Source organism: Pagrus pagrus (assembly GCF_965226575.1).
Source record: "Pagrus pagrus genome assembly, chromosome: 1".
NCBI lineage: Eukaryota > Metazoa > Chordata > Actinopteri > Spariformes > Sparidae > Pagrus > Pagrus pagrus.
In genome coordinates this window covers 35,667,176-35,739,264 of record NC_140185.1, presented here as the reverse complement: position 1 = coordinate 35,739,264, position 72,089 = coordinate 35,667,176, and the positions used below count along the sequence as shown (strand labels likewise).

The window sequence follows — 72,089 nt, the reverse complement described above, 5'->3', positions numbered from 1 at the left end:
ACGAAAAACTCAAAGTTCACCCAAAATTTCCCCGAAGATGGTTTCTGTCATTTTAGCTGTTCTTATCGGTTGCTAACAAGCGTCTAAATGAGACTACAGAGGTTGTCGGGGACATAAAACGTCCTCACAGCGAACACGGAGACTCATCTACTCACCAGTCCGTCTTTACAGGCCCACTTTAGTTACACACTGTTCTGACTCTGACTTTACAACTTGTTCATTGATCAGTTTATAGAAAACCTGTAAGACGCTTAGTGGTGGTGATGTTTAAGTCACGTGACCATCTCGTCTGTTTGTAGCCTAGCATTAGCTTTGTAATGCTAGAGATTTAATTTACGCTTCAAAAATCACAAAGTGGTGTTCTTCATTATTTCCCATATCATCCCACAGGCTTTTTGTGGAGGGAACCAGGACGATGCTAACTTCAGTTAGCCTACAAAAATACGTCATCGCTACACCTTCCTATATTGCGGCTCCATCACCTATTACGCTGATGATGTTACACTTTTCCCATGAAATCACTGTCAGAGAGCTCCATAACGACTGCTTTCTCCATAAAGTTTACATGTTTACTACTTGTGTGGGATACTTCAGAGGGTTACTGACGTGTGAGTGTGGATTGTGATTTACTGTGTGTGATATGTATTTCTACAACTATTTCTACTACTTTACTGCCATCTACTGGATTTAAAGATGTATGGCATTTATTCTGACAATGTCCTATCTTGCAGTGCTAACGAAAGTGAAAAATAATTTGTGTATCCGCCCTGTGATTTTGATTTGGAATGGCTTCTTCCTTGGCCCATGCTAAAATCGATTTTAGCATCAATTGGATCAATACAAATGGATCAGTTTCAGTTTCTTGTTTTCTACACACTATTTCATCAACAACCTAGTTTAACCACCACTAGTTTAATTGCACATGCTGGCTGAATGAGAGAGGAGCATCACTTGGAGCTATTTCCCAGCCGTAAATCAAAATATTGCAAACTGTGCTGTGTGTATAAGGCTGTTTACCACTGTGGCAAACATATTTAAACACTTTAAAACCCCAGGAGAACTTGGAGCTGCAGTGAAGACGGGAGAAGAAGGAGGGAAATACCTCATCAGCACACTCTCTTTTCTAAGAAATATACTATACTCAGACATCCAACCAATATTGGCCTTGTTTGACTTGGTATAGGATCAAAACCAAATTTTGTCGTATCGTCCACCCCTAGCATCTGTCGAAGATGGCGGATGGACACACACACACACACACACACACACACACACACACACACACACACACACACACACACACACACACACACACACACACACACACACACACACACACACACACACACACACACACACACACACACACACACACACACACACACACACACACACACACACACACACACACACACACACACACACACACACACACACACACACACACACACACACACACACACACACACACACACACACACACACACACACACACACACACACACACACACACACACACACACACACACACACACACACACACACACACCCGTTCACCAAGTTTAATTAAAATTGGACCAGTAGATTTTCTGTTAGCCTCCCTGACAAACAGACACACGAACAAAACCGACCGAAAACTTAATCTTGTTGGTCGAAGGTAACTAGCGATGGTGAGTGTTTTTGACCGACTGTGTTTCAGATATTCTACAGGAAGACAACATAATGTGTGTTTGTCCATGTGTCCTCAGAGCTCACAGCGGGTATGTGGGCGGATTACCTGCACATTAGATGTGATGAACCTGTCTGGGTCAAGTTCAGCTTCACAGCTACACGTTATGGCTCATTAGCATCGTCGGGGAATCGCTTTTTAATGAAAAAGACTCAATCTGATCCACGCTAGAGTGTGAGTCAATGATAATTATTCTGGTCATATTTCTATTGGGATTAATATGTGTGTGTGTGTGTGTGTGTGTGTGTGTGTGTGTGAAGTCCGAGATGAAAGGCGTTTGGGTGCCAATGCCGGCCCGGTCGAGCAGCTGGTGCTCGGCTTCAACCCCCAAAATGATTTTTCTTTCAGATGTGCTGAGAATGTCAACTTCCTGCTCGCCAGAGTTATTTAAGTCCATCCCATCGATCTGTGCTCTTCAGGTGAACTCAGAGATTATCTTGTGACCGAGTGGTATTTGTGTTTGAGGACGAGTGGTTTTCTCTGACTCTGTCTTGTTTACTTCACTTCAGTGTGCGGTGTCCCCTCACGTCCCCCCGAATGTCTCTGGAAGACATGGTGGGTGTATTTATTTAACAGCTCAGACATAAAGGGCATTAAGGAAAGATATAAAAGAAACAAATGGCAATAAAAAAAAAAACATAAAAAGGAGTTTAAACAGAACAATACATCAAAATACAACAAGACAAATCAGACAAAGTGACAGAGCAGAGCAGAGTTATAGAAGTTATGGATAAAAAAATTGAAAAGTTGATTAAAAGTAAAGATTTAAAACTGACGGTTGGAGAAAATCTGTGTGAAAGTTTTCTGGGAGTTTGTTGCAGAAACCATGAAAACTGACCTCTGCTTCTCCAGGTGTAGTTTGGACTGTGGGGACAGTGAACAGACCAGCTGGAGACCGTGTGAGAGGTCTGGACACGGTCAGACATGCACAGAATCAAGTCTTCTGCAAAGATCTGAGAACTGGACTGATGTGGTCTCTTCTGGTCTTCTGGAGGTATAGAAGCAGCTTTCTGAGTCAGCTGCAGCCGTCTGGAGGTGCGAATATATGGACGTTTTATAAATAAATAAAGTCCTTTTATTCTTAATATATTCTTCCATGAGTCTGTGGCGGCACGAGGAGGTGGCTTTGGTTAATGTGATGTTTTAGGATGGTATGAATTAATTAATTGTTGCCAGACAACGCCACCCTGGGAGTTTCACCCAGGGAAAATTAAATGAGCTAGCTCAACAGGAGAAAGCACTCAGGTCCGCAACAAAGTGAGGCAGAGACAGCAGTTCAAAGGTACCAAAATATTACTATTTTATTCTTCACAAATGTTTTAAAAGGGGCTCGATGAAATCACTCATAGGAAAATATTAAGAAAAGGAACCAATCAGGGCTGAGGCCTACTAGTGCAGATGGGTCAACAAAAAGGGGATACCTGGAACACCACACGTGCAGCAAAAATGAGTATAAAGTGAAAACTCAAACCAGTGTAGACACAACACAAAAAAAGGAAGGGCACCACCACCGGACACCAATCCACCACCGTAGGCTCAGCACCTGAAAGGGGGGGAGACCAGAGAGACAGTTTTAAGGACAAAGAAAACAAACCAATAACTAACAACAACAACAACAACAACAACAACAACAAGGAAAGAAATGAAATTTACAAAATCTATAATAATTAGGCAAAATAGCAAATCAAATGGCTTGCTCAAAACTATTCAAAATCACAAGTTACAACCCACAATACCCCAAAAGAAATGATCATAAATAAACTCAAAAATTACAACCTAATCAAAGCTATGGAAAGCAAAAGAAAAGAAAGAAAAATAATAATAAACATACAACAACCAACAAACACGCAACAAAAGGGACAATAAGGCAAATTCCCACACTGTTCTCTCTCTCACACACACACCCACACACACACGCGCACACACACACACACACACACGGCTGAATAAGAAAGCGACAGCGTTGCCAAGCCACAGGTACGCCCAGCCAGCTACGGGCAGCACCAGAGACACTTAGCCAGCCAAACAGTCAAAGCCAAGCAGGGCGAGCACGGACCGAGTCGGCCGTGGCAGCAGTGAAAGCTCAAGCAAGGCGGCAAGGCAGTAAGGCAAGCAGTCAAGCAGCAGCAAGCAGTGTCTGAACGCCAGGAGCTCCGGAAAGACACGGTAGCTCCAGCGATAGCAAAGCAGCAGTCAATCAGCAGCACGGTAGCCCCAGCAAGGCAAAGCAGCAGTGGTTTAGCAGTGGTTAGCAGTGGTTAGCAGTGGTTAGCAGTGGTTAGCCGGCGCTGAGCCGCTACATGGACATCTTTACCCTACAATAATAAACAAACAAACGTAAGAAGCTACAAGTGGCTGGAGGAGAGAGCTACTGTCACTGTACAACATACCGGTCAGGCAGTCCCGGCCAACGCGGCATAGAGAGGAGAGTCGGTGCTGTACACGAGCAACCTGTAAACAAACACACAGGTTGCCACATGTGCAACGCCAAAGAGGAAGACACGTGAGAAGAAAACTCACTTACCGGCAGCGAGCAGCGAGCGACGTACGGAGCGGTGAGCAGCATGAGCAGCGTACGGCCCGCAGCAACACCCAAACGAGCCTCTATATACACAAAATAACTCAAATTAGCACTGGATGGGACAACGTGGAAAGAAGTACAGCCGCGGCCGACAGCCTACCTGCTACCAGAGGGGCGGAAGTGACGGACGTCAGGAAATGACGTGACCTGGCCTTCGGCAAGCAAGAGGAAGACAGGTACTCTACACTCCCCCTTTATGCGTCATTCACCGACCGCAATTGACTGGGGCCGCCTCCCAAATGACGTCATGAGACTAATGGCTGTCCTGCTACAAGTCCATGACTGACCTGCACCAAGATTTCTGGTTTGGTTTGTAATCTTTAACTTCGTTTTTTCACTCCACGTTGTGATATTGATGGCTTCGCTCTCTGCGTTACTTCGAGCAACCCCTCTTGTGATTCACCTTGTTCTGTCTGAGACTAACGCGTACCTCTCTCTGCCATTACTAGAGCCTGCTTACTCCCAGCTCCAGCGCCTCCGCCACCCTGCCGCCCAGCTTCTCTCGACTCAGCCACCAGCTAAGCCATCTCATAGATCCTCCCCCTCGCCGCACGCTCACATGAGCCTCCACCCGAGCCTCCTCCTACCTGCACTGGGATCCCCAGCTCAGTCGTCAGCCCAGCCACACACCAGCCTCCGCTACTCCTAACAACCTGAGCAACTGCAAATAAAATCCTTTAAACCTTTCCCCCTGCCTTTGGTCCAACTACAACATTACAAGTTGTAACAGAATATAGAGGCATTCACATTCACAGTTGTATTAATTACCTGCCAGCTCACCTTATATGACAAGACGTGGAATCTTAATTCAAACATTGAATAAAGCATTTCACTTTTCTTACATGTTGGATGCAGACGTGCACACAGACTCTGAAAATGCCCCTAAACTGTTAACATACATGTAGGTTCCTTGAAAGCAAAGGAAAACTGAGGCCTTTACGCTTAATGTATATAGTATAAGAGCACTCTGGTGTTGGCTCTCTGAACTGTAGTTGCTCGAACTCTTCCACTCAGTAACAAGAGTTAAACATGCTCAGGTGGCCGAAATTGCTGCTGCTGGCAGAAATGATCTCTTCTCATTGTGCACAGTGTTGCACACTCCATTAACACACCAGCAAACTGGAAAATACCTGGAAGCTTTTGAGACTTCACATAACATCCGAGCTCTGATGAGCGTCAGTCCAAGCGAATCAAGCCTCGGACCTCCTTTTCTTGCAGTCAGGACACAGATGTCTTCTGGGTCGAGGCTGCACGCTCCCTCCTCGGGACACACACCACATCACACACTGCTCCATGGACCTGCTGGCCTCACTGTCTGTGCGCTGTTGGGTAAAATAAAACAGCTCCCACGAGTAATGAATACTGTACAAGTGCTGGTGCAGCACCATGCTGGAGGCAGCTGACACAGATCCACTGAAACACGCTGCTTTCATAGATACGACGTGTAAAACATCACATGAACAGTCAAACTGTCGGTACAGAAGCTCCTGAAGGACAAATCAGAGAAAACTGACTGTCTCTTGAAACAAACAAAGAAATAAACCCAGATGACGGGCCTGCAGATTATCCCACACCTGGATTACTGTCAAACAGCTACCGGCTGTATGACTCACTGCTCGCTACTGTAAAGCAGCCACAGTGCAGCAGTGAGAGTAAGAAACACTCTCATTTCAAATAGGATCCAAACTCTGTAATCAGCTCCACTCATCGCTGTATCCTTTACGACGGGCACCTTTAACAGAGACGTGACAGCTTGGTTTGTGTTTCCTTTTAAAGCCTCGAAGGGCAAAAACATCAGCTCTGTATTAAACTGCTCACAGTCACTGTTCAACACGCTGCAGTGATCGTATGAGTGTGATAGATTTCAAACTACTCAGTGTAACTGTTTTTAACTAACGTGCTGTCCTGTTGTCTGCCATTTATCTTTTATGCAGCTCTGTTTTATCTGTTTGTTTGCAGATTCTTATCATTTTAAAATTTTTTTCCTGTTTTATTTGTATTCTGTCACTCTGCTTCTTATCTGTTATCTTTTTTATGCACCCATTCTGTTTATTCACTCTGATTATGTTCATTGTTTCTGTTTGTTATCACATTTTTGCACATCATTGAAAATGACGGCCAGCCCTCAATGAGATTGAAATAAAGGTTGAATGAATGAATGAATTGTGGTCTTTTATTGTCCCTAATCAAGACAGATGAAGACAAGAGACGCTCAATTTGGCTGATATCAAACTAACAGCAGTAGATTTTACTAGCTAGCTAATACATCAGCATATCCTGTATTAGTGAGATAGTATTTTAAAGGACATCTGGGGAACCAACTGTTTTTCTAAGGTGCCAGGAGATAAAGTGGTGCGTCGACTAATGAGAAGGATTTTCCTTTTTATGACAACCTGGGAAGCATTCGAGGCACTCGCTCAACAAACTCACCCGCTGAGGTGCTTGAATCTTCCCCAGCTTCAACTTCAAGTGCATCTTCTGATGTGCCACAGGAAACACATCGGGAAGTGGAGGGTAGCCGAAAGTCTGAACTGTCCAAAGTAATGTATTCACAGTAGAAATAAACAGCACCACGGTTCAGTTTGATCCAGACCGAGACCACCTCTTCTGTCTGACCAAGGTTCAGCTGTTTGGTGCAGGGAGGTACCCTCAATCTCAGTATTTTCAAATATATATTGGACTTTTACATCACTTAGAAGATGAAGACTGACGGACGAGTCGTCTAACTTCTGTAAACGTCTCCTAATCCCATAAAGAGCAGCACAGAGGCAATGTATCCTTAACTAATGACGTTGTTTACTCCGATAGTTTACTTAGATAGTTTGCCGGTAATGCTAACACAATTCAATCCATTTCATCCGTTGTGCAGCATCATCCAGCCGAACTCCCTCATCGTTACAAAGGATAAGGTGAACAGGAGATTACTGCTCTAAAGGCTTTATATGACGGCATAAAGTCTTTACTTTGGTAACATCACCACGTTTAATCACAATAGACACATCTCACAGCAAATATCTAATATTTTTTAAAATCCACATTTCGGCTGTCACTCCCTGATTTGTCTTTCCGTGTGAAGTGTTGATCTGTGGGACGCTTTTCCAGTCAGCTTTAATGACTCTGCCGGCAGCTCGTTGAACATCGAGTAGGAGTCTGGAGGACACGATCAGCACACCTCATCTCCGAGCTGTTTGACACTGATGTGAATAATCAGCTCCAATATTTTTTCTACTTGCAGTGCAGCTTACCTGATGCAATCTCCCAGCTGTCAACCTCTGACATCTCCGACCAGAATGAGGATGAATAATTCATCTGTATTAACATGGGTAAAATCATCACTTTAGATTATTCTGGACATACAGCAGGGTGTGCAGAGACCTACCTGCTGGAGATGACTCAGAAATGAAGAGTTGTGTCCTTAGATTACCTTCAGGAGGAACTCGACTCAATTCAACTGACTGGCAGCGAGAAGAAAGACGACCAAGAGCAGGATGTTCATGAACGTCCCAAAGAGGGTTGAGTCAAGAGTCTAAAAGGCTTAATAAATATAATTGACTTGTAAAAAATGTTTTTTGATTATATTTAAGATCAGTTGGCTGTTTGCATTACGCTCAATATATAAAGGTCACTGGTCACCAAGAGCTGAAGCTGAAATTTCATGTATAATCACAGGAAAATCATCCGCATGTTGACACGTCTGGAAAACATCCAGCTGTTTCACGCTTCATGCCATTGTATACACTGGCCTCTTGCTCGGCTCTGCCTGCTTGTGATATGACGTGACTAACTTCCTGCGACCCGGTTTGGCTGCTCCGCTCCTCGCTTATCATTTTCCCAGTGGCCAGCGAAAAAATCCCCTTTGGCCCAAAAAGCGTTTTCCCCACAGAGCATCATTACAAACTGTCTTGTATTCACTCGCTTCCTCCTCTCCCAGTGTGACCGAACCATACCTGTGAACCAGCTCCTCAACCACTCGCCACCCAGCCTCCGGAGGCATGGACCCCTGCTTCACAGGCATGGACCCCTGCTTCACAGGTATGGACCCCTGCTTCACAGGCATGGACCCCTGCTTCACAGGTATGGACCCCTGCTTCACAGGCATGGACCCCTGCTTCACAGGTATGGACCCCTCACAACCTCTCCTGCCTGAGCCAGCCTCCTGCGTAAACCGTGAGTCTCCACCTGCACCACCCAGGGAGCCGCCGGCCTGCGCTCGAGCTCACCGTCTCATCCTACCAGCGAATCATTCTTGTGATCAGTAAATTCAGCTTTCAAGTCGCTGCCTGTTTGGGTCCAGCTGTTCCTTTCCACAACCGTTACACTATCAACATATTTTACGTGGATGAATTTTACAGAAACACTTTCTGTTGAGGCTCCTGAAGCGATCAGACTCTGATTTAAGATCGTACAGACATGAAACAGAGATGGAAAGAGAGAGAAATGGTGCACAATCGCAAAAAAGACTGGATTTCTTTTGAGATGACTGTCACACAAACAGCCGGTGCACAGTGGTGGTGACTGTTCGTACCGTCAGAATACACAAACAGTCCCGTCGTCTAATTTGTGTTTATGAGCCGAGGCAGCGATTCACCTCACGCTCGCTCTGAGCTCATTCCATCCTCGCTGCCTGTCAGCCTTGACAGGATCGTCTTCAGTGTTTTTTGGTCTATAATTATCTTGTTTATTTTTCTCGCAGCACATTTCTGTTGTTTGTCTTTATTAACTGAAGCTATCCTTGAATTATTTTTCATTTACACTGTCGGTCTCTTTTTCGTCTTTTGCATGTGCTTCCATTCGCCTGATGTTTGTGTTTTGGCTCTTGTTTGTGATTCGTCCTACGCAGCAAACACATTTAAATCACGTCCATTCACAACAGTGCAGAAGAAAGAAAAGTTAAGGAGGGAGAGGGAAGAAAAGAATCGATGCGTACGAGCACAGCAGCAGAAAGGCCACCGTCATAAGTGACAGCGGTCGGCAGAAGGCAGCGAACAAACAAGGACGAGCGTATGTGGATAAAAGGCAGAGATTTAAGGCGTATATCACAGTGAAATATTGCTCTTCAACATCAATACATCGTAACAAGGTCGGCTGCAGTCAGTGTTCGCTGCTCAGCTCTGAAACAGGCTGAAGACGGAGCTGATCTGTCGTCTCAGGGCTGTAAAATGACACACAAGGCCTGAAACTACACCACAACTAAAGCTTTGTCCTCTTCTCTCTCAATTATTTAAGATGGATAAAGTGTAATAATAAAGTGTTTTTGTCAGTAAACACTGTAATAACGTGATATGAAATGATATAAAATGTGTGTAACTTTATTTTATACCAGTTAACCAAGAAAACAGCATCTGTTGATGGCTTCACCTGGGACGAGGCAGAGACTTCCTGTAATCAGTTGGCTGCTCGTTGAAGTCTGTCACACTGACATCCATCACAACATCTCGTTGTTAAACCCGCCGCTTGCACCAAACTGCCTGGGACCGTCTGCAGACTGTAGAGAGGAGCTGACGCTGCTCTCAGTCATGTCGTTAACAGGAAAACTTCCCTGCTGCCTCTACTGATCGAAAGCTGGGTTTACGACTTTAATAACAGGTACTGCGTGCAGGTGTGTCCTCAGAGATGTTTGCTCTTCAACTGACAGCTGTCAAAAAACAACCGACTCACACAGAGGTGAACTGCAGAGCTACAAAATAAACGCTCTGCAGCCGACAGCATCAGTGAGCGGGGTTGTGTTGCGCTGCAGGTGAACCACACCTGTAACAGCACGGAGTAAATCATTGACATGGCAGGAGACGACTGTCCATATTTTATAACATGCACTTCAGGCTGAACTGTGTCTGCTACATATACACCCTGAAGATTAACACATGAATGCAAAGAAACGGAAACTAATCAATGTTTGTCTTTCACAAGCCAAACGAGTGATCGCTTTAAGACGGAAGGATTGTGACAGACCAGACTCTGAACAATGGATCAAACAAATGTCCTGAGAAACTAACATTCATAGTAAAAGACAAAGCTGAAGAAGTCTACGAGACGTGGACACCTTTTCTACCATTTATGAGCACCTTGACTGCAAATTCACGAGTTAAGACGCTGCCATTAACACATCCTCTTCAAACTAGCTTATGTTTTCTTCTTCTGCATCCGGTTATAACAGCCAGAGCAAGTTTCTTAAATTGGGACTAGAGAATAGCAACACTGAAGTGATCAATGATTTATTAGCACAATGATAAACATTATTGTCTATTTTTCTTCCTGATATTATTATTACTATTGTTATTATTGTTATTTATTTATTTTTTTGAACTTCTTCTTTTTTCTTTTTGCTGAGATTGTTGGGGGGATGTTTATATGTTGTGTCTCAATAAAAAGAGCTTTGAAAAAAAACCAAAACACTGCTGACAATCACAAACAGTCGAGGACTGCGACACCAGCAGCCTGACCTGTTGGCCAACACTGATCTGTGTTTATAATCTATACTATTTATTTTTTTTTAGTGTTATTTATTTACACGTGTTCCAAAAACTGGAATAAACAAGAGTCTTACCTGATTCAGTTGTTATTATTAGTGCATCACGTGAGGTGTAAGATCTGTTGTTGGTTGTTTTTGCTGGAAGTGTAAAGAAAAGGCTTTTATCATCTTCAAGACTTTATTCAAACAAGTGAAAGTCTAAAAGTATCTGATATTAAATGTATTTAAGTATCAGAAATATAAGTAAAATAAATGATGCATCTATTTACATGAATGTAAATAATTCAACATTTTTCTGATAATCTCCATCAAATACATTTAAAAATGCTCAACTTTGGCTCTGGTTGAACTTGTAATCTGCAAAGTAACTAGTAACTAAAGTTGGTAAAGGCTCCATGTTTGACTCCAGAAAGTAGTGGAGTGGAAGTATAACAGCAGAACATGGAAATACTGCAGTAAAATACAAGTACTGCGCCCAACAGCTGATGAACTCTCATGTTAGTTTGACACGTTCTCCGTCAGCTCTGTGTGAAACCCTGAATGAAGACGAGAAGAAAAGACTTTGTTCGTGTTTGTTTATTGATGATTTAAAGTTTGTTCACACGTCCGTCAGTAAAGTCTGTTAAACAGCTCTTGTTTCAATGATTTCATGAACAGATTCACTTCATCCACACAATCAAAGTCAAACATTTACAGAACAACAACAAGAGGTCAAAGTACGATGGAAACACAATAAGTCTATTTGAGTTGGCAAAACTCAGCAGTGTCTCCACAAACAAAGAGTCCAGCATAGAGAGGTTCAGTGAACGTGGTCTGGACTCTGTGGAGGAGAGTCATGGTTTCAGAGACGCTGTAGAAGGACAGGATACCTGCGCTGTGATCCAGGTACACTCCGACTCTGGAGGACACAGGGACTGAGATGGGAGTGTGGACTTTGTCGTAACAGAAGTCGTAACTGTCTGTGTAACCATATAACATCCAAGATTTGTCATTGTATCCAAATCCACATTTATTCGACCTCCCTGCTCTCTTGATGTTCTTGTATGCGACTGCTACACCGACTCCCTCCAGTAGTCCCCACTCCACCTCCCAGTAACAGCGTCCGGTCAGACTCTCTCTACTCAGGACCTGCTCCCAGTAGGTGAATGTCTCTGGGTGATCAGAGTCAGACTGCGGCTCTCTCATGTATGTTGCTTTTCTGTTCCCCTCAGATAATAACAGGAGTGGGTACGCTGTGATTGGATCCAGCGTGATTTCACGTGCATATTTTAAGAAGTCAGCTCTGGTCTTTGGCTCTGGTTGTGGGTTGGACAGTAAAACATCCGCTTCAGTCGTCAGTCCGCTGTCAGCAGAGCGATCGACGGCCTCCACCTCTCTGTCCTGGATCCTCTGCTGGATGTTTTGTCGACTCCCCTCCAGCTCTCTCTGCCTCTCAGTCCTCTCTGCTGCAGCTGACACTGTGTCAGCAGGAGCAGCTTCGGTCTTCTTCAGCTGCTCCACTAAATCTGCTAACGTGGTGTTTTTCAGCATCTCAGGCCTCGGTGTGAAGCTCTTCCCGCACTGAGGGCAGCTGTGGATCCCCTTCTCATCCTCTGTGTCCCAGTGGTCCGTAATACACTTCTTGCAGTAGCTGTGTCCACAGGGAGTAGCCACCGGATCCTTCAGTAGATCCAAACAGATCGGACAAGAGAAAGTCTCTCGGTCCAGCTGAACTGCTCTCTGCGCCATTTCACCTCTCAGTGACATCGACCGTCTGAGCTTCACTTCCTGATCACAGTCTGAGCTCTGATCTGAACAGTGCGTTTGTGCAGTGAATGAGGCCGTCAGCTCAGTTACACCCATCCACAAAACTGTAGATCTGAAGGGGAGGGAACAAGGAAACATCCTGACAGAGTGGAGCTGCTGTGTGAGAGGAGGAGGAGGAGGAAGAGGAGGAAGAGGGAGCGGTTATTGACCTTTGATTCACTCCAGGACGAGGAGCCGCTCTGTGGATCTGAACTGTGTTTCCTCTTTTACAACGAAGCCTCAGTTAAAACCTGCTCCACATTTGAAAACATCAAAGTTTTTAGTTGTAAAATGTTTCTTGGCTCCTCAGGCTTTGCTGATATTTCTCTAACTCTTCCTCTGATTCTGTTCACTTTTTCTTTTCCTGGTTAAAAACAGCTGACTGACAGCAGCGAGTTATCAAACTGACCTCTCATAAAGATTCAAGCTGCTGTATAATAGTTGTCTCACACAGTTAATGATCTACTTTGAAGCATCAATCAATCTGTACAGTTGACGCACTTTGGTTTGTTTGTAGTATTTGATTATTAGTTTTAGTTTTTTCAAACTGTGACGTCACCTGTTGGTTTGAGGACGACCGTGTTGAAGCCTTTTGGCATCTCGGCCGTCGCCGTCTTGGTTTTTAAAACTAGAAGTGACCGTATTTGGAAAAGAGGGCGGAGCTGGGGAGGATATAACTTAGCATACACTGCTTTATCGTCTATTTCACTGTGAATGGGACCATAATTTACTAAATGAACATCATGCTGTGATGAAGAAGACTTGAAACTAACGACTGAGACCATAAACTCATCAGGAAACTGTTTACTGAGCTCTTAAATCAAGACAGAAGTGGGGTCATTTTCTCATAAGCTTACATACAATCAGACTTCTGTTTGAAACCAGTGGAGTCGCCCTCTGCAGGTCAGATGTAAGACACTTCTACATCGGCTTCATTCTTCAGACCCTGAACCCTTTATCATCAGCTTAAAGTTATTAAAGCTTTACAGCAGAGGTGTCATGAACATTCAAGCGAGTGGAGCACGAGGAAAACGAAAGACGAAAAGACATCAAAAACAGAAGGAAAATAAATTAAACTAGAGATCAAACTAGAGGTCACACCAGCTGCAATGCCAGAAATGGTTTGGTGCAATGATACGTGACGAGAGAGAGGTCACTCTGGTGAGACAGGTGAACGTGCCGCGGTTAATTCAACCTGTATCATCACTGACAGATTAAAAGTTGATGCTGTGAGAACGGAGAGGAATACTGAATAAGTCTGGTAACGTTTCACCAAACTCACTCTCGTGTCACATGTTCAGTTGCATCACACACACTGATCTGGCTTTGCAGCTGGTGTAAAACAGATGATGAAACTGGGATACAGTGATTCACAACTTAGAGCTAATTTGGGTCAGTACCCTCCTCACAAAGGGAAAAAAACAGCAGCAATGCTGTCGCAGATGGTAAAAATGTTAGTTACATCAAAAACAAAGGCGCACAGAGGAGAGCGAGCTTTAATGAGCTGATGTCCAAAATCAAAGGTCGGCAACAAAAACAGGAATCCAAGAGCACAAAAAACACAGACAGCAAACACAGGAAAACAGGACCGGGGACAAATACGCAGGACTGAAATACATAAAGGAGGGAAGACTAATGAGACACAGGTGAAACTAACAGGACAATCAACAGTAAGACATGAGACACGAGGATAAATCTACCAAAATAAGACAGGAAATGGACACTGACACCCCAAACCATGACACAACTATCAGGTATAAAATGTGTTAACGTTGACGCTGCACAGAGGTTTCTATTTCTATTCACGTCGTTAATTAAAGATGTAATGTAAACATTATTCAAGGTAACGGCGCTTTCATGTGGTCGTCTGTCACTATGAGAGCGCGAGGAAGACGTCAGCGAATAAGATGTAAATAAAACATCAATACGTTACCTCGTCCTTGATTATTTGTGCCTGAATCACGTCCGCTGTCCCCTGGTGCCCCGACCATCTCAGTTTATATAACGTGATGCATATATTGTATAACATCATCAAGGTCGGGGGAGGGAGTTCACTGATGTATATCACAGATCTGAGTCTTAACACATTGTATATTCCAGCCTCGTTTTTTTGTCTAAAAAAGTGCGTTACAAGTGTTCGACTGCTGCAGCAGGAAAAACTGAATTTCCACAGGCTCATTAAAAACATCTGCACGGGGAAAAAAAGAGAAACTGCAGGTGTGAGAGGTGTTTAATCTGTCCTCCCATCAGACGGCAGCAGCAGGAAAAAGTTACCAACTGTGAGAAATGTGCCCACTTCACCTTCCTCAGCAACTCGTGTTCACTGTGAGAGAAGCAGCTCAGAAATAATAAGTCAGCACCGTCAGGACTCTCCCATTATATTAGTAATAATGATGGATGGGAAGGGGATTTCACTAAGCTTCACTGAATGGGGGTGAAGGCGTGTCTTAATTAAAAAACAACTCAAGGACAGAATACATTTGTGGATGTTCCTGAAAGTTTTAACACCATTTATATTAACAAGTGGGCAGCAGATAGAGACCACGTACTGTTGTAGACAGATAATCAGAGATAAGAGGACAGACAGAGAGAAAAATAAATAGAGATAGTTAAAGAAAAAACAAAGATAAGGAGTTAAAAAGGGAGGAGGGATGAAGATCGGTAGAGGCAGATAAAGACAGAGACAAAAGAAAATGCAAATGTCTGCATGTTTCCATCCATTATGTGAATATTAAGAGTTAGTTCATGGAGATAAACAGCTGCTGGAGATAAAACTCACATCAGGAGCCGTTAAACTGACGGCAGAGTTTCAAACCTGAAAGAAAACATGTAGGTTTGTCTCGTGTGAATGTGAGGGAGGTTACAGTCTCCGCTCTGCTCCACTCGTATCTATTTACTGTGCCTCATCATTTATTCACCACGGGCCCTCTCCACACCGCACTGAGCCCGTGGGCCAAATCATTATCAGAACCTTCTCAGCCCCAGGCCGAAGGAGCCGTTAGCCCCAAGCTAACGCTCTGGCTACACCGAACACTTATCATCTGCACACCATTCATGGAGCTCGTGTGCAGCGGGATGTTTTTTTGTTGCTGGCTACACCTGCAGTGCACGTTCACGCAGAGATGTTTGAGTCGGAGGCAAAAGAAGAAGCTCAGCTTTTATTTTTGGGATTGTTTCTTCAGATTTTGGACCCTTCAGCGACGTGAAACTAACTTTTCACCATGTTTGTGTGATATTGATAACATTCAGCCACAAGGTTGCTCCATCCTCCACTGCATTCGCATCACGACACCGCTGTGGCTGAACCCGAAACTGGTTGCCAGGTTGTTGACACATATTTCAGTGTCAGGTGCAGTGAGACTCATTCATGTAAAGTGATGAATCTTTCGTGGTTGAATAATTGATTCATGTAACGATTCATTTGCTGTATATTTATGTTACTTTTCACGGTGGTGTTTCAAGATTCAAATATTATTTGTTGCAATCTTAGGATTTGCCATCTAGGTGTAGCTCGTTAGCTCGTTAGCTTGTTAGCGCATAGTCTAATTATAACGTAGGGTAAGTGAACGCAACTTTTCCTAATGCTAACATCGCTCCTCCTGGATTTAAAGGTGTTATATTACTAATTTTGACAATCAAACAGGTCACAACTAATTCATTTAGGTTTGAGGAACTGTGGCCGTTGGTGGTTGTTGCAGATTTTTCATTTTATGGGTTATTGTCGTGCAGATGATACAGATGATAGCTAATATCTGCAAATATCTACTTGTTGTCAGTTGTTGCCATATTAACAGTAAATATTCATGTATTCTGCAACTTTTAGACACTTTATGACCCTTTTCTGTATAATAGCGTCACGCATGCCTCCCAAAAATGTTGTTTTTGGAAGATAAAATAGACTTTAAACATGTAGAATCACTAATTACTTTTCATGATCTTGGCAGCCAGCAAAGTGACGCTTTACACCTGAAGTCAGTTATGAAGGGAACTTGAGATCCTAGTTTGAGTTTTAGCCCAACATGAGTCTCTTGTTCCAGCTGACAGTGAACTGACAGGTAGAAATACAGCGTGAGAAGCTCTCAAGTCTGTTTTCAATTTCACTTTGTCAGGATTTTACCAACATACCAACTGTTACCTCTCAGCCAAGAGTGAAAACTTTTGACAAGACTTTGCAGAACATCAATAGATCGATAGACACTCTCACGATGCCTCTCAGCCGCTGGCGACTCAAACATCGGTGCGTGCTGCAGATGCAACACGTGTGGATATGATTGGAGGGTGTGTTACCACGGTAACAGAGCGCTGCCTCGATGTGTGTGTTGAGCGTCGAGTGTTTCAGCTCCTCCAAACTGAACTGTTTACGTACACGACAGTAATGACTCTCAGTATCTGCCTCCTCCTCCTTGTGTCTGCTCTCTAATCCCATTGAGCTGCTTTTCCATCATCTTTTTTTCGGGTCGGGGGGAATTTCATTTGTCTTGCTTCCGGCCATCCTCCCCCATTATCCTGAGCACGGTGAGAGTTAGTTTTAAAATGCCCCCCGCCCTACCAGCCCTCCCCAACCTCTGACGGATGAGGAGGTGGAGGTTTAGGATGGCCAGGAGCCAGAGTCTCTCCTGGATCTATCAGCAGCGGTGAGCTGACACATTGCTCGGATTTATCAGCAGAGAGGAAAAAACAAAGTATGTCTGACTCCGAACTCGCAAAAATATAGAAAATGTTTCTCCTGTATCAAAAAACACTGACTGTATGAATATATAGTCTTTTCTTTAACATTTACAGGGCTTACATTAAATAAAATGCATCAATGGCAGTTAATGCTGATCAGATTTTGCAGGTAAGCAGGAGGAAACATTTCTCTTCTTCTTCATATCGATTCTGGCTAAATTACTGGATTGTTTTTGTTCCTGACTCTCTGCTGGAGAATTTATCAGACAGGTGTTTTAATTTTCGTCTGGTTCAGTCGTTAAAACACTGGTAATTTCAAGCGACACTTTGCTTCCACGTGATGAGAAGTCATTTTCGTTAACGACCCGGCAGGTTCAGGTTTCTCCCCCTCACAGGTGACTGCAGCTTCCTGACTGAAACGATAACTCATTTGTCACGCCAACCCAATTAACGTTTTATCACCTTAATGAGGAAATGTTTTCAAAAAGGAATCTGCAGAATGTTTTATTCATCAGAATAGAAAATGTCTCCCGTCGAAAGAAGTTTTGTTTTAGCGAGCGACGGACTTTGTGGATTCATTTGATGGAAAACCTTTTTGCTTCTTTTGATCTGTGGACTCGTGCAGACTAAAGGAATATAAATGATTGAGGAATGGACACAAATTAGGACTTTGAGACCGCTTCAAAGGTCCAGAGTCATCACTGTTTTCTGTCTCTTTGGCTGACCGTGCTTCTGTTCTACTGGTTTCTGTTTAATGTTAGCTAACGTTCATGTCGCTCATGCATTCCCGCTCATGACTTGTCTACATAAAAAGGTTTTCAGTATGACCTTTAATAACTGAAACCTGGAGAATTTAACTGATTCAACTGGACATCAGCAGCATGGACAGGGATCTTGATGACCTGTCCCTGCTGAGTGTTACACATCCACAAACCCCAGAAGGAAATGTTTTCTATCCATCTATTTGCTTCTGTTGATCCAGGGCCGAGTCGCGGTGGCAGCAGGCTGAGCAGGGTCTCCCCAGCAACACTTCTCCATCTCCTCCTGCGGGATCCTGCGGTGCTGCCAGATGAGATACATAATCCCTCCAACTGGTTCTGGGTCGGCCCCGGGGTCTCCTCCTAGTTGGTCATGCCTGGAAAAACCTCCACAGGGAGGCGCCCAGGAGGCATCCTGATCAGAAGCCCAAACCACCTGAGCCGTGCGTGACGGCCAGCGCAGGAAGGATGTGGTTTTATGAAATTCTTCAAAGACGAGAGGAGAGTGGAGAATCCAACGCTCTGCTGTCGCCTTTTAAATGAGTCGGCATCAATCCTCAATGTCCTCTTTGATGATGGTCTGGAGATCATCAAAGAGGACATCAGAAGAGACAGAATGAACTTCAGAGACCTCGACTGTAGCAGTGTGTCTCAGGAAAAAATATATTTTTTATGTGTACTTTGCAGCCTAATATACGTTATGGAAGCCTTTAAATAACAAAGACTTATAGGAGTACACCATCTAAAAAGGCTGCAGGAAGAATATTACTAAACACTCCTGCAACATTGTTTTGAAAAATCTCCCCAAAATCGATCGAAATGACGGCCCTGTATATTCAGGTTCAACAAGGCGCTCTGAAAGTGTTTCCAGCAAAATCGTTTGCCACTGTTGTTGTCGTAGTATTTGTGGTGAGAGCGTTGACTCTGATTTTTAAAACGATATAATTATAGTTGTTGTCGTTGTCGTTCTTGGTGTGGACGGCCCTTCACCCCCGACACTGACTGTCAGAGAGGAGAAAAGAAACCAGAAAGTATTCTCGTTTCAGAAGCTGGAGTCAGAATTTGGACATTTTTTCTTTAAAATGTATTTTATGTTGATTGGAAATAACGACTTCAATATAAATAATGAAGTATTTTGAATACTGTGGCCGTCAGTCTAGTCCAGTGGATGTGATCTTCCTGTCAGGATTTTCTTTAACTTGTTTCAGAATCAGAAATATTTCATTGATTTACTGGTAAACTGTAAATCAAGTATGACTTGCATCAGTTTGTCTGTCGTGACTTGTTCTTGTCTCTTTCTCACCATTAATTTAAATATTTAAAAGTTATTTTTTTCCACACTTTCACACCAGAACTGAGCCGAGAATCCTTCTGGGGGCATTTTTGTGTTGATTCCACTTTATTAAGCATCATCCTGCATTCAGCGGTCGCTCTGACCTACTTTCTCTTTGACAGATCTTCTTCCCTTTCCGTTTTGTCTGTGAAGTCCCTGTGAGGATCGGTCTAACAGGTGGGCTCTCCCTGCTTTTTGTTTTACCTTATTTTGATTTCACTGTCAATGTAACAATCAAAGAGGACAGTGCTGAAGGTGGTGCAGCTACAGATGCTTGAAAATTAAAAAAAAGAAAGTGGGTGTTTGCTGTCAAGTGCAGGCCAGTGACGGTGCATCAATATTTTAAACCAGGCATTATTGGACTGAAGCGTTTCCCTCTGATTTGTTGGTGATATGTGAGAAATGGATTCTGATACTGATGCATCAGTGCACAAACTGTGTGACAGATAAGAGCCTGCAAAATAACTGAAAGGCTGCTTTCCGCCGCGCTTTGTTGTGGAAAAAGAGGCTTTAAATTTGAAAGGCACTTTATGTACCTCTGCTGCCGTCCACCTGCTGATGAGTCCATTCATCAATCAGTTATCTGCCTTGACGGGGACTTCAGAGAAAACTTTATTACTTGACATCAAAACAGCAGCTTCTCTGCCTCGACGTGGAGGTTCAAAACTGTGCAGTTCAGTTTGTTTAGCAGCGAAGTTGTTCCTGAATCAGCCCAGTATCCTGAGGTCTACATCCACGTCAGATGATTCCTCTCTGATGATACATGTCTGATGTCAGGGCAGGAAGTACTGTGACTGGAGGTCAGGATGGTGGACCGGTGTGCAGCTCATCTGACTTATATTCTGGAGTCAGCATCCTGTCACAGACCTGCAACAATCTCCTTTTGATTTATCACATCTTGCCGTCTTTCAGCCGACCAAGTGTTTGAGTTCCCTACATTTTCCATCATGCATCTGCCATAACCCGGATCCTTAAAGCGCCTGTAATCGATGTATTTATAATACCAATGTATGAAATGACAATGTGACCATGAGAGAGGGCTCTGTTTTAGTGATGAACCTCGAGAGAATGAATGAATCTGAGTCTGCAGCTCTTCTCAGTTTGATAGTGTCAGCTCATTGTTTGTCTGTCTGACCCACAACTGTCCTGTTTTGGTTTAAAGCCTTTTCAGAACCAAGCACCGATTTCGATTCAAAATCATTAGAAATTTGGCGCAGGAATATATAAAAACAGATTTTTTGTTCTTGTTAATGCACTCCGCTGCTGAATATTCACATTTGACCTTTGAAATCCTTTCAGCTGATGTCCAGTGGAGTTTTTCCACGCACACTTTTTAGGGCAGGATCAGACCGAGCTGCACCGATTTGCATTTCCTTCACTAGTTTTACTGCGCCCAGTTGAGCCACGCCATCTGGGATGGATCGTCTCCGGAGGAGGTCCAAAATTCTCCCACATTGTCTCCAAGCGGGCTGTGGTGACGTCTAATGTCCGTGGCGACCTCCCTTCACTCCAGCAAACAATCCTGTTATGGTGTCCTGTTATATCAGGTTATGGTCTTAATCTCCATGTCTCAGTCCAAAATGGTAGTCCACAAACCAATGGTTGGTGTTAAGGTGGGTTTATATTTGGTAGAGAAAATAAACAGAGTGAATATTGGGCTATTCATCGGGTGAGTTCACAACTTGTTTCCGCTGCCCCCCCAAGTGTACAAATAAAGTCAGTTTTTGTAGGTTTCATCATGTCCTAGTTGTGGAGACTTGAAAGAAAGCAATAGATTTAAAAAATTTAGTTGTTCCTTCAGCGGTTTGGCAGCACCTTTTGTTTCTGTTTACCGGCAGCTGTGCCAGATTCATGTTTTAGTGGAGTGAAGGGAGAGTCTGTCAGCTCATATTTGTCCCAGTTTTCATTTAAAGGAATCTGTTATGTTTAGTGTTTCAAATACGCACTGATCACTGATATACGCTTGAAAGGACATGGAGTCAAAGACTGAACCAGTTTCATCGTGTCAAATAGTCTACAGAAACTTTCTCAATGTGTAGATCTACGTGTGGATAGTTTCACCAAAATCTATTTTGTAGTCTCGGTTAAAGGGATTTTTGTAGTCGTGAACATATCAAGTATTTAAAGATGCGGCAAAAAATACTATCACAATAAACAAAAATACCAATGTAGGTGCTGGGGGTTGAAAACGTGTTCATGATTCTACGTTTTGCAGTGAAGTTCAAACACAAGCACACATTTTCCTGGAAACGGATGTTTTGATGAGATCATGATGAGATGCATGAAGCGTCCTCGTCTTCTCGTTCACTTTAATCTCTTTGTTTTCCTCCCACGTCCATCTTTCACAGTATCTAACCTCTCCATTCATAACGCTCCCTCGTTCCCTCCCCGTCCGTCCACCTGCTTTACTCCCCCTCTCCTCATCTGCACCTCCATTGTTTGTTGTTGTTTGTCTGCCAGCTCGACTCCGTTCCTCCGTCTTTGTTTCTGTCCTTGACTCACTTACACAGACAATGAAATTAGTTTCTGAAATCCAATCTGGCTGTTTGGATGAATCACGCTGGATTTGTGCATTCAAGCATTGTTTAACTAAAGTGGTCACAGCTTTAACAATATGTTTTTGTTTTCTCCAGCTCGAACTCAAACCTCAGCTGTCGGCTGGATGGGATGTGTTGAGATGTGTCTCTCGAAAGGAGGGTTTGAAAAATGATTTGAGACCAGCAGCCTCTAAATAAATTTAATCTGAACTGGATCTTAATATGATGATATGAATATGGATATGTGATCTTCTCTTGTTGTGGATATATCATAAAAACCTGACTGCAGTATTTATACACTCCTAAATGAATGACAGTTCAAAGAATGAAACAATCATGGATCATATACTATGGCTCATATATATAAAACTTTTAGAGAGGGGCAACAGAAAGCATGGTGACACATCTGCTGTTGTAGCACCAGACTACAGCAGCTTCACTCCTCAAGCTGGTCGACTCCTGAACTCATCATCATCATCAACACTCAACATTTTATAAAAACAGATGTAGCAGGACACTTTTTTAAAATCCTTTTGATTTAAAAATGACAATAAATTTACCTCGTATCTTGTAAAAGCTACAGAAGTATCTGCTGCCGTACCATCAGACTACAGCAGCTTCACTCCTCAGACTCCATTTTACAAAATAGATTGTTTTTTGTGATTGTATCATAAAAGGACTCAAATCTAGTTTAGTTTTTTAAACCTGATACCTTATTATTATAATTACAATTAATATATAGACATGTTTTGTCGTTAAAATAACACATTCGAGGCTGCTGGAGGTATCTGCTCTCTTTTCGGTGCAGTATCAGTATATCCACATGACAAAAACTGCTCCAGAAAGTTCTCTCCTCACATTTCTGTTTCATCTGAGTCCAAATCCATCCTGAAAGGATCGTCTGTGGTATTATTTTGAGTTGCATCACTGTGTTTCTCCCTGCAGCTCAGACTGGATGAAAGGTAGCTGCTGCCTCCTGAGGGAGAAACTGTCCATTAACTCCCACTGAGGAGTCTTTAACTTTAACTGATTATCCTAACGAATCCAGCAAACGGGCTTTTCTGTTGCGTCAACATGTTGTTCAAATGTATTCATAAGCGCTCAAGTCTTCCAGCTCATCCACAAACTGCTTTTACCTACATTTTTTCTTTCAGCTCTCAAAGTCTCGGCGTCGCTTCAGTTCACATAAAATCTCTGTCAGAGAAAACTGGGACAATGATTTCTTTGATAATCTGGGTCATATGAATTTAAAAATCGGTTGCCGTTCTACTTGTCTCCTCAATTCAGGCAGAAACCGGCACCTGTCATCATCTAACAATATGAGATAATGCACCGTGTCCTTGGGACAAAGTCAAATTATTGGCTCTATTGTGGTAAATGTGCATTGGGGAAACTGTGAAATACATTTTAAAAAAAGACCTCATGCTCTTCATTCTCCAGAGGAATAATAGGTGATTATGGAGAAAGAGAATGAGTCATTTCTTCTTCTTTTTAAGCAGCCAGTTCGTCTAAAAACAAATTAATATGAAAGGAAAAAAGAAGGAAATAAGAGACCAAAGAAAGGAGGAAACAACAAAAAGGCATGAAGACAACAGAGAGAACAAAGGGTCCAAAGGTGGAAAGAAAGTAAAATAATGATACGAGCTGACAGACAAAAGCAGGCAGAAATGGCAGCACTATCACAGAGAGTCCTTGTCATTGTGTTTGGTATGAGCTCTCCTCTCTCTTTGTGAGCGTGTCTTCTTTCTTTTTATCTTGTTTTTTTTCTGACAGTCAGACTCAAGACTCTCCACACATCAGACACAAACACCAAACACTGAATCTCTAACCTTCGTCAACTCAAGTCTGTCTAACAAGCTGGAAGCCAGCTGGATTTGATTTGTTCTGTTCAGACATCAGTGGGAAGCAGAACGACAGAGAAGTGGAGCTACAAAGTGTTTCCTGAATCAGGTTTTCTGCTGAACAAGACGAGCAAAACCAACACGGGACTCGTGTTCAGCAGGTTTCTGCTTCTCATGATGAAGCTTCAAGTTCAGAGATAAATGATGCATGAATAGTACAACGCTGATTTTTAAAGGACAACCAGTGTTGCATAGCCCATTACTGATGGTCATTTTCTAAAAGACACCATACATTTTACTGTCGGCTGACTTTATACCTTCCTAGAAAGCCATTCATTACAGTGAAGTGAAAATCAATCGACCAGGACTTTCCAAAAGTTCCCAAATCACACATAATCATTCTCTATCGCTTGTTATTTAGCCATATAGATGTTGACTGCTGACTTATACAACCCACCTACACTTTCTTCTTGGTTTAAGCACCTGGAGGACTAAACACATCAGTTTTCTTATATTTTCTCATCTATTCCCTCTCCGTCTGAAGCGCCTGTCTCTTTAAGGCCCCCCCCCCTCCTGAATACCCAGTCTGCTCTGATTGGTCATCTCACTCACGCCTGAGCCAACACCGCTTACAACAACAGAGCAGCTGCGCTAAATCAATCCTTACGTGCCAAACTAGCAAATTATGCAAATATGTGACACGGTGACATCACAAAGTCACAGAATTAAAGGCGGGACTACTGATGAGGCGTTCAGGAGCAGTTCTTTCTGTGGGAGAGCCGAGCTTCTGTTGGTGCAGACTTTTTAACTTTCAAGATCTTTTACATACACAAGAACTGACGGAAAAGAAAAAAGGAAAAGGACTCCTTCAATAGATCTCAAGGTGCAGCCGAAAGTAGGCCAGTCAGGCTGCACCAAAAAGCAACTAGAACAACATCTGCCCATCAGGAAGCTCCGATGTATAGAGCTGTGTTTGGTTCAGTAATCTGTGAGGTCCGGCATCCAGAAACACTCTCTGGTGCCGTCCTTCGCTTCATACATCGATGGCAGCGTCATAAAGATTGAGAGACAGTTTATTGTTTGAAAATTAGTATGCCAAGATGAGTCCTTTTTTCTTTTTTTTCTCCATCATTTCTGGGGAGCTACGAACCGTAAAATACAATTAAAATAGCTTCAAAACACCTTTTTTTTATGCCATTGCTGGGTCTGATGCTGTTGTAGAGGGTGTATGGAGCAAGCGACGTGATGAAAACACTTCATGGGAACCTTAATCCTCCCTGCTTGCATCTGCACCTCATGATCAATTACAAAGTGAGCTGAAACGATTTCCAGGAAAAACTCCTGGTTAGAAAAACAGTCAGCAGTCATGGAGTTAATGGATAATGCTAAACCAGTCCGGTCCTTCAGTTTTCTGCTGAGGTCCCATATGTTAACACAAAAAGTTATGTAATTATGTTGCATAAATGCATTTGGCCTTTTAGCTGACTGACAAAACTGAAGCACCATCGAACTGGAACAGAAGGTACATCTGTGAAATAACATCAGGAGAGGAGGACGTTCATCAGCACGGACAGAAAGTCACATATTGTTTTATTCATATGCAAAATAGAAACAACAACAACAAAAAAACATGTTAACAGGTCAAGTACATGTTGTCTGTTTGATTCTACATGTGCATGTAGTTTAAATATAGCACACACACACACACACACACACACACACACACACACACACACTCACAAGAGGAAGGCGAGACAGGATGTCAAATCATGAAACCACTTGTCACTCACTCAGACAAGATTTCAGAGATGTGGAAACTGAACAGTAAAAAAGTTGTGTTCAAGTTAATGGCTTGTCACCCGACTGACAGAAAAACATCTGACATGACTGAAAGTCCCTAAACTTTACTGGAGAATAATCCACAAAGTTTCATAAAGTTATTTGCCTCAAATACCAACAGAGAAAGTCTGAACTCTGTCGGAGATGAGAATAAAACTGTCTGGAGTCACTCTCCATATTAATGAATGCACACAGAAGGATCCTTATGAACTGTGTAAATGACTATAACACTAAAATATTTCTCAATGCGCACAAAAATATCAGAAGGTACTGAAGGTGCTTCGCTTAGCAGAAAAGCAGAAGGCATGAGGGCTTCAGTTAGCTCAGCTGGTAGCAGTGTTGTAAATGTAAGCTAACCAAAACCACGACCTTTTGACAATGCTAATAACATTCAAAGCATACTGCGTACTGTTGCACACTTGTGACGACATGTACGACCAAACAGGCCGAGTGAAGAAAAGACAGAGGCCGTCTCAAAGCAAAGACAGGAGTCGTGCAGGTGTGGTGACGTAGAGAGGAGGGAGGGGACCGCTAACTGCGAAATGGACAGGAAGTGGACAGCAGCTTTCACATCATGTCTGCTTCTGTTAAAAAATATCACTTTCGTAAGTGTCGTGTTCTGTATTCGGCTCTTTTCTGCAGAGTATTATCACCCAGAAGCCGAGCGTGTTCCCCAGTCTGCCCTCCCCATCATCTTTATTTTACAGACCTGCCGGTGACAGACATCCAGACTGAGCCTCCTTTCTGCGCTCGTCGTCAGGGAGAGCGAGCAGCTCAGGTATCTGGAGGGAGCTGCTGTGCCTTCATGTTGAATGGGGCAAGCTAACGAGATTTGGGCTTCTGGTGAGGAGGCGTCCTCTACTGAGGCATTTCAGGCATGTCTGGGCAGACTGGAAGGATTACTTTGTCTAATCTGGCCTCAGCCGGACGGAGGAAGCAGCTGGGGAAGATGACGGGTTTCTTTTGTTTAGCCTGCTGCCACACGACTCTGACTCGTTAACGACTGGAAAACAGTTGCATGAAACTTTGCAGTGTGTCCCAATGAAGACAATCAGCAATCTGTGGTGCTGGTACTGTTTTTGTCCACGGGGGCGCCCGAATCAATAAAAGTTCCTTGTAGTTGCTTTAAGTAGAACTTTGAGGTACTTTACTTGTGTTTCCACTTTCTGCTACTTCATACTCGTACTCACTTGGGAGAAAAATATTGTACTTTTTACTTCACTATACTCACTGTTCTCCAGCACATTGTACGTCATCTTAAAATGACATTCAGATTATTAATACGTAATATCATAGGTGGAAAGTAACAAAGTACTTCTTTACTTTACTTCAGTACATGTCTCAGGTATCTGTCCTGTACCTGAGTATCTCTGTGACTTTCCCTCTCTACATCTGAACACAAACATCTGAGCTTTCTCCTCCTCACAGCTTCAAAACAGGCTTGTTACTTTAGTTTGATGCATTTGAGGTGAATTATGGATTATTATTATTTGGCATCATTTAGTGTCTCGTATCTGCAGAGAGTTTCTTATTTTCTCTCTTTGTTGCTGCTCGGGATGCTTTACCAACCCAACATGTGGCTATTTGACGTCCTGGGAATGAGACTCAACAGTCAACTATCTTTGTGGTGCGTTCAGGAACAGCTGGGACAAATAAATGATAATGTATTATTATTGTTGAAGTTATCAAACAGTATATAAAATAGTTTCCTCCACATTTACAAGCTACAACATTAAAGTGACGTAAACATTAATGCATCAATGACAGAAAAGAAAGAGATGTGATACTTCGGCTCTCCTCTCACTGTTGATACTTTATTTATAGCCCACTTTAACTTGAAAGCCTTTTACTTGTTATGATTTCACGCCGTCTGAATTCTTCTTCGATCACTATCTTGAACTTGACATGAATGTTAACTGAGTGTGTTTTCAGCATCGCTGCGGCTGATGTGTTGTGTTGCAGCTGGTAAGAAGTACATTTTCTGGAGGTTTTCACTGGACGCTCGGGTCTGAGGTGCAGCACTCGGCTGTATAAAAATGGAACCGGGTCAACAGTTTTCTTTTTAACAGACTGTGTATAAACATGTCAAGTCTTTTCCTGACTGATCCAACAACCAACAAACAGAGACCCGGAGCCTTTTCATTCCTGGTGTCCCGCAGGTGATACTCGACGTTGAATGCAGGTCGCTCTGAGCTGTCGAGCTCCGCGGGCTCTAATAATGACTTCTGCGACTGCTGAGTTCAACTGTCAGAGGAAATCACACAAACGTCAGAGGCGGCAGCAGAGTATTCATCTGAAACATGAAATGAAATTGAGGTTCCTGCCTCAGACGGATGACTTGTGCTCCTAATGCGAGGGAGGTCAAACAGCTTGTCACTTCTCAAAATGTTTTTTCTTTGACTCGCTTTCTTTAACCGAAATGATTGCAAGTTCAAACTTACACAGTGCCGATAACATGAATTTAAGAGGCGCACTGATTCAGTTTAACGAGATCTGATCAGAATCACAAGTGAATGAATCATTCAGCGTGAAGATAACTTCAATCTGTTCTGTTCATTTTAAAACATCAGCATGTTTTAGTTCAAACCCGTAAAAAGTGAATTAGAGATGAATTAGTCTCATAATGATGTAACTTTATGACTCACTGTTGAACCAACTATTCTTCTTACTGTGCACATTTACGGTGTTTTTAGCCACCTGGTGAATATTATTTTATTCACCTCCTTCTCTGATCACTTCCTGTTTGGCGTCACTCTTGGGTCCACCTGTTCCTGACGACTGTCATCCATGAGGTGATCATATCTTCATCACAGTTGATGAGAATTTAGTTTCACATATGTTCAGACCCACGAGGAACGTGCTTCAGCTTTTCAGAAAGACTCATTAGATATGAGAGGAGCAGAAGTTAATGGTCTCTGTATGGGGGGTTGATGACGGCTGCAGGGATCTGACCAAACGCTCGTAAACACCAAACACCGAGACGAGATCTGAGTTTGGTTTCGATTCCTGGTGGCAACGAGGGACGTGAGACGGAGGACAACATACACATAACTGCACTGTTTGTAATGACAGTAGATTAATCTGTTTTTAGGGTTAGACGTATAATAAACTATCAGCAGCAGAGTCAGAAAAGTTTTTTAGTCAGACAGAATTCAGAAATACTTTAAAACTGCAAGAGAGAAACAAACATCCCCTCCAGAGGTTTTTATTTATTTATTTATTTGTCAAAGCTTTATTTCACCAGAAATGTTCCCATTAAGAGTCAAAACCTTTTTCTTTTTTTTTAACAGAGGTCTTGGCCCAGACGTCACAAAAAGTTTCACAGAGAACAACAAACAACAGACTTTAAACAAACAACATGATAAATAAAGGACTTCATGAGCATCATCAGCATTCGATCCTGTATGGATCATATGAGGCTGCTGCACATGTTTCATAATATTTATTCTGGATCTGTTTCACATATTAAAAGTTTTAGTTGAAACAACACAGAGTGACAGTCTGATCGACCCTCAGACATCGTTATCTCAGTAATGAGGGTGAGGTGCAGTGCATGCTGAGACGTCTGTGCGTCTGTCAATCTGAATTTTCAGCAGATTTCCATCCAGCCTGCTGCTGCTTTTCTCTCTGGTTGTGTGTTTTTCAGTGCTGGAGAGGAAGCTCGAGGAACAAGACGTGCAAAATATCAAATCTCAAGAGATCGCCGAGGAGTCACAGACAGAAACAGAGACAATGAGCTCCAGAACACACGAGGAGCGTTTTTACTTATTTCCTGCAGGAATTAAAATGCTGCAGGAAACGTCTTCCTTTGACCAAACTGTCCTGCGTGTTGTATGTTTACTGTGAGCTGGTCATGTTCAACCCAGTCACCAGAATAAATGTTGGCAATGTACGTCTCTGCAAACCATGTTTAAACTTTACGCTGAGCTCGAGAGTCAGCTGCAGATCCAGACCTCCTGGAGGAACAAACACCCGGAGTCACATCACATTCTGCTCTGATCTGACGGGAGGAGAGCTCAGAGATTACTTTTTAACTTTTGGGATTAAAAAAGTGGATTTATCTTCACTCCTGTTTATCAACCTGACTGCAGCAGTGACCCGTGTAGGTGAATGCCATCGTTGAAATGTACTTTACTTGACATACGTAACGCTACAGAGGGGAAGAAGAGGAGAGCAGCAGCTTTAACACAGTTTCAGACAAAGAGTCTTGATGATTGGAGGAGACGAGCAGAGAAGACAGAAGGTCAGAAACAGATTTTCCCATAAAAATGAGAACCAGTGAAGCAGCCGTGCCACAGTAGGAGCCGCGAGAGGACTCGGGGTTTCGGTTGCAGACAGATTTCAACCAACTGCTGCGAGCCGTCCCTGCAGCCCTGACGGTTTTGTGTGCAGCCTCTCCAGGTCCCGGCCGCATATCATGACTACTGATGTGTGTGTGTGGGGTTGCCAACTTCTGCTCGTACAGAACAGCCGCAGATAAACAGTGGAAGGAGGGTTTTGTTGAAGTGGGGTTTGTTTCGTAACAAAGTTGTGTTTGATTGTGTGAGGGACGGAGTAAACCGGCGCTTACGAGCGTCTCTGCAGCTGCAAACATCTTTGACTGTCAGTCATGCAAGTGCAACATACAAAAGCAGGTTGTTAAACACAGACAGACGAACAAAAACTAAATAACGAACACAGCTGTGTGTTGTTTCAGCTTACAGAGAAAGCAGTGAGCACATCCTGGCCTTTAACTCTGCAGCTGTGCTCCTTCTTCGCGCCAGTTTTGTGAAACAAAGCATTTGTTTTAATGCTTCTCGGGACTTATCCTACTTCTGTCTCTCTCTGTTCAAATATTTGCTTCTTCTCTGTCTATTGTGCATAAATCACAAAAGCTTTCCATCTGCATATAAAACAGCAATTAATATTCTCTGTGGCCTCTGCTCCTCCCTGGCCACTGCCTTTATCTGCTGAAGTTCACATCGTTCTCTCTCCGGCAAACATCTTCCCTCGTCTTCTGTTTGTTTCCACCGGAGCTGGTCTTTGTGAAGCAGACTGACTGCTGGGAGTTAATGTTTTCTCTGCCTTTGCTCTGTGGAGCACCACAGATCCTTTCTTCCACACTTTTGGTCGCTTATTTGTATTCACTTAAAGCTGCATACTTTGTCCTTCTGCAGGCTGCGACCACTTCTGCATCTGAGCGAGAAAACAAAACGTCCAATAACGAGACTTGAAGAGGAGAAGAAGAGCTGAACTGTTGATTACAGCTCGAGTGTTCATGAATACATTTTGATTCAATTATTGTCATTGCTGTATAAAATATAGACGGAGCTTCTGGGTCCAAACAGTGAAGCCAACACGAATGCATTCTGTCAAATGGCTTTACTGGTTTCAAAAAGAAGTCTGATTGTATGTAAGCTTATGAGAAACTGACCCTACTTCTCAGTGAGCAGTTTCCTGATGTGTTTATGGGGTCAGTCTCTAGTTTAAAGTCTTCTGTAACATAGCATGATGTTTATTTTGTGAATTACTGACCTGTTAACAGTAAAATAGATAATAAACTAGCGTATACAGTCTGTTCTCCGGTTCTCGGTCAGATCACATCAGGATATCCTCCCCAGCTCCGTCCTTCCTTCAACATACGGTCACTTCTGTCTCGGTAAAACAAAGATGGCGACGACGATAGCGAACCTGAGGCTTCAGAATGGCAGTCCACAAAAAGAGGTGAAGCTGTACTTTGTGTTTAGCGCTGAAGTTGCCAGTTAGCTGTCCGTGCAACACTTTGTCACTGACTCCCAAAACAAACGTTGCAGTGAAACAGCTGAAGGTGGACCGGACCCACAACTTCAGTAACGTAACTTCACTACTTTACTTGGTTAAAATAACTCGCTGTTGACTTTCACCTTCACACTGGACACGCACAGCTGCTCCCAGCTACTTCTCCTGACTTCCTCCTTTGCTGCTGTAATAATTACTACGGCCACTAGAGGTCGCCGTGTAACAAGAAACGTAAATATGGGTTTCAATAAGCTGCTTTCAGAGTCGAACTATTGGATTGGGCTGGTGTCCGAGTACGATAAGATATGAGATAAGACATGACTTTCACTTTTTACAGCAGTGGTCAAGTGATAGACTGAGAAATTAGAAACAGGACAAAAGCAAGACAAAGTAGAAAATACACAATAGAGCCAAATAAATACAGTACACCTGAGGAGGGAGTTTAACTTCAGCATCATTTAAACCTTAAACGTCTGAGTGCAGAGGATAAACCCTTCAGATTTATGTAAAGACATTTCATTTTTGTTCCAGTAGTTTTACAGTTGTAGGATTGACAACGATCGATTTTATGTTCTGGTGTTTCATGAGAAACTCTTCCAGCCCTCGTCGTGATTCACTCTTGTTTTTATTGATTCTTGTTCAGTTAATTTTTTATCATTGAAATAAGAAGCCGAGGCTCGACTCACTTGATAGTCTCGGCACACTGCAGATGAATCTTACATTTTAAACAGGTGAGATTGATATTTGATGTGAAGTTATTTATTAAACCGAACCGTACAAGCACTGCATGTGTAAACCTGCTGCCTTTGTTTCTGTCTTACCACTCAATATGTTATATGAGCAGAAAATTAACATATTCTCGTTTTGGCGTATAGCAGCTCATTGACGCCCACGCTGTTGCTGGCAGGCGGTGGTGAAATGTGTTGAGCTCAGGACCTCATGTCATCGTTCCACCTGGCAGGAGAGGAACCATTGTGTTCCTCCGAACCGAAGAGCCAGGTTTTAAAATAACCTCTCGAATGCATTCAAACCGGAGCTCGACAATGACAGTTTCAAGGTTAGGAAGCATCATGTGGAGGCTTTGCTTTCTAACACTCTGTGTAAAGCAGATCTTCACACTGTCGGTGCTCACAGCTGAAAACGTTTGGATCCCAGGCTCACAGATGTGAAAGCAGGTAGTGAGTCTGAACATCTTTTGAACACGATGAAAGCTGTCGACAGCACTGTTTTTATGTTTTAAAAAACGATTATTAGTCACAGACAGCTTTGATCAAAGGTAAAGGACACTTCTTTGTCATTAAAACTTGATTGGTTAGGTCTGAAAATTGAAAAAGATCTCAGAGATGCAGAGATTTCTTCTTGGTATACCCAGAAACCGAGTTTGAGTTTCCTGCAGTGATCCGTTCAACAGCCTTCAGGAGTATTCACATCATTACTTTAGACCATGCATCTCCAAATGGTGGATGCGGTCCGGACCAAGTGAAAGCAGGTTGACACGTGACCGTTCCCATCTTCACATAACATTGTGTTTTATTCCCCCGGCAGTCGCGACTACAAACTTCAGGCGCAGCTAATCCAGTTAACACAGCGATTGTTTACCGATAGCTTCACTCAAATAAGCCAATCAAATTAATTGTGTACCAGAAGAGATATGTGGAAATGTGGAGGGATGAAAAAATGGCTTGCTCAAAAAGAAGGAAAGTTGACACAGAAAATAGGACTTGAATGAACGGACCAATATATGTTCATTCCTCCAGCGGACAGTACTAAACTGTTGTGTCTATGTTGTGAAACTATAGCGGGAATGTGAAGCGGCACAACGAGACCAAACACGGATCCTTTGAGGAAATATATCTAAATATGAGAGCACGAACGATAACCGAGCTGTGAGGTGAGAGGTGTTGATTTTCTTTGATAGACACAGGGGTGAGGCAATTGGATGCACTTTAGACATTATGAGGTTCGGACCTTTGCTGGGAGGAAATATTATTAACTGGACCTCTTTGAATTTTAATCGAAGACCCCTGCTGATAAAAAGGGAAACGCTCGCTAGATAACACCGCAAGAAACTGGGTTAATAACTCAGAAGCTGCAAAAGTTCACATTTTTTTACTCAAGAAGTACAGATACTAAAAAAAGTCTCCCTCTGAAGGACATTTGTGGTCAAAGCTAACTGAAGCTCACGTCATATTAATATATTTCAAAGGCTATTAAACTTAAAGGTTTTGACCCTCAGGGCCACCGTACAGACGTATTACTTTCAAAGAGGAAAACTATCTGAATGCTTCTTCGACAACAGCTGAAACTGAATCTGAACAGCACTGCAGCGACGCTCAGCTCACTCAGTATCGGCCTTGAGTGCAGTCATGGCCAAAACTACCCAAGATGTGATAAACCAGAATTATTCTTTAACTCCGTCTCAGACTTTCATTACAGCTGTTAAATGATTAAATGTGTGACCTGCTCCGACTACAAAGCCTAGAAAATAAGCAAATGTCTGACGCTGAGCGAGGTCGTTATTTCAAACAGAGAGAGCAGCGGTGAAACGCTTCGACAGGTGCGCTCAGATGACTTTCCACCAGTTTAAACTCCAATTTGTGGCATTGTAGAGAAGAGGAAGCCACCATGGCGTCACTGTTGCAGTGCAGAACGTGACTCATGAGCTCGTCCTGCTGTGTCTCTGTTTGCTGTCTGCAGACCTGTTCGAGGTTAATCAGCAGAACGACACACACCTGAGCTCAGTGTGCTCCGACTGCAGCCAGTCGTCAGGAACAGCTCCTCTCGTCGCCTCACACACCTCACAGACCTGTTTCCTTTTCTTTCTTTTCACAGCACGACTCACTTTACAGAGTCCTTGGATTATTTTGTATTTTGTTATAAATAAATGACTTAATTATTTAGTCTACTTTGTAAAGAGAAGAACGGAGGACAGAGGAGTGCTCTTGTGCTCGTATGTACACTGAAACAGGTCTTTCCAGTTCATACCAGCCATTCAAAGACACCTTGTAGAGTCCTCGGTCTGTATGAGAAGTTTGTCTGAAGTTAATATAAAGCCTCTGCAGGCGCATGAGCATGGAAGTACTGTGTTAAGTCATGAATCAGGAGAAATATGCAAGAGTTGTGACCCCGGGAGGACACCGGGAGAGGAAATTAAGAGGGTTGGTGTCTTTATTTTAATTTATTTTACTATGAGCCTGTGATCTTTCTTTATTTTATTAACTTTTGGTGATTAAAATTATGATTAAAAGGGGGAGGGGGCGTTCAGAGGAGCCCATTTGCAGATGAACCTAGAAAATCCCTCTCTTTTATATAACCTAATGTTGGCGTTTATGTTAATGAGACATCGGGACAGTTTGCAGCTGAAAACTGGTGAATTCAGCCGTTTCCAGCCGCGTTTGAGGCGAAAGAACCAGGCAAGTCGAAACATGAGCTGCACGAACGCTGCGATAGACGACTATAGTGGACAAACAAATCACAACAGGAAACTGAGATGCTAACACACGCAGTCGTCTCCTCACTGGCTGAAGCTAATCCTCATTACACCGCCCACAAACCGTCCAAAACGCTGCTGCCAGGCTCCACAACACAATCATCGTTTGATGGTCACACATTACACTGATTTTAACTTCCTCGCGCTGGCTTTTTTTAAATTTAGGAATTAATTTAAAATCTTGGCGCTCACTCAAAGAGCCCTACGTGGCTCCACATCACTTGAGTGACCTTCTCTACCCCCACGCCTCAAGCCGAGCCCTCAAGACTCGGGGTGATCGCTGCTTTCAGTCGGCAGCCGCCAAGTTTTGGAATAATCTCCCAACAAACCTCCGGTTTCAGACAAGTAGATTATTATTATTATTATTATTATGTTTTACTCCTTATTTACTACTTATTTCTACTTTGTGACTGGTGTCTGTGAAAGGTGCTATATAAATAAACTTTGCTTACTTACAACACTAAATAATGCATTTTTAGTTTTTATTGATGTTAATGACACAAATCAGCTGAAAGAACCAAACCTGACCACCACACACAGCAGCTGGGCAGTCAGAGGACGAGGACGACGATGTGGAAGCTCATTTCTGCCACTCAGAGAAGAAAAGTTGATGAAAGTTCAACCAAAACCTGAAAAAAGTCATAATTAAGAGATCGATTTTGACTTTTTATTTCATAATTTTGATTTACAATGGAAATATTCTGTCATCAAGCTTAGTTTTCATCTTTTATTTCCTTTAACTGGTGGAAACAGCTTCCATATCTCCCCCCCTCTTTCTCTCTTGTTTGTTATTTATGAATTTATTTATCTCTCTTAGTTTATTACCCACAAAGTTAATTTTTAGCGTGTGGTTTGTAGCCTCCCAGTTAGCTGCTCTGCGTGATGATGTGCTGCTCTTCAGTTTCAAATTATTCACTCTTTAACTGCTGTTAGAGAAAATACGCTCAGGCGTACGTGGGCTCTCATTCAGTGTCTTTGGCCTCCTTTTGTTTCCAGCACAATTATCCTCTTTATTATTTCGGTCGAGGTGCTTAATTACACAACATTAAAGTTGCTGTCAAACTCTGTGTTGCGTGGCAACAGAAATGATGTAACAATGCTCGTGGCCTTGGACTTGTCGCTCCTCCTGCCACCGCCGACACTCGTATCTGTGGTTTGTGTTTTTTACAAGATAAAAGCATCTCTCCTGATTATCTTCTACGTCCTGTCAGATTTTCTGCCACAATTAATCGCTAATGACGGATGTTTCCGAGCGTCCGGGGCCAGGGTTCAGCCCCCGGTCCAGTTGGGTTGGACTATTTTCTAGAGACAATAAAGACGTTGGATGACTCTGCCCACAGAGGCCGGTCCAGTCTCTCCATCCTGGGCTTCGGAGGATAATCAGCCATTGTTTGTTTGAGCCCGAGGTTGATTATATTTATTCAGGCTCGCTGTAGTTCCTCCTCTCCTGCCTCTCTCGCATTTCTTTCTCTGTCGTCCTCCCTCTCTGTACAGCAGCTCGGCCCATCTGCTAGCTGCACATGAATTTTTAATGTCTTTGCCCCTGAGCCGTGCGGTGTCAACACAACATCGCTGCTGCTGCGTGAAGAAACTGCTTCCATTCAGCTTCCTGCTCTTTACGTCTACGAGAAGTTAATGTTAAACTTTTAAGGGCTGCTGGTGTTTAATTACTCCGAGGCGACGATCCATTAAGAAATCAGTGTATATTTTTCGTACAGCAGTCGGTTTTTCTCAGATTCTTATTAATGAGCTTTTATGTGGATGTGTGCCTTGCAGACGCAGCCTGTTTGCTTGTCTCGCTGCAGAGATATCTCTGCAGGGACGTAGTTCGCTGCCCTGCGGCCGTTTTCCTCTAATTAACATTCAAGTTCAGGCCAAACTTGAGCTGTAAAGTTGAACTGTGATTGCATCAGGCAGGCAGAGATGGAGACACCTGCTGTCACAGCGTCACAGTCGTCCTCCTCTGGCTTATCTGGAATAGAAAGTGATTATTTAATAAATCAGTGTTGAATAATAAATCAATACTCCGGCTGTATGACAAGCCCTTTAATGTCGGTTTGACAGCACAGTGGAAAACAGGATTAAAACTGTGTGCACACACATTTGTGTTTGCAACCGTGTGTGTGTGTGTGTGTGTGTGTGTGTGTGAGCAGAGAGCACTAACACACAAACGCACACTCATACATTCACATCTCATGTTCGTTTGTGAGTTTCGAATAAAATCTTCTTGAAGGCCCTCCTGAAGTCTCGGTTGAAGATGGTGTATATGATGGGGTTCAGGCAGCTGTTGCAGTATCCGATCCAGAAGAACAGGTCGAAGAGGGTGTCGGGGATCGTGCAGTTCTCTCTGCAGACGGCGTGGAGACTGTAAGTGAAGAAGAACGGGAACCAGCAGAGGACAAAAACCCCCATCACCACGGCCAGGACGAACGTGAAGCGCTTCTCCCTCATTTGTGCCACTTTGTTTTTGGACAGAGACATCTGCCTGCTGCGGAGAGGCACCGGAGACGGGAGGAGCAAGTGGTGGGAGCACTGGTCGGACGACGCCCAGGATATGGAGGCGCAGGAAGGAGGAGGAGGCTTCAACCTGTTTCCCTCCGCGTCCTTCCCCTCCTCTGTTTTCACACCTCCGCCGGCTCTCCTGGGGAAGCGAAGAGCCGCGGAAAACGAGGAGGACGTCTTTACGTCCACTTCGCAGCTCTTCTCCTCCAAGTCAATATCATCCAGCTCTCCTCTCCTGATGCCGTTGCTGTTGCTGTCCATGTTGGAGGAGCTGTGTCGGATCGCAGGCCGCGGGCTGTCCAGCTCGTACTGAGATTTACAGCAGACGGCTCCCTGTCTTTGGCAAGTCCTGGCGGCCCCCACAAAGCAGGTCTCAGACTGTGACGGCTGCCGCTCCATCACGTTCTTCGCCACGAACACAGTGGAGGCTCGCTGCTTGGCAACACGGTAGATCTTACAGTAAACGAGTATCATGATGACTCCCGGGGCGAAGAAGGACACGAGGCAGGAGGACAGGATGTACCACGTCTGGTTATTGAGAAGACACTCCTGCCTCCGGGTGTCGTTCTCCTCCTCCGTCCCCAAATCCTCCTCCTTCTGCGTCATGAGGAGCGGCGGGGAGGAGATGACGATAGAAATGAGCCACACGATGCTGATCATCGCTTTAATCCGTTTCGGCGTCCGTTTGCGGTTGTAGCTGACGGCTTTAGTGACGGACCAGTAGCGGTCGAGGCTGATGGCACAGAGGTGGACGATGGAGGAAGTGCAAAAGAGGACGTCCAGAGCCAGGTAGAAGGAGCACCAGGTGGAACCAAAGTACCAGTAGCCCATGACCTGGAGAGAGGAAACCAATTAAGATATGTTAATGATTCATCAAGCACCAGTGATGACCTGCAGAGGGAAAGAAAAGGTGTTATACTCTCCGGTCAGGGAGGCTTCGAGCCAGGCGCCTAAAGGACTATTTCACCTTAAAATAGAAACTCCTTCAACATCTCATTACAGCTGCGTTGGCTGAAAAAAGATCTAGTTCAGAACTTCTCAGTGAGTTCGGCCCCTGTGGTTTCACATCAGCCCTCTCGTAAATGATCTGAGCCGACAACCTCTTCACAGCTGACAGAAACTAAAATATCCATCACGCTCCTCCGCGGTGAGCTCTGCAGGCAAAATGTCCGAGAGAGTCCAACATTTTCTTCTTCATCACCTGAATTTTCCTCACTGGCAGGTGATGGAGACGTAACTATTGGACTCTGAGCTGCAGTGCAGTTGCTTGGCTACAGACAACATTTATTCTGCTGCAGCGGCTTTTCTGGAGAGCTTCAGTCTCAGTTTATATGAAACGAGGAGCAGCTGAAGATCAGAGGAAGAATGAGAAGGAACAACTGGAGTCTTTTGTTTCCTTAAGGGCTCATTTAAGCTCAACATTAGATACAAATACATACAGATGGAGCCTTTCTGCACGTTTTCTGAAATCTTACAGATGCAGAACAACGGAGCAGTACCTCCAGTGGTCATGGGGGGGGCAGTGTAGCAGTGTAGCTAATAGTAAAACAGAGACACGACCACAGGACAAGAAGAAGAAGCTTTAAAAATGGCTGAACTTTTTGAGGAGAGGTTATTTTAAACATCTGTACGATGACAAACAGTTACTACAGAACATCTGGGAGGAGAGCGGACGGTGGCGAAGGAAAAGTGGACAACTGGACTCCGAGCGGCGCCCTCTAGTGGTTGTATTTTTTAACATTTATGCCAGCATGAAAAATGCATGGAAGTTCGTGAGCCATGACGGTTATATTGTTTGAAACAGACGTATCTATTTTCGTATTTAAAGAGAGCAGAAGAGTATTAAGAACAACAAGACCAGGGCTTTGATAAAGTTTTAAAGATTTACTATTTAAATAAATGTCTGTTAAGTCACACTAAATTGCATCTGCATGATTACGAACTGGCTTTCTGTGGCGCCAGTTACTGACGTGTTGTGGTTGGTCCGCCAGAGAGAGCAGGCAGAGCTAACACAGCAGTCTCGCTCTGCAGCTGACGTGTTTTTAAAGCAGTGTACTGTTGGTACCGGTCTCAATTAACATTGCAAATAAACAGTTACTGCAGTCAAATTCACTACAGGCGAGGAAACTTCACACAGGAGACGCTGTTTGGATCTGTGGGAAGTGAGGCTGAGGCAACTGTGACCCAGAGTCCATATTTCAGTGGTGCTGTTTAATCAGCATCTTGATCTGCCACACCTGTCAGGAGGATGGATCATCTTGGCAAAGGAGAAAGAAGAGCTCACTGATAACAGAGAAATAATTCTTGAGTTTGCAAAAACAGTGTTCATCTTTTTTCTTCAACTCAAAGTGGAGACGCTGTTTCTATCTGGACAAACTGTTGGACACTTCTTGTTCCTCAGTCCTCAACAGTCATGCAAGCAGCTGGTCAAGTGCTTGTTTCAGCAGGTGTGATGTTTACCATGTTAGCATCTTGTTTAGCAGGTTAGCATGCAAACATCATTAGCAGGAAACACAAAGTTGATCTGATAGGAATATGAGTCAAGATCACCAGAATCAGTAGCCTTGACTAATCCTGCTGGGTCTGTCAACATTGGGACCAGAATTTTATGGAAATCCATCATGCAAGAGCTCGGTCTGGTACCGACAGATACTGGACTGATCATTTATTGTTGTCCTGTAACTGCAGTCTGCTGCCCTGCGCAAAGATCTGGGCAAAGTTTTCTCTAATCTTTTTCTTCAGTTCATCGCAGCAGTTGATAATGACTCCACCCATTTAGGTAAACTTGTAAAACCAACAGTCCATCAGCTGTAAATCAGGAGGAACAGAGACGCGGATAACAGTTCAAGTTAGTAGGATGTTAAGTAAACCAGACAGAAGGACCCAGATGACCCAAAGTACCAGACTGGCTGTGTTCTGAACAAGAAATCTATAAAAAAAAGTTATCCTGCAGAGAGGAAGAGAACCTCGATGAACCCAAAGTATCCGCCAGCCCATCCGACAAGAAACAATTACAGAAACAACAGGTGTCTACGAACTAATGAAAGACAGAAGAAGCTCCAGGTGGATTTCGGGTATTACCGGCTGATGAAAAGCAGAGACGAGGGGTGCAGAGAAAACCTCTGAGAGGAAACAGCAGCTATATATCAGGCGGACACCCTCCAGCTCGGACAACATGTGATTAAATTGTCCAGAACCTTTCAGTTAACAAGTCCACATGTTCACAGCCTTCATCTGCCGGGCTCTCAGGGGAGAACCCTGCGGTTTTAACAAGAAAATGTTCAACTGGAGAAAAACTGACTCTCACGGGGAAACCAAAACTGTGAGCTGACGCAGATATTGATTATTGAATAAGAACACAGAAGCACGAGGTGAGTGAATTTTAATTTAACCATCGCCACCAAATTTGTTATCTGTGATGTGTTCAAATGTTTTCTTATCCGTTCTAAATTGTCTTGACAGTGACAGTGGGTTTTTTTTGGTTTGCTGATTTCCTGTTTTATTTTGTAGTAATATCCTTTTGTGTCTTGTTGTCACTTTCTACTTCCTGCTCACTTGTGTTCCCACTGTTCTGTTTCCCTCCGGTGTTCCTGTGCTCGTCTCCAGCCTGATTTCACCCCGACACCTGTCTCTCCACCTGCACCTCATCCCCCCTTTGGTTTAGTGTTTTGTATTTAAGCTTGTTTAACTCTTTGTTGGTTCATCTGTGTTCATCCTCGTGTCAGTCCTGTGTTCCTGTTTGCATATTACTTTTGTACCTCCCTCGCCTGGCTTTTGTTGCCGGCCTCTGTGTGTCTTGCGTTTGGGTCCTTTTGTGTAAAAGTTGTGTAAAGGGTTTTTGGATTTTTGGCTAATGTCCTTCAAACTTTCAAAAATTGTACAAATTCCATCACCTGCTGCAGAAAGTTTTCAATGTATGAAACTTGTGGGTAAAGTTTTGTCACCGGTGGATTTCATTGATCCACAGCCACAGTTTTTACTTGCTGTCAAACAAACTGAAACCAACACCAGAAGCATCAGTTCGACCCTGCGTCATTCAAGCCGCCTGCATTACGATTGAGTCTGAGGAACAACATCTGATTGGATCAAGAAAAGCAATGCTACTTCAGGAGTTGTGCTTGGAAGGAAGACAGCGGGAAGAGGTGGAGTTCAACTTGTTGGATCCACCACCCTCCACCACTTTGGTCCAGACTAAAATCTAGTACGGATATTCATGGTCCCCAGAGGATGTGTCCTGATGATTTTGGTGATCTTCTCACTTTCCCTGTCCTGACACAAGCAGGTTGATATTCATGGTTTTGATTGAAGTGTTTCAACAACTGATGAGCCTAACAAGTGTTTTCCCGTGTTCAGATAAGATGCACAGCTTCAGATGGCGCTTTAGGCTTTGTTCAGACTGCAGGCAAATCAGATTTCTTCCTCACATCGGATCTTTAAGACAGACTAGCGCACTTTTATTTGCAAGTGATTGGATCAGATTTTTGAGTCCAAACATCCATGGGTTGCTGTGGTAACGATGTAGGCATCAGTCACTACGTACGCTGATGACGTGGCTTTATCAACATGGAAAAATTGAGAAATGGAGATAGGTCTACATCATCTCGCCCTCCAGACCATCATACTGTCAAGTCACCTAACAGGCTGTAGGCCACATGGCCCTCAACAACAAAAACAAAGGTTTTTCAGAGGTACACTTCAAACCGAGAGTTATGAGAACCATGTCGTTTTAAAGTAGTTCGGTCCTTTTCTTTACAACAAGCATAAATCTATCGCTACTAGTTTGATGATGTCTCAGTAGCTAGCTAGCCAGCTAGCTAACATAACATTGTTATTGACTTATTTTGACATATTTCAATGTCGCTTTCTCCTCTTGATGACAAATGACGGCCAAAAAATCCAGCAGTGAGGTTGCTGCAGTTGGTACCGCTCCTCTAATGTCAGTAAAGCTAACGTTAGCCCATAAAGCACCTAGCATCTAGTGTGAACTAAAGTGGTGAATGAATTGAAAGCGTCCATGCTTTTCTGTCTCCACCAGATACACGATGGAAGAGAAATCACCACAGCTGAAGACACGATATTGGAAATGTCCGGTTGCGTCCATTGATGACTACTGATGACGTTTTAGGGTTGAAGGGGAAATTTCAACTACTACTGGTAAATCTGTTCTGAGGGGCAACAAGGTGTAGGAGTAAAACTTGGAAATGGGATTGAGCCTTGACGCGTCAGTAGAAATCTGATTTGAATCACATTTCAAACCACCTCCACATATGGACAGGTGTGTCGTTTTTTGCTGTTATGACTTCCTAAAATCAATCTGGATATTCCCAAGGCAGATTTGGTCTGACAGTCTGAACAAAGCCTCAGAGAAGAGTCTGAAAACACCGTGTCCTCACCTCATTCGCCAAGGAGAACGGGATGACCAGCGTCGCCACCAGAATGTCTGCAGAAGCCAGAGACACCAGGAAGAGGTTCTGAGGCGCCCTCAGGGCTCGGCTGGTGAACACCGCCACCACGACCAGCACGTTACCCACCACGGTCCCCAGGATGATGACCGTGACCACCAGCACGATGAACACCGACGCCACCTGCGAGTGAGGAGGTAGAGGAGGCGACCTCGGCGAGGAAGAGGACGTCTGGTTGACGTTGTCCAAAGAAGAGTTTGGTGGTAAAGTGGTCGGCATCGTGGCCATGACGGACGTGAATACATCCGATAAATCCATCCTGGTTAAATCACTGACGTTATGGTCCCCATTATTCTCTCTACCTCCAGTGCTTCACTGCAGACAGAGTGTCTTTATGGCAGCCAGTGAGAAAATAACACAAAGTACAAGAATGAGAAAAAAGCCAGAGAAAGAATCTGCCAAAACATTCAAAGCTGCCTCTTTGGTTGCAGAAGAAACTATCCAATAATATCCTGCCAGCTTCAGAATATCTGATTTTTTAAATAACTATCTGTGTGTGTGTGTGTGTGCGTCTCAAATCCCCACAGCACCACAGCTATGGTCAATATTTCATCATATTGTGCTCAGAGACACGCTGCTTCATCTCAGTTTTCATGCTGCAACACATCTGCAACTGAGAGAAGGATTTGCATGTTTTAAGTTAGGATTTAAAGAAAAAAAAAAAAAAAGTCATACCTGTTAAAATATCCATTCATAAGCACATCTGAGCCCAGAGGTTGACATTCTGTGTTAAAGCTACAAGACTGGCCTACTTATTTCCAGCGAGATGCAAAAATAAAAAAGAAAAAAAAAAATAGAAAAGCATATGGCTACATGCTCAAGCTGGAGCAAGGACAGAAACCCTATGGTACCCTCATACTGCTGCACGCCGAGAAAAAGATCAATGAGGCAGAAAAAAGGACCGAAAAGTAGAGAAGAAATGAAGGAAAAATTAGTGAATGGGAAGAAGAAGAAGAAGAAGAGGAAGAGGAGGTGGAGATGTAAAAAAAAAAAAAAACACAAACAAACGAGGCAAGAAAAAGAAAAACAGAGGTCCTCACTTTCATGCGAGTCGTCGGCGTGCTGAGTGACACTGCTGCTGCCGCCGCTGTTCAGTGATTCTCTACCGCTGGAAGAGAGAGGAGGAGGAGGAGGAGGAGGAGGAGGAGGAGGAGAGAGACTAACAGAGAGGGGAGATGAAAGAAAAAGAGTAGGAGACGTGTGGAGATGGAGAGAGGAAGAGAAATGTGAAGTAGGAGAAGAGGAGGATAGAAAAGGTCAGGAAATTAGAGAGGGAGAAGTGGATGAAGGATGGAGGAGGAGAGGAGGGCACTACGGGAAAGAGTGGGAGGAAGAGAGAGGGAAAGAGGGGAGAGATAGGGATGAGGAGAGGAACTTAAAACCGAGAGAGGAGAGAAAAGGAAATGAGAGAGGAGAGAAGGGGATACGAGAGAGGGAGAAAGAGGAAAGAGTGGAGGGACAGGGATGAGGAGAGGAACTTGAAGAAGACGAGATGAGAGAGAGGAAACGATTGAAGAACGAGGAGATATTTAATAAGAGAGGAGGAAGGTTATAGACAGGAGAGGAGGGCAATACAAGAGAGAGAGAAAGGGAGAAGAGTGGAGGGAAGAGACGAGAGAAGATGGGAGGATGGAGGAGATATCTGGAGTAGAGGAGAGAGGATCAATGAAAATGAGAGATGAGGAGAGAAAGAGAGAGTGGGAGGAAAAGAAAAGGATGACAGAGGACAAGAAAGAGAGGAGATATGTTGGGTGAGGGAAGGAGGATAAAAGGAGATGGAAGAAGAGGAAAAGAAAGAAAGGTAAATAAAAAGAATAGAAGACAAGATGATGGGGAGCGAGGAAAAAGAGGAGTGGGGGAGAGAGAGGAGGTGAAAAAGAGAAATAAAGGGAGGTGATAAAACGGATGGAGGAGACGTCAGAAAGGGAAATAGAGGGGAAGGGAGGAAAAGAGAAAAGAGGAGAAGAAGAGGAGATGATAAGAAAGAGAAGAGATATACAGCGATGAGGAGAGAAGGAATGAAAAAGGAAGGAAAGGAAAAGAAAGGGGGGAAAAGGAATACAGGAGAGGAAACAAGGATAGAGGAGAGGGAAGGAGGAGAGAAGAAAAAGGAGACCTGATGAGAAGAAGACAAGAGACAAAAGAGGAAAGTAAGAAATATGATGAGGGGAGAGGGAGAAAAGGAAATGAAAAAGAAGAGGAAGGCAGCAGACGGGGGGTTGATGGACTTAAAGAAAGCTGTTAAAGAGAGAATATTTATCTCGACACACATATTAACTTTTGAGTGGTCATCATCTGACGTGAGATGAGTGGAGAGAGAGAGAGAGAGAGAGGAACCTTTTATCTAATCAGCTGTTGATGCTCTTAATTTAGCCGCCTGGCGCTCAGCGATGACATGTAGGCAGATCAACCACAATCTGCCTGCAGTGTGGTTTCATTCCTCCTGGATCTGACTGCAGCCGGCCCACAACACTGACACTCACACGCCTGTTAGATCAGCGTCAGAGGTAAACGACCTCTTAAAACTGACTGCACAGAAAGCCCCGGTGACATGAATCGAGGCGGGGAGGTAATCCCGTGACGCCATGGCCTGTGGGCATACTTAACAACCGATCGGGGTGAGAGGATACAGTACGTCTTCCCGCTGTAGTGACACTCGCTGAATAAACATCAACGAGCTTCCTCGGGGGAGCGTTCCCACCAGCAGCTGTTTATTCAACCTAAAGAGCATTCAGGGCTTTAGGTCGGAGGGAGCGAAGCTGCTCGGTGCCAGAAAATCTGCACGTCACCGCCAATTGTATTAGAGCATGTGAGGTGATAATGACCGGCTCGCTAACAGGATAAAAGAGCAAATCAAATCAGTGCTCCTCCAACTCTCTTTAAACAAACAAACAAGCCTGAGAGCTGTGGAGCAGGGCAGCGTCTCAGTCGCAGGAACGCTTCCCAGGAACATCATCATTTATGCTAAACAGTGTGTAGAAACATACGGTACGCAATATATTTGTTACTAATCACTAGCTGTCAGGTCACATTTTAAAGGTATAATATGTAGGATTTCTGCATTCAAATGTCTAAAAACAACCAGACCTTTGTTATATATTTTGTTGAGTTGCGTATTTACTTCATACCAAATGTTTCCAACAATGTTTACTCAAAGTATCAGTCCATTTTGATTTGGTCCCCTCTCGCTATAATTTCCAGAAGAGAGTCCGTGATCAAGACTTGAAAACATCTCTTCTGTGAGTCACATCAGACAGATTTTCATATGTTTAATCACGTTACTCGCGCAAGGGTTGTTCCCTCCCCCCCCCAAATAGCCAGATTACTTCACTTTAGATTATAAACTAGCAAGCAACGCCACATAGCGAGGGTATGTGTGTGTCTGTGAAGATAAATCCACTTTTTAATCCTGAAAGTTAAAAAGTAATCTCTGAGCTCTCCTCCCATCTGTATCATGTCTTACCTGCAAACTGTAGGTGTTTTTTGCATTAAGATGTCAGCAGACATGACAAATCACCCAACCAAAACACAAGTGAGCCTACCACTGATGATCTCGGTAGCTAGCTTAGTTAACAAGCTGTCTAAAGCTAGGTCGCTTGATTGGTCTGGACCAGCAACTCTTGTGTCAGTCTGAAAAATATTCCTCTTTTGAGGAGCAGTTTTTTGATATAAAAGGTGAAGAAGATGGTTAATGAACTACGATAGCTTGGTGGTCTAGTGAGTGTTTGTGGCAGCAGGATGGTGTGTTAGGATCGAGTCAAGATAAACTACAGTGTGTGTAGTTCCTCTCCCTACATAAAGAAGAATCACAGAGATCTTCATTGTATAAAACTTGAAGAAATTACTTCATTATCTATATTTTCAAGAATGTAAATGTAATATAGTTAGTGAGTAAAATGTATCATCTGCATAGAAGTGTAGATTTTCTGAGTCGTCTAAAGATAACGATGGGTGACGGGCCAGGGAGCAAAAATCCTTTCTCATTGACTCTCGTTAAAAGACGAAAAGATTCCCGGGTGCACGTTACCACTGCCAATCAGCATTTATCTCAGTTACACATCACTAACAGCAGAGAGCGAGTGACGCCGGGCAGGTTGCACACACCAGGTTTATCTGAGACAGAAGATTAAAACTAAGATTAACACTAAGAAGAGCTCTGTAGAGCTGCAGAGCCATCACTACTGTTTACCTTTCCCAGTAGATACCTGTTAACTTTCAGAGAACATATACCCTCTTATTTATTTGGGGGATTTTAGGATTCAGTTTGACCAGATCTACTTCTAACATTAGCTTGTATGTGGGAGGTGCCAGCGGCTGTGGTTGGACCGGGCAGCTCCCTGAAGGTACCATACCTGTGGTGGGATGTGTTTGGTGGGTTTTCACACAAACCTGGAGATTGTTTTTTATTTTATGATGCTGAGTTGTTTGTTAAAATCAGTAGGTCTCATGCTCCTCCCATGCTGTGGAGGAATTATGTGATATTACTGGTTTTGGACACTAATTAGTCAAACTGCACACGTAGCGAGAGGGGGAACAGTATCGAGCTCTGCGGGGTGTCAGCGGAGCAGATAAATGAGAGAGGGCTTCGCTCAGGGGCACATGAGTCGTATTTTTAAAAGACTGATCTCTCCAGACTCTCCGACCCAGAGGACTGAGCCGAGAACAGGCTGCTCAGAAACGCTCACTGCAGCCTTCCAGTCGTGTTTGTGGGGTTTGCATACAAAAATAATACAGCAGAACAAGCACAATCTAATTTAATTTAAAAAGCCTGTCTGGGAATATTTACTCTGTCATGCTGTATCTTATTAAATCTGAGAGGAATAATTTATTGTCTGTGTCGGCTGCAATAATTGCCATACATTATGATAACTAAATTACAAAAGACAGAAAGAGAGTTTTCAGTGGAAAATTCAAATAACCACAAATCAATTAATTTGTGGTTCATTACTGCAGCTTGTTTGCTGCGGTGGATAAGTGTGTTCCTGCATTTATCTATGCACCGAAAGCTTTAGGAGAACAGGAAACAAAGATTGACATTTGGAGCCAAAAAAAAAACAATTAAGAATTATCTAAATGGCAGAAAAAGTTTAAAAATGTTTGCATAGCCCCTCATTGCTCTTCAAACTGGAGTAACTATAAATTAACTGGGTGGAAACTTATTGAATACCTAAATACATGGCATTAATGATGAAATAAAGCAATATTTTCTTCATTCCTCTCATCATAGTTTGTTCTTAGTGCAGTTTGAGTAAATTTGATTTTTTCCTTCTCAGGCCATTTTGTGTTTAACAGTTTTAAAGACCTGAAGAAGTAAAACCGTCCAGTATCTCACACATTTTTAAAACTAACATCTGCTGCCTTAAAAATCTCCCTACACTCGTACTTTGAGTGTAATTTATTACATCGTTATCGTGAAGATGTTTGAGCACGATAACCGTGTAGTAAAAATCTGATATCAGTGCCATCGCGTCCTGAAGACACCTGTTTGTGGCAGAAGCTTTGAGGACTTAGAGGCGGGAAACTGTTTTCGTGTCTAGTTCAGATTAAAATGAAAGTTGAGTTTGGAGGCGGCTGTGTGGAGCGTCAACATGTTGTGGCTGGTGTGACATCATGGAGAGTAACAACCGTGACATTAATACATCAAGACGGTTTCCATCGTCAGGTTTAAGTTGATTTGACTGAATGAATTCAACTTGGAGTCGTGCTTTTAAGTCGAAAGCAGCAGACGGGAATAATTCACCAGCAGATCGATTGCTTCTGTTCATGACTTCAAGACTTCTCTGCTTGTTTATCGCAGATTTACTCTTTCTTGTTTTAACCCTTTATTTTATCTCTAGTTAATCTGGTGCAGATTAACTTAAACCAGATGAGTGTTTTCTTGTTGATGTCACTATATTGATTGCTTTGTGCCGTTGGGTGCTTTAATTTGTCACCATTTCTATAATTCATGTATTTGTTTTCTGTTTAAATGTCTGTTGATTTCCATGTTTTTGTGCCTGAGGACCCTCTTGAGAGTAGAATGGTGCATTTCAGGCGCTTTATCCTCAAATTAAAAACGTGAGAATAAAACATACATTTTTTATCAAGTTCATGACAAAAGTTGAGTCTATGACACTAAATTCCTGCAAAGTGTTTCAGAGTGCAGCTTAGGAACAGCTGCTCTAACACACCATATGTTGCAGCGTTAACATTTCCCCTGGCGGGAATGAAGAGCACAAACCATACACAACAGACCCACACCACGAATACACAAACAGACACAAACTAGACCTGGAAGCAGATATACAACAGATTCAGCTGAGAACCGAAGGCGCTCTGATTTGAGGCGATCCGGTGGTTTAACACACACTTGTTTGCACATTGTGCCGGTTGAGATGCCCTCCTGCAGCGTTCACAGTCAAGATACGATCCAGCCAACTCTGCATTCAAGCTAATCTTAATAAATCATTTTCACCTTACTCACAAGTGTTAGAGGGTCTTCTAGTTTTAATACTGTTCTCTGCAATAGACTTAAAGCCAAAAATGTATATATAAATATATTTAATGCATGATTCATGTTCACTGATTTGATATTCACTCCTGAAACTCCTGGACCGACCAGGACCAAGAAGTTTTGTTGCCTAAAACTAACCAAACAACAACGGCGAAGGTCAAACATGTGCAAAGTACGGTCGTGTTGTTTTGGGAGATGCTCACAATCAACCATATTCAGTCGTTCAGGTCTGACGATGTGATCTTCGTCAGTCAGACATGACAGCAGGCTGCTTCTTCTGCATCGTGCTAAACTGAAGAGGAGCATCAACATTTTCACTTACATTTGACTTTGTGGCCTTCATTGAGGAAATGTTCTCACACCGACACTGACTTCCCTTTTTACCTCAGAGCGCTTTAGCGAAGCTGTTAGCAAGTAAGTGTGTCCAGTAGTTGTGGGGGGGGGGCAGTGTAGCAGCGTAGCTAATAGTTCAAGCCACAATTATAAGTTTAAAAAATGGTGAAACTTTCTGTGGAGCGGTTATTTTAATCATCTGTATGATGTTACTTCGAGACAAGCTGTTACTACAGAACAGCTGGGAGGAGACTGAATGTCCGCGAAGGAAAAGTGGAGGTACGGGCAATACAGATTTGACTCTGAGCGGCGCCCTCTGGTGGTTGTATTGCGTAACATTCATGCCAACGTTAAGGACGCGTGGAAGTATGTGGCACATAAAGGGAGCATGAATTAGCTCCAACAGGTAAAAATATTCTCCCCGGTTAACTGTTGACAACTCTAGGATCAACACATTCAGAGACAAAAGCAACAGCCTCAGAAAATATGGAAGTATTTATGTATTCAAGGAAAGAATGAAACCGGGTCCACATCTCAGGCCTGTGCACCTCTGCAGGTTAAATCAGGAATGTCTCAAATCAGGAAACTGTGGTGATGCATTACAGCGGGAAGCCCGTCGCCGCCGCACCGCTAAATCACTCTTGAAGTATCACCGAGCTGCTGCTGCAGCAGAGGTTTTGGAAAACAGCCCGAATCCTGTTTGACAGCTCTGCAGCAACTACTTAAAAATGGAGCTCAGAACCTGCCTGAAAAAAACCCCACTCTCCTACACTCTCCAGTTTCTCTTCTTTCAGTTAATAGCCTGGAGAGTGAGGAGAGGGGTGACGTCTGTGGACCCTCAGTGAGTCATATCTGAGAACAAGAGCGAGCGAGGCAGGGAGACAGGTTAACAGAGAGAGAGAGAGAAATGCAGATAGTACAGAGAGGAGATAAACACAAAGAGAGAGAAACCTGCAGGCCAACGCAATTTCTATGAGGCTATCGACTTTTAAAATGTTCGATATCTCACAAAACAGGTTTTAAATCCTTTTTTTTTAAGTCCCAACGCCAGACTGGGAAAATTAAGTCTCGTCAAGGGAGCGAAGCTAATTAAAACATTTGAAGGAACACGGCCTTTGAATATCAACTATTACAGAGGAGCAGTGATAGAATATCAACTACAAGGAGGAGGAAGCTCAGGTCGTCTTTATGTGCCACTTTTTCTTCTTCACAAACTTCTTCAGGTCAGAAGAAATGCTCCGAATGATCCGGAGATGTTTCACAGAGCAGCAGCGTGAGCAGCAGCAGCTGAGAGCAGCTGCAGTCCTGTGGGTGTAAACAACATTAGATTTTTAAAACCTCCTTCACACAATTACTGGGATAACCTCTCAGGCACCAGGAGTGCTTCTTTTTTTTTTTTTACTACTCACACTTGCAGCTACGTTCTCAAACATTTTCTTCTCTCACACACACCATAGTAATGCTGGACTAGATGTGGAACGGGAGAGTCCAGCAAACAGCCGTAACACAAACCTAATGTCGTCAACTTCCATGAAACTCAACAGAAGCAGAAGAAGATGGACGTGTGTGTCAGCGGTGGAAGATACGTAACGATCCTTCCTTGTTTTTCAGGTTCCCAGTGTTTTTCCAAGCGTATCAGCTTCTCCCCCGTTCTCTTGTTTCCTCCCCTCACCTGTGTTTCTCCACCTGCACCTCATCCCCTCGTTAGTAAGTCCGGTCTTTGTCGAGTCGTCTGTTGTGTAGGCCTGATCTTGTTCTAAATAAAACCTCATCCGGTGATCTTCCTGCCAGCCGTCTGCTGCATTTGGGTCCATCTTATCTGCTCCAGCAGGACAAGCGCTGCCTTTGGGGACTCTCTGCCCTGATAACAACACCTGAAAGGGTCCAAAACAATAGTGTGTGCCTCTGAAATGGCCCTCACATCACAGTGCTGCAGATCATGAAGGGTAACAACAGTAATCTGTGGCACAGTTTCACAACTTTTAAGACTAAGACTGCCAAACCAGCGAATTATAGAGAAAGAAAGAACAGACAGGATTACTCACTTTCTTTAACAGAACAGCCATTGATTTGCCTTTTCACATATAACATCTGTATTTGGATCAAAATTAAGCTTCACAGTCTGAGTGTGAGTTGACTGTATGGATGTGGATTCCCTAAAAGCTTTGCTTTGCTTAGCAACCGAGTTTTAATGACACTGCAGTCAGAGAGGAGAGACGTCCTAATGGTTTAAACGGGGATAACTGCAAACACTTTGTAGAAGTAGTTGTGTGGAGAATGAAAGAAGAAGAGAGTCTGAGAGGATTTCAGACACCTCACACTCTCTCACCTGAGCACACCTGGCCGGTCGCTGCAGGAAGTGAAGCTGCTCGCTGGATTGTTAGTTTCAGAAAGTAACAGGGATGTTCAGACGAGGGAAAGAAGGAGGCTCGCTCTGGACTTGTTTCAGTTTCTTGAAGACGTTTCTCCTCTCATCCACGAGGCTTCTTCTGGAGAGGAGTTAGCAGGCTTTTAGGAGGAGGAGGGGAGGAGGTTACTCGACCATCTGACAAACACGTGGTTTGAAGCAGACGGACGACTTCTAACGTGCTGCTGCTCTAACAGCTGTCGCTCCTCTGCTCAGTGTTTCCACCAGAAGTTGAACCTGCAGACACACAAGCATCAAACACTGATGTCGGTGTTCCAGTTCATTACGCAGGTGTTGTGTGGATTTAATATATGATATTTTATAAATTAGCTCCATTACATTTCTAACATGTTTGATGCATTTATAAAAGCCTACAATAAAGAAAACTGTTTACTGCTATAACCAATAAAACACAAACTCGTCAGGCTCGTCAGGGGAAATATGGCACACCTGTATTTAAGCTGGCTGCAGACCAGCTCTGGTTCTGTCTGCTTCACCATGTCACACCTCATGGACATGGAGAGTCCTGAGGGCTGTCCAAACATTTCATCCGGTCCACAAGAGCTCTCCAGAGACTTCCAGAGAGTCCACTTGGGCTGCAGACGTCACTGGATTAATTACCCACAATTCATTGCAACGTGGACATGAGAAGTTTAGACAGTAGACGTAATGAAAATGCATTTTATTACTGCAGTCTGTGGAGCTGTCCATCAGTGGCTTATATCTGTCTGCAGTCTCACGCACTCAGACTTGACCTGATGACAGTGAACACGTCACGGTACGTACGACTGAAGCCCGCGGGGGCTCGATCCGCAAGACCCGAGGGTGGAAATCTGGATTCAGGCTGCGTGTTTTTCCTCTTATCAGCTTCTTGTTTCCTCCACTCTTCACTTCAGTCTTTGTCGAGTCATCTGTGGTGTTTCCCTGTTTCCTTGTGTTGCCGTTCTAGATAAAGCCTCAGCCAGTGATCTTCCTGCCCGCCGTCTTCCTGCATTTGGGTTCATTTTAGCTGCTCCAGAACCAGTGTGTGCCTTTAAAATGGACCTCACTTCATTGACATGGACAATAAAACAGTAAAAGTACAAAAAAACATCAGCTAGTTTCAATTGAATTTTGACTAAAGTTCATTTCAGTGTGAGGTAAAATTTCATTTTGTCCTCAGCCGCGTATAGAAACCAGCCCTGAGGCCGGAGCATAAAACACAACGGTACGAGCTGAGGGTCGTTCAGTTCGTTGACAAAGTAAAAGCCCACCGACACAGACACTACTCTGTGTGTACAGCCTGCAGGCTGCACAGTGGTACCACCAGAGACTGTGAGAATCTCTCCAGGCCGACAACAACGATGATGGAAAAATGTAATTTTTTATTAAAGCCACAGAAAAACACTGCAGAGGAGCAGAACAGCTGCAGGTTGCTGACCCACAGTCTGTACAAAGGTATAAGGGAGGGCCTGTGTACGTACAGCCGGTCCAATGGAGTCCGACAGCAGAACATCTTCTCTTGATTTTCAACAACCACATGTCAAAAGAAATGGAAATTGGTGGAGGCACAAAAAAACATATTCAGCTCCGACAGTCCAACAAAAGGCCGTCAGAAACGTGGAGAATTTATTTGTGACGACTCAAAAGCTCTGAAGTCTGTGAACTTATTAATGTTGGATTCATACAATCTCCCAAAGTAAACTTTCCAATACAAATGCAGCGTTTTGCCAGACTTTTCTAATTACTCTGCTCTTCAGACTTTGAATGGAGGACAGAAAAAGGAAACCACAAATATCCTTTGAGGGCGCTCTGCTCGGGCTGAGAGAGGCACTCGTCAGTCTGTATCTGACGCTGGATTCCTCCTCCACTGAGCAAAATAAAATGAATTGATTTATTTTTCTTGAGTCTGTGAATTATCTCTTCTGGGTGTGCGTCAGCTGTGTCGCATCTTTTGAAATCTGCTTGTATGGAGGGCTTTTTTACAGATGCTGATTTCTATCGCATCATCCCGTGGCTCTCCAGTGGCTTTCTCTTTTTTTAACAACATGACTAAGCCTCGCCATCGACTCGCTCTAACTTACGTCAGCAGAGACAAACAGCCGAGAAACTGTCTGACGGTGAAGTTTTTCTGTGTCTCAGTGTGCTGCCTCCAGAAATCTGCTCCCTCAACACTTCTGCAGTGTTTCATGTCTCCATCCGCTGGCAGAGCACATAACCCACTTTAAAACAAAGGAGCAGGTTCCTCTGCTGGTACCAAAACATACACTTGAAGGTATTTCATGCCTTTTTTTAGAGCAAAGGGAGACAACAGGAAGTGAGAGGGGAGGTGATGACATTAAACAAAGGTCTCCGGCTCAGCGCCCCCTAAAATCTGCCTCACCTTTCAATAAGCCAATTTTACGCAGCAGAAATTGAATGAGTCGTGTATGGAGGATTTTATCAATACTGCTTGTTGGTTCCTTTCAGACAGTTCAGGTGAATGTGAGGGATTCAGAGACATGAGGTTAGTGAGGCCACGCAGCTTCACACAGTTAGCTCAGGTTCGTTTTTTATCTTCTTCATGATAATTCACCGTGAGCTCTGTGAAATATGACAGCTGTGGATGAAGACTGGACCAGGAGTTCACATCATGTTCATGTAAATGTACATTCTGCTTGTTCAACAGGTGTTTGAGAAGCTGCAACAAACCTGCTGGTGAAAGAAAAGCAATCATAGCAGGCACTACGGTGGCCCTGAGGGTCAAAAGGCAATCACATTTAACAAAACACAACATTTCGGAAGACAATTGTAAAATGTTGCGATTTCTGAAATGTAGTTGTGTCTCGATCATCACGGCCTCCACAGAGCACCTTTTGTTTTCTCGCTCCCAACAGAGGAACCGAGTTTTTAAAGATCACCGACATAAAGCTGCGATCATTTATACTGTATTTTCATATTGAACTTACAGTATTTAATTCTGCCACTAGGGGTCACGTAATGAAAACAATAAAAACAAAGGGAAGTAGTTTAATGATGTTCTGAAGTTGCGCAATGCTCAAGAAAATCTATCTGATGTGACTCAAGGACGAGATAACGTTAAATTTAAGTCAAGTTGTGTTTAGTTGTAGCGACAGACGACCAAATGAAACGCACCATCACCTGTGGATGTCTCTGGTTTGAACATTGTTGGAGACATTTGGTATAATGTGACCACACGACTCTGCAAAACTGCAATATAAAACAAACGTCTAGTCATTTTTATACATTTATACTGTTTTGTTTCATTATTGTGATTATTTCGGTCGCAGCAGCAGCAGGAAGATCTTTTGAGCAAAGAAGCAGGAAAACAGCTCTGATACCTGCAGACAAGCTGCCCGACAGCAAACAGCAGAGGAGGTTAGAGACTACAGAGACACACTAACACTACGCTGCCTTCCTCTGGATGTATTGTGCTGTTTTATTTTTGTTTAACTCCAGTAAATATCTGGCTAAGCGCAGAAAAACATCCCGTCGTATTGAGATATTTCTAGTACAACTTCAATGGACACTGACAACTTAAGCGTTTGTTTTATCTTCAGCATCAACAGTAAATAAATGTCAGCTGTTGGGAAACAGAGAAATGATGTTCAGCAATCACAACGAAAGAAAATCCAACCCCGAAGACGCTCGAGGAAAAAAAACTGGATTCAAAAATAGTTGAGACGCTGTGTGAAGCGTAAACAATATTGGAAAACAGTCACAATATATTTACTTCAACTTTATTCATTTCTGGAAACATATGCTGATTCTGATTCAAATAAGTTGTGACGGGAGCAACGACAGATGTGAAAGTTGTGGTTGGGAACGTTTCACAGGTAAACGGGCTCATTGAACAGGTGATGGGATCATGATTGGGTTTGAAGGGAACATCGTCGAGTCGTTCTCCACCTTGTGAGACACATGATTGTATAAAGGATTTTTACTACCTGGCCTCAGGAACACTTCATGAAAACGGTTCATGTTTGCAAATGATTGCACTTTTACTTCTCTGGTCGTCGGCTGGGAAACGTTACAGTTGCTGTTCGTATTGTTCTCCCCTCCAGCAGCTAATTACACCTAATGAGCTCCGTCTGCTCTGCAGAGGTTGTTCGAAAGGCAATCAGGGATCTGCAGATGATAATAAACTGAGGGAAGTGTAGACGAGGCAGGTTGAAGGGAAGGCGGGTTCAACAGAAACACGTCATTGAGTCAACGAGATGTACTGAAGAGAATGAATCGATGATATCTTCTTCCACCAGAGACCTACACTGTGTTTATCTCCACAGTCTGAGCCACCGAGCAGAGTCCGTTCCCCTCCTCCTGTAGGATCAGCAGCTCTCCTACCGTCTGCTCCCCGTGGACCACAATGCACTGCTCTGCGCCCTCTGATATCACCACCTCCACCAGCTCCTGCCCCGTCCCTGCCTGCAGCGAGCTCTCCGAGGCGAGGAGCAGAGGGGCGGAGCTCGGTGAGGACAGGTCGTCTGCGTGGACATAGACGACGGCGTGCTGGATGTCACCTGGAGTCTCCCTGTCTCCTCCTCTCCCTTCTTGCCTCGCCCTCTTTTCCTCCCCTTTTCCTCGTCCCCTCCTCTGCCTCACTTGACCCGCCTCCTTCTCTCCTTCTCCTTGAGGGTGCGAGATCTTCTTGGGTCGGCCTCTGATCGGCTTCGTGTGACCGGAGCCGAACTCCTGCACGACTTCTTCCTTGCTGCTGTTCGTCTCTCCTCCATGTCCTCCCTCCGACTCCACCGTCTTCTCGTCCTCTTGAGCTCCTCCCTCAGTCCTGTGCTGAGCTTGGTGCCTCAGCAGACTTTGTCTCACGGTGTAGGCGGCGCCGCAGTGGCAGCTGTACGGCTTCTCCATCATGTGAGAGGACTTTATGTGTCTCCTCAGCTTGGTCGCCAAGGTGTAGCCTGAGGGAAAAAATGAAAATCATTACCTGAACCTCAATAAATCAACTGTTCATAAAACATTATTCTCTATTTTCTGCCATCAATAAGCAGTTAACGGAGCAGTTCACCCAAAAATGAATTCACTCATCATCTCCTGCCTCCACGCTGATGGAAAGTCAGGTGAAGTTTCGTGGTCCACAAAACATTTCTGGACCTTCACAGCAAAACAGTGTTACAGTTGTTACATGCAAATCCATTATAAACCGCCTCAGTTCATGAATATTGCAATATAACTGAATGGAGTCCAAAAATATCAATACTTGCTCTTGTAGACACAATTCACAGGAATAATAAAAGAGAAACACGACGTGTGTGCCTGTAAGTCAGCCATGAGGGATAAAACGACACGTCTTTGGTCTATGAAAAGTTTGACTTCATCAATAATGCAACAACTAAACTCGGTACAAAAGTTTTCTACCACGTCATAAAAAGTAAATGTGGACAAGCTTGTAATCAGCAGTTTGTGCTTGTATGCAGGACCGAACATCTGCAGCGCACCGAGTGAGACAAATACGTCTGCTTGGAAAAGGGAATTGGCCTGCGTGTACTTTCCTCCGGCTGACTGGCTTTTTCACTCAGCTGCAGTTTGTTGTTTCACTCCACTTATTCTGCGACACAATGACAGAAACAAACTTCAGCCATGGGAGCACTCTGTAAAGAGCAAAACATGATTTATCTCCTAGTTTAATGTCAAACATGCTGATATTTTAATACATGCATAGCTAATGATAAATTATGAGTTAAAACATTTTTAATTTTCTCAATTTTTTTTCTCTATTCTCTGTATTTCCTCTCTTTATCTTGAGATAACCTGACGAAGGTCTAAGTACCGAAACGTGGAAGAAAAAGTTGTATAAAGTCGAAGAGGGAGTTTCTCAGACGTCTGTAGCTGCTCTGCACCTCTACTTGAGGCTAGCTGCTCCAGGTAACATTAGCTGCTATTAGCATAAGCATAATGATACAGAGCACAAACCTGCCAACCTGTACGTATTTTGTGTAGCAGGCACGCTGGTACGTTTTGTCACTCTAGAGTACGCAAAAACCTGGTGACAGCAGGAGGCAGCAGCCTTTGTGGCCTGCCGACAACCAAAAAAGACGACCAAGAGCTTGATCGATCACCCGGCTACAGAACAAATACTTGCAAATGGGGATGATTGCCAACGTCTTTTCAAAAGACTCGCTCGGAGCCACAAGCCGACTGCAACTCTCTTGACATTGACGTCATCCCTCTCGTTCCCCCTCCTCTCTCCAGCCGCCTGGCAGAAGAATGGGCAACAAAAACACAGTATGAAATGGGCCCTGGGGCTAAATCATGGCTAAATTGTTAAAGACTTTGACGTTAGTATTAAAAAGCTCTGACGTCGTCGGCTTTTTAATCTTTAATGTGGGCTGTTGTTCCTGACGCACACTCCTCTGCTCTCCCAGCGCCGACTGTGTCGAGAGGAGCCGCCTTTTACTACAAAGTGCAACAAAACCTTCTCGAGCAAAAAGCCAGTTTCTTATCGATACAGCTGTTCGACGAGCACAAACACGTAAACATGCAGAGAAGCCACATTTCAATCTGTTCTGTCCTCAGTCTCTCAACCCACCGCACACAATCACAGCACGAACGCACACAATCACAGCACAAACGCACACAAACATGAACTGAAAACATTCTCGGCATAAGATGGTACTCGAACACTTCCTTCAGGGTTGGCAGGTCTGCGTATGTCAAAAAGTTTTCTAGCTTCAGGGTTTACTTCCTAATTATGCGGGCCATTGAATAAAAAGAAAATCAGGAGTTGCAAAATGGAGCTGAAAGAGTGAACATTTGTCAGATGTGCATGAACTCGCCTTGAAATGAGTGTTTACAGATTGTTAAGCTTGCTGATTGGCCCAAAAGAAAATTAATGTTTGAAGCAACTTTTTGAAGAAATGTTAAACTTTCTGACGTTGTCATATGATAAAGACGCTGTGGTTCGCTGCCACTGATAAGGAGCGCGGAGCGGAGGGAGCCGGGCATCCCACATGGATAGAAAATGGGGGCACAGATCCGTCACAGTATTATTAGTTATCTTGGAGAGATTAGGGGACTTATCCCCAGCCTGTATCCTGCTTTGATGTTTTTTTCCCACAATTTAAAATTTCAATTTCTTCCTCTGACCTTTTCCACAGACGGGGCAGCGATGGGGCCTCTCGCCAGTGTGCAGTCTCTCGTGGGACTTCAGGCTGTGCGGGTCCCTCAACGATTTTCCACAGAAGCTGCAGAGGAAACCTCCTCCTGTGTGGGAAAACATGTGCCGACGCAGTTCTGGTTTCTGGGAGAAAGTCTGGTCGCACTCGGCGCAGGGATACGGCTTCTCTCCGTTGTGAATCCTCAGATGGCACTCGAGGTTCCCTGAGAGACAGACAGGACGAGAGACAGAGACAGTCGGAGGTTTGACTTGTCGGTGGGGGAGGCAGTCGTCGCAGCGTGAATATGCATTTGTCCAATAATGTGTGAAAATGAGGTTCTGTTACAAAATTGATGCTGTCACTTTGACAAATGAAAGCGTAGATTGTAGGAATTGATCACAGCGGGAGACGTTCGACGTCCTCTGAGTGTTACAGAAATAGCCGTGCAATTGTCTTGTTGAAAATACTCAAGTTAACTCATCAGTGTGATCACAACAACAATATGGCTTCTGTCTTTCACAGTTAAAGGAACACGCTGACATTTTGGGAAATATGTTTACTTTGTTACTGAAGGTCAGAAGAGAGGATCAATATTAATTCCACGTTCGTGTGTTCGGTAGCGAGGCGGCTCGGAGACGTCATTAGCTCAATGAGAGGAATCAGCTAGCCTCGCTCTGTCAACGGTGTCCTCTTTCATTTTAACAACTCCAGAGGTGTCATATTTACATGTTGTGTGTTTGTGCTTGTGTTTGCTGACAAGACGCAGCATGGAAACAGGACGTCCTCCGGAGGGTGCGTGTTTGTTACTCAGCTATTACTCCTGCTTTTAGTCTTTGTGCTGCAGACAGAGTAAAATAAAGGAAAAACCTGACCCTGAAAAACATGAAAAATCCAGATGCAGATGACCAGTGCCGTGTCTAACTTTTGGAGGGGGGCCTGATGCAAAAAGCTGTTTGGGGGCCCCTACCCTGTGAAACTCTGGACTAAAGTTAGACTAATGTGTCATTAACTGCTGGCCAGAAAGGTCTCAACCAGGTCTCGAACCCAGGACCTTCTTGCTGTGCGTCATGTGACCCAGTGACTCAAAATGAACACCGAAATGTTTCTACTGGTTGAATTATTCATGCATCTTTTTTTGTTTTCATCGCTCCATCTGTGTTCAAAGAGTGAGCCGTGGTGGCAGCAGGACAGGAGAGGCTGTGATGTTTGACGCCTCTTTAGTTTGCAGAACACCAGCATGCTATCTGAGATCACACACTGGAGCAGCATCATGTTGTATCGTTCAGCGTCAATAAAAGGAGGCGTGCTCTCTGTGTCAACAGGCCTCATGTTCACTCACACAGTGAGGAGGTCAGTGCAGCATTTTTTACACCCGACTGTTAAACAGCTTGTTGCAGCTCCAGGATCAGAACCGGGCCTCTGACGTTACCTTTCTGACTGAAGCACTTTCCGCAGTGCTGACATATGTGAGGTTTCTCCCCCGTGTGGAGCTTCATGTGGTTCCTCAGAGAGCCCGAGTTAGCCAGCAGCTTGGAGCAGACTGTACACTGCACCTGAGAGAGAACAACACAATCAAATGCAGCATGTCTGTTCCCCCCCCCCCCCCTCTTTTTAAATACTTTAACTTCAGAAACTGCAGTTCAGGGAGAAAAAACAAGACCTGCATGAAAATTTAAAGATGTTACGTGAGAGATTTTTCAAACGGGCTGAGCGATGCGGAGACGGCACATTTTTAAGAAAATTGTGTTTGTCTGAAATAGCTGAGGGGAAGGTGAACAGAGGAAGCAGGAATTTAAGACCATGTCTCCCTGGTGATTGTGGATTTCAGGAGAAAAATGAATAAATGAAGCTGCCCACCGTCTCACCGTCCTCCTTATTAAGAACAGCAGTAATTTAAAAATGTCAACACACGAGTGAACAAGCACTTTGCATTCAGTGTCACCTACACTTGAATCCTCGAGCGTTAACAACTGTGTTGAGTGTAATGTATTCTTCATGAAACATTTATAAAGCAAACTATTTTAATTCCTGCTTTGTTTACCAGCATTCACTCTTCTTATCTTCTTCTTATCTGGCACATTGCAGCATAACGTGGTCTGTGACCTCCATCTGTGGCTCAGTGTGAAGCCGCGTTCAGATCAAATCAGACGTTGCTGCATGGAAAACTCCTTTATAAATATTATAGTGGTAAGAAATATTTACATTTTCTCTGATCACCAGCTTATGTCGTTGGTCAGCGCAGTGTGAAGAGGTCAAGTCCTTTCTGTGGTCCTCACCACCGCAGCCCGAACGCATCAACCACGCTCATAGTGAATGGGAGGACCGGCGTTTTCACCTCAACGCCTGATTTGGTCTGAACGAGGCTGAACAGTGTGAAACCATTGGTAGGACTGTGTACATGAGTGTTCCTGGGCTCCACAAACTGAGAAATCCAGTCATCATCTCCTCACCCACATGCTGATGGAAAGTCAGGTGAAGTCTCGTAGTCCACAAACATTTCTGGAGCTTTACAGCAAAACAGAGTTGCAGCATTCTGATAAACAGCTGAAGCAGCTGGAGACGAGATGCCAAATTGATTTGAAAAGACGTTATTTGCAGCGTTTTTTAGCTGAAATCTTCACTGTAGTCGCTAAGCTAAAGGTGCTCGAGGGTGTAAATATTCAATCATCCGAAAACTCGCCAGACTCACCAATGTCCATGTTTGGTCTGTTGGTTTGTCAGCAGGATTACACAAAAACTACTGAATGGATCTTCATGATATCCTGGTGGAGGATGAGTCTCGGCCCAGAATAGACCCCATTAACTTTTGGTGCAGATCCAGGAATCTTTTCTCACTTTCTTGAACATTGCGAGGTAGGATGTTCTTGGCTAATTTCTCAACTACATCAAAACATCAGGTGTCTTTAGGTGGCTGGTATCTACGAGTGAGAACAATCTGATGCAGATCGTAGATCTGGTGAGCTTAAATTATGGTTAAGCAGTTACACATTGTTGTCTGTTGGCAGAGGTATGCAATCTATTGAGTGCCATTCTACTTTCAGTTGTTTTTCACATTTTAAAACAAGTCTCCAGTAACTTCACCTGACTTTCCATCAGTATGGGGGGAGGTGATAATAATTGAATTCTTCTGTTCCTTTAACGGTGCAGAGTAAAACGGCTCCCTACCCTCGGAGGCTGTGAGTAGATCATCCTGCTGCAGTGAAGGAGGCGGTGGATGCGTAGGGAGGGGCGGCGTGCGAATGCCTTGCCACAGTGCTCGCAGACGTAAGGTTTCTCTCCGGTGTGCAGGACCATGTGCTCCTTCAAGTCCCGCTTCAGGCCGTAGGTCTTCTCGCAGTGAGGACAGGAGAAGGGACGCTCCCCGCGGTGATTCATCTAGAAATCACACCATTATAATTTGAGATAACATCCATTATCATACTGCCTTTGTTTCTATTCACTGGGATGAGTAAATTGCTACTCTGCATGATGACTAAGCTCGTGGCCAACAACGGAGCAGTCAGTAAAGGAAAAGCTCCCTGTACCCTCTGTTTAAAAAAAGCCGACGGTGACGTATCTTGTTTTTCTGTGGCCGTTTTATTGTCAAGTATTTGTGGTTTTTTTTTACTCCTGAGGAAAGAGGATAACAACTCTGATAAACAGAAAATGTTCTTTGTTCAATCATTGTTTAAAAAATATACAGAGAGAAGCAAAGAAGGTGCGAAGAAAAGGGAAGACATTAATATGATCTGATGGTATCGGCGTTAATGTTGGCCGATACAGAAAGAGATATGTTTGTGGTAGTTTGTCTTCTCTCTCATACTGCTCACTGCTGCAGCTCTGTGTCCCCCATCTTTCTGAAACACTCTGTTTTTAGCTCCTGCCTCTTTAAGGCCCTCCTCCTGAATACCCAGTCTGCTCTGATTGGTCAGCTCATACACGCCTGAGTCAGCACCGCTAACGACAACAGAGCAGCTGTGCTAAATCAAGTCTTACCTGCCAGAGAAGGACAGAAGGAAGGAAAGAAAGAAAGCATATCCACCTGATGGGCTCTGAAGCTCTCTGCAGAGGTGTAGTTTTTCCCGCACTCTTGGCAGCTGAAGGGTTTCTCCTCCGTGTGGCTGAACTGGTGTTTCTTTAAGTGTCCGATCTGGAAGAACTTTTTACCACAGCTGGAACATCTGTACCGCCTCTCTCTGACCTCTGGACTCCAGGTGTGAGCGGCTGCAGCAGCCTCAGCGTCAGGTTGTGTTGTCTTCACGGAGACCTTCTCTGCTTCAGACTCGGCGGCCTCGGTGGAGCTCTGGCCCTCGGGCTGTGCGGGCGGGTCGGGCCTGGCGGGCGATTGCTTCGCCCGGCTGCTCAGACGGTGAACTCGTCGCGGTTTAGCGGCCAGGCGGGAGCTGCAGCGGACGGGAGGAGGCGTGCAATCAGCTTGGACGCCACCTGCACTGTCCGTGTGTCCACCTGCTGCTGCGTCGTCATGACCGGATGTGTCGGTTGTTCTGTCGGTGCGACAGTCCAGCAGTTTCTCCGCTCTCCTCTTCCTCGTGTGTGTTGTTGTGTGACTCCTCCTGATGCATCTGCGTGGTTTCCTGTGCTGTTCTTCTTCCTGCGTTGTCTCCTGTTTGTCCATCGTCTCCTCTTCCTTTTCTTCATTGATTGATGTGTTTGTAGCCGCAGTCTCTTTTGTGCAATCTGTCAAACAAAGAAGATTACAATCTGAAATGGTTCGATGATTGAAAGAAGATGCATCCACCCTCTCGAAATGTCAGGATTTAATACTTTTCCTTGTTTTATATTTGTGTTCACTGGATATTTTGGGGTTTTAGACTCTTGATTGGACGACACATGCAATCAGACGACTTTGTGAAGGGCAGTTTTTTATTTTTTTTATTTTTTATTTTTTAGATTAAATAATTAAATGGTTTATAAAAAATACTACTTATCATTTTACATTTACATTCAATGTTATGTAATATAACTGCAAACTTTCTGATACGTAAAGACACAGTGGATTAAACAGATAATGACGTGGATGTTGTAGTTTGATATTCTCAGTGCTTTGTTTTTGCAACGCTGGGACGGTCGGCTAAAACCGTTTCTGAAAGCATTTTAAGCGAGACAGAAGTTCTGTAGCACAGTAATTACAGCAGATAAATGTATACACACTCATATTTATATCTATACATGTTCTGTATGAACACCTTCTACCTACTTATATTAATGTTTGCTGTGTTTATTACAGATTTCACATCTGCTCGCTGTTGCTGCTCTTGAAGGATTTCAGCGTGTTAATATTCGATTTAATTGCCACGTTTTCTTTTATTCTTTTTGTTCATTTTATATTTTATTTGATCTTCTCATTACTGTATTTCTCACATGTATTACAGCGTAATTTTCCTGCAGGGATCAATTGACAGTTATCTTATTATCTTTCATTTAGTATTCATAATTGTTTTGGAGATGCATTATGATTTATTGGCTCAATCTGTTTAACTCAGCGCACTAAAAGAGCAACCGTTTAATAAGATATCTCCAGCACCGCCGCAGTCTGCTACTGCTGGGTGTTTTCTGCATGAAGGTCCTCGTTAATGTGCCATCAATCACCGCACATAAACGCTCCACCACCAGAAATAATAAAGGATTAGCCGAGCTGGAGAGCAAATTATTCCTATGAAACAAATGAGCTTTAATGGTTTTGGGTTTTAGGTTGTTGTTTCCATTTAACTGGTGTGTTTAGTGTTCGTCAGAAACGACTGTCCTCTAATTATTCATCTCCAGCTTTCATCTTCTGTTGGAGAGTTTTCAGCTGACGAGAGGTTTCCACTCACAACGCTCTCCACAGAAACTAACTGATGTCAGGGATGCTAAATAATTCTGCTGTGGGATTTTTCAGTGAGAGCTTCGTGTTTACATACATTTCATTCAGCTATAACTGAGACTGTAATTATCAAGCAGGTTGGTAAATGAGGTTTTCAGGGGTCATTACTGTTGTTGAGTCTGCTGGAGTTTAATGTCCCTCTGGCTCCTCCAGGTGGAGACTGTGAATGAATATAAAGTGGACTGAAGCAGCACCGACCGCAGTCTGATGACATTAATCAGGGCCTGTTTGCTCCCACTTTACTTTATATTTAGATGAAGGGTTCATACATCCTCATTAGTGACTTAATTAACAATACAAAATCATTTATAATTCATTCATAACTCAGTAATCATCAAAAAGTATTGTGTTACAAATTACAAACACTTGCTTATCAAATATATCAAAATAAATACAAAATACTGGTATGAGAAAAATGTAATCACCAGAAGACTGTCAACATTTCTAATCTTCATTAGTATTAAATACTCAAGCTAATGGGGTAACACGATTTAAAGGTGCAGTATGTAAGAATTTTTGTTTTTTTACTTTTTTACTAGATCATATACCTCTGCAGACTACACCTAGAATATGTTAAACTTGTTTTTAAAAGACGCTGATGATGGAAGTTACGAAGGAGTGAGACGTCTTTGTAGTTTCTTACATGCTAACATTTATAACTGCAGCCTGGAAGCAAAGTGTTGATTTCCATTTTAAAATAATCCATCATGCCTGCAGTCAAGTTCTGGAAACCAGCCACACAGAGAGGCGAGTTACTTAAACAGATGATATAAAATAAATACTCAACTGCAACTTCTAGAGATGAAAATGCATTATGTCTTCTGCACGACAGATTCTGACACCAGAAGCTGGAAAATGATCCCAGTCCCTCGTCCTTCCAGGGTATAAAACTAGTATTAATTAATTAATCCTTCATTAAATGTTATCTCTTGGCTGATCCATCTATAACCAGACAGGTCTGTCTGTCTGTCTGTAGCCTTCACCTGTGCGTCCAGTGGTGTCGCCCTGTGCGTCGGGGTTGTCTGGCGAGGGACTTTTCCCCACAGTGTCTCGGTACAACAGCAGCTCAGCTCCTGGCTGGATGTCCTGAAACACACGCAGACACACGTCCACACACTCGCCCTCACACACCTCTCCGCAGGCACACTGCACTGCCACGTTCTGCTGGGCTCTGCTTTGCGCCTGGCAGGCAAATCTAGGGGGGAAATAAACACAAGTGCATGCATCAGGAACAATATTATACTGAATCTAATATGTGCTATCTACTCAGTATGCAGCTTAGAGTTTTTGTGTTACACAGAAGGGGACATCTGACATGAGGGGAAGACAGCCTCTGGAGAATGATGCCAGGTTTCATCCTTGCGTGTGTGAATGCAACACAGAGATTTAGACCATAAAGGACCTTCGAGGTTCATAAAATGCACATGAGGTCAAATATGATGTGAAAATAAGGGCTATATGATAATTAGGATGACTAACAGTTTGTTTGGGGAGTTGCCATGAAGGCAGCGACCGTCCCCTCATCACGGAGAGACTCGGTGGCAGCAAGTGACGGTGCAATTTTTTCCAGTTTCACTCTCTTGGAGAGAAAAATAGGCCAGTTTTTAATCAGGACACAGCACAGCACAGAGCCCGGAGCGGGACGCAGTGTTGGCTCGACACACACAGCCAGCAGTGCAAGAAAGTGCACACACACAAACGACAGTGTTGACAAAACACAACACACTCAATGTGGTAAAAACCTCGAACATGGAGGGAGAGAAGGAAGGGAGGCTCCTCAGTAATGTATGAAGTAGTTGACAGAATGGTGAGACAACATTAATATTTCATATGACATCTTTATTCATTTATTCCTCCCAGAATCGTTATTGTTTCAGGACTGCATTTTCTTGAATTAAGTCATAAAACTTCCGTCAGCGACTTCGGCTCAGACTGAAATATCTCAGCAACTTTTCGACTGACTGCAATGAAACTCTGTTCAGGTGTTCATGTTTTATTAGAAGATAAATCCTGCTAACTTTGGTGAACTTTAAACTTTTAACTTTTCACCTCGCGCCATCATCAGGTCCAAAATGTTGCTTGGTCCAGTGCTTTACTTTGTGAATCAATAACTGCAGAGCTAATGTCTTTCCTGTCAGCCTCAGATGCTCACGTGCTAAATTAAGTGTGGGTGAACATGATACTAAACATTATTGTAACAGTATATCTGCTATACAGCATGTTAGCATTGTCGCTGTGAGCATTTTAGATAAAAGCACCGCTGTGGTGTCACCTCACAGAGCTGCTAGCATGTCTGTTGTCTCTTACACTTGTTAGGTCTTAGTTTATATCTTTGGCTGGACAGAGAAGACCCGGGACAATAAACCTGGGATGTGTGTAAGGAAACGTGTTGACTTACTTGATCCAGACGGTGCTTTGTAGTGAAGCATCTTTATCTGCTGCTATCTCCATCGAGACCTACAAAACACAACACAGAAGTTAACATTACAATTAAAAAATGTCCAATAAATACAGTCAACATCTCTGCAACACAGACGTCTCTGACATCAACACTGTTGTTCCTTCACACTCTGGCCGTATCATACAAATTGCTCCTTTAACATGTCCATGTCTGACTCAGTCCCACTTACTACAAAATAAAAATGAACAGAGAGGTAGATATGTTATTGATCGCGGCACCCTGTGGATTATCATCAGCACATCTTTTGATCTGTTTCTCCTGTGGAGAGCTGGTGGAAACGAGGAGCGCTGATTCATTATCTGCCCACAGGGTCGGCACTTAATTAAGCGGAGAAGAATTTATCCGACAAAATGGTTTCTAACTAAATAAGTTGCTGCCGCTTGATGAAAAAATCATGGTGAATAATCTCACAAAGATGAGATGTCCTTGTATCAGTCAGTCAGGATGGGACTTAACTCTGGTGGATTGATGCTTGACTGCTGCCTTTTGAATCGTAATATGAATATCGCACGACTTCTGTTGAATCGAGGCCTCAGCTGAGCACGAAATCAGATAAATGCTTATAAAACTTATTTTCCACTTGGACAGCCTTTTTGTTGCTCCTCGTTGTGTTTTGCACTGATTTTCGATGACTTTATGCTCGTTCAGGTGCAGCCGCGATTCAGAAGCAAACGTATGATAATTGCAGGTTGCAGAGGCTAAAATTTGACTACCGGTATCATTGAAGATGCACAATTACAGGTACTCATGAAAAAGAAAACCATTAAGTTTAAGCATGCAGAGAAAACCTCCACTATCACATGCAGTCACATAAGATGGCATTTAAACACAATTATTTTCTAAGTGTGTGCACTCACATATATAATGAGTGTCAGCTGCATCCTGGTGGATCAAAGTGGTGTTTGACTTTTAAAGTTAATGGCAAAAATGGAAACACTCAGACATGAATAAGTGACTGACTGAGGTAATATGAGGGTAATATATGTATGTAGAGGGCAACAGAAAGTGTATTTTCTGGGCAGTTTCCATGGATTAAAGGTCCAGTGTGAAGGATTTAGTGGCATCTTGCTTTGAGGTGTCGGACTGCAAAATGACCGAACACATTTTGAAAAGTTCAATATTCAATATAAAGTAGAATAAAAACAAAACTGAGTTGATTCCATGATATAAATATTCAAATTTACAGTTGAAATAAAGAAAAATCATATTTAAACAGTTCAGAGTGGTTCTGTCTGTATCTATCTTAACGTGCTTTATATTTAAAATGTGCATTCACTTTACCTTTTGTGCCTCTGTGCTGCTGGTCTGGCCCGTTTTGGACTCAGAGTTCGCCGTGAGTTCATCGTCTCGGCTGCGAGTCATTGGGTCAGTGTGACGCTTGGATGCCCACTCGGTGTCCCCCTCCCTCCCCAGCAGGGATCCCGCCTCCAGCGAGCGGCCGACCCACCACAGCCCCAGTCTGCCCTCACGGAGCCGCGAAGGCCCCACGGCGAAGCCGCAGGGAAGCAACGAGGAGAGAAATGAGGCGAGTGCATCCGGGATGGAAGGATCGAGGCTGTCCATCAACCTGTACAGGAAAATAAAAAGCAGGTTACAGGCAGAAAGAAGATGAAGTTACCTTCAGCCACCAGGCTGCACATTCAACTACCAGAAGACTCAACAACACACCTTTTATTTTACATCATGCTGCTACTTTAAACAAACTTTGACCTATTTTTATATCTGCAGTGTTAAATTTATCTTCTGTCCTATTTAATTTGCAGAGCGTTTTGCTTTTTCTTCTAGTCTGACGTACTTTGTTAGGTACACTACGGATTCCAAACTATAAAACAAGAGCGAGATGATAACTTAGGATTTACAATGACCTATTTTAGATTCCTTGATTCATTGTTATTCACTTTAAAATGATGTGTGTCTCTGTGATGCAAAATGATGTTCGACATGATAATATGACATGAAAGTTTCATATTGCCCCATGCATACCACAGGCCCTGTGGCCACGCAGGTGATGGAGCCCATGCAGTTTGCATTCTGGGCTAACAGGACTGTGGACGATGTAGCCAACCTGGGCCTGCACTTCATCCTCCAGTGTCTACACAGACAGAAAGCTCAGATGAAACGACCGTCATCGGTCTGATTCAGGATGGGGATGAGTCTGCATTCAGACAGGAAGTGGCACTGCTAACATCCTGGTCAGCTACACCCAGCCAACAACAAAGTCACGGCTTCAGATTCATTTCAGTTTCTTGGCAACACCATCGCCGAGGATCTTAAATGGGACATCAACCTGCCACAGACAGTGTTGATGTAGGGCTAAACCGCTGTCTTTGAGTTCATCCTCACATCATCCTTCACAGTGCTGCAAACCAGCAGGAAATTCAGAGGCTGCAGCGCATCATTCTCTCAGCCTAAAAGACAACTGGCTGCAAACCACTGATCAGCTGGACTCCAGCAGGGCCAAGCAGCCTGCTGGCAAGATCATCATTTCCGACCTGGACACGGACTCTTTGAATTTCTGCCCTCATAAAAAACTTCCATGAGGAGACAGAGGACCAGCTCCTCTCTGAAAGCAGGTCTCCTGTTGGTTATTGGTTGCACATGCCTCATCTAATCCTAACAATAGATGTAGCATTGTACATCAGATTTTAACTCCACTGCTACTGAAGTGAAATATTAGCTCAGTGTGTTTCATAAATGTTACACGTCTCTCTTCTACCTCCGTAACAAACTCCACATCTCACTTCAAACGTGTATATTTCATTTCAAAACATTCGTAACTGTCTGTAAATAGATTCTGGACTTAAAGCTGCTGTAAACGCTGACGTCGTTTAAACTAACTTCCTGTCTGTCAGTGATCACCTCCCTCCTCTCTACGTCACCACATGAACCCAGAGCGATCATCAGCAGGAGGATCTGCTCTCTGTGTGTCCATCAGCAGACAGGACCGCCTCTTTCTGGAGTTCAGTGTCCTGATTGGATAAAGTGGACGGGGATACCAGAAAATGTCTTCTCTCTTTTACTGCATGAGCAGGAGAGACGTGGGTTACTGACCAAACGCTTTAACAGTGATTACTGCTGGAATACAGAGCTATTTAACACTTATTTTAATAAGAAAATATCCCTTACAGCAGCTTTTATTTAGTCTTTTTTTTAATTCTGCTGTTGTTATTTTCCACGTTGCCTTTGTGGACCTTATGCCAAGACACATGCTTTTTATGCTCGCTAATAAAACAAGATTATGATTTTATCAACTGACATGTGCATTCATTGTAAATGCACCTACACATCACAGAGAAACACGTTTCAGCAGGCTCAAGTCATAAGGGATTCATTTCTCTATGACAATGATGCTCAGATTAGATAATAACCTGTGAGATAATGGTCAGAACACAACATACTGAATAATACATTAAATACACTATATTTTTAACTTGTACTGAGGCTTTAACTAGCTTTTATAGCAATTTCCCACAATATTCAGGTCAAGTTACAAAGATTCTGATGAAGTAAACTATTCTAGATCTATTTCGACCTCCGACTATATTAAACATGATCAATAAATCCCTTTAAGCAGCTGCACCCTGGCTGGCTGACTTCAGGCTAACGCAGGGCAAATGCATTTCTGGCCAACAACAATCACCACAACACTGGCCAGTTAGCTGTGAGCTCTTTAGGTAGATTTAAAGTAAACGACTGTCCTGTTATGGACACTGAGTGTTGTGGTTTTTATTGATTAGTCACAAATATTGTAAGTGTTGGCTAAATGCAGTAGCAGCAACAGTGTGTGTCGATGTTTCCCAGCTATCAACTTTAACGGAGCGTTAGCTTCGGTTAGCTGAGTGGCTTCTGTCGGCAAAAATCTGTCGTAAAATATTTTATTTATCGTGTTAATAATCATAATAACTGTGTACATACTTCGGATGTGCTCGGCGTTTTAGATTGATTGTTTTAAATGTAATTATGCCGATATTAACTCTGGGAAAGCCATCGTAATCCAGCAAGTAAAAGCAACAACGGAAGTCCGTGTAGTCTATGGTCCGGCTGGAAAAAGAGTTAGGATGTATTATTGGTTCCGCCCCACAGTCGCACACAGGGAAGATAGTGAAATGCCACAAATATCATTCAGTTGTTTGTTTGTTATCAGTCACTAATATGAATATTTATCTATTTACATTGTGTATGTAAAAGTAAAGTAAATGTATTTTATTTAATTTCAAAGTTAAAGGAGAACTCTTTGAGTCTTTTTTGAGGGACATGGGTCAAAATTTATAATAAACGGGAAACAAAACATAATTTAAAGAAAAATCTAATATAGGCACATAAGCAGACAGCAGTTGAACTATGTAATGGATGACTTAGTAGTTTTTAGTTTTTTTCTTCTTCAATGTAGTTCCAGTGTTAGACTGTGTGCCGTTCTGACACAGAAAGAAAAAGTAAGCATGTCTTAAGCCCCATTTGGACTTGATTTATTCATCAGGGGGATTAATTAGTGGGTGATTTGAATATTGTGTTTGCTGGTCAGTCATCCTGCCCAGAACATGTTGGTGGGTCAGTTTTCAACCACACCTGAGTAGTTGCGTTTGTTTGGCAAACTTACCTGCCCTCCTATAATTTAAATCCTAGTAAATTAAAAATGTTTTAAATTAAAAACTGTTTGAATTAAAACTGTGCTTTTTTGGCCAGTTATTGT

The 72,089-nt window shown here is 43.4% G+C and overlaps 2 protein-coding genes across 5 annotated transcripts; both read right to left on the bottom strand.

Annotated features, from left to right (window-relative positions):
* Positions 1-36,818: 36,818 nt before the first annotated feature.
* LOC311251121 (alpha-2Db adrenergic receptor-like) lies at positions 36,819-43,852 on the bottom strand. Of its 4 annotated transcripts, none has more exons than XM_084343434.1 (3): positions 43,792-43,852; positions 42,683-43,081; positions 36,819-38,123 (listed from the first exon to the last, which is right to left on the bottom strand). In XM_084343434.1, the coding sequence occupies exons 2-3, from the start codon at positions 43,007-43,009 to the stop codon at positions 36,981-36,983; spliced, it is 1,470 nt and encodes a 489-aa protein (XP_084199560.1). In that variant the 5' UTR covers positions 43,010-43,081; positions 43,792-43,852; the 3' UTR covers positions 36,819-36,980. The 4 variants fall into 4 exon arrangements, with proteins under 4 accessions (XP_084199560.1, XP_084199559.1, XP_084199558.1 ...); XM_084343433.1 differs by lacking the exon at positions 43,792-43,852 and adding an exon at positions 43,427-43,591; XM_084343432.1 differs by lacking the exon at positions 43,792-43,852 and having other exon boundaries at positions 42,683-43,591.
* Positions 43,853-55,704: 11,852 nt separating this feature from the next.
* Positions 55,705-71,386, bottom strand: znf408 (zinc finger protein 408). Its single transcript, XM_084373321.1, has 9 exons — positions 71,315-71,386; positions 68,681-68,966; positions 67,337-67,395; positions 65,922-66,133; positions 63,097-63,752; positions 62,241-62,450; positions 60,505-60,628; positions 59,065-59,298; positions 55,705-56,879 (listed from the first exon to the last, which is right to left on the bottom strand). The coding sequence occupies exons 2-9, from the start codon at positions 68,960-68,962 to the stop codon at positions 56,227-56,229; spliced, it is 2,430 nt and encodes an 809-aa protein (XP_084229447.1). The 5' UTR covers positions 68,963-68,966; positions 71,315-71,386; the 3' UTR covers positions 55,705-56,226.
* Positions 71,387-72,089: the final 703 nt, after the last annotated feature.

Excerpts from the sequence above, each read along its gene's own strand:
- znf408 (XM_084373321.1), bottom strand. The coding sequence starts at position 68,962 with ATGGACAGCCTCGATCCTTCCATCCCGGATGCACTCGCCTCATTTCTC. Across the intron at positions 60,629-62,240 it reads TCTACTCACAGCCTCCGAGG|GTGCAGTGTACAGTCTGCTC; the intron begins GTAGGGAGCCGT and ends GTTCTCTCTCAG. Across the intron at positions 56,880-59,064 it reads CTGCCCCGTCTGTGGAAAAG|GCTACACCTTGGCGACCAAG; the intron begins GTCAGAGGAAGA and ends TTTTTCCCTCAG.
- LOC311251121 (XM_084343434.1), bottom strand. The coding sequence starts at position 43,009 with ATGGATTTATCGGATGTATTCACGTCCGTCATGGCCACGATGCCGACC. Across the intron at positions 38,124-42,682 it reads CGTTCTCCTTGGCGAATGAG|GTCATGGGCTACTGGTACTT; the intron begins GTGAGGACACGG and ends TCCTCTCTCCAG.